This window comes from Bos taurus, chromosome 18, assembly GCF_002263795.3.
Source record: "Bos taurus isolate L1 Dominette 01449 registration number 42190680 breed Hereford chromosome 18, ARS-UCD2.0, whole genome shotgun sequence".
NCBI classification, from domain to species: Eukaryota; Metazoa; Chordata; class Mammalia; order Artiodactyla; family Bovidae; genus Bos; species Bos taurus.
The window spans coordinates 58,716,766-58,772,582 of record NC_037345.1 but is presented as its reverse complement, the minus strand read 5'-3'; the positions used below and the strand labels follow the sequence as shown (position 1 = coordinate 58,772,582).

Genomic DNA, 55,817 nt, shown 5'->3' with positions numbered 1-55,817 from the left:
ACATCGACATTGTAGGAATCAGCAAACTAAAATGGACTGGAATGGGTGAATTTAACTCAGATGACCATTATATCTACTATTGTGGGCAGGAATCCCTTAGAAGAAATGGACTAGCCATCATGGTCAACAAAAGAGTCCAAAATGCAGTACTTGGATGCCATCTCAAAAACGACAGAATGATCTCTGTTCATTTCCAAGGCAAACCATTCAATATCACGGTAATCCAAGCCTATGCCCAAACCAGTAACATTGAAGAAGCTGAAGTTGAACGGTTCTATGAAGACCTCCAACACCTTTCAGAACTAACACCCAAAAAAGATGTCCTTTTCATTATAGGGGGTTGGAATGCAAAAGTAGGAAGTTAAGAAACACCTGGAGTAACAGGCAAATTTGGCCTTGGAATACGGAATGAAGCAGGGTAAAGACTAATACAGTTTTGCCAAGAGAACGCGCTGGTCATAGCAAACACCCTCTTCCAACAACAAGAGAAGACTCTACACATGGACATCACCAGATGGTCAACACCAAAATCAGATTGATTATATTTTTTGCAGTCAAAGATGGAGAAACTCTATACAGTCAGCAAAAACAAGACCAGGAGCTGACTGTGGCTCAGATCATGAACTCCTTATTGCCAAATTCAGACTGAAATTGAAGAAAGTAGGGAAAACCACAAGACCATTCAGGTATGACCTAAATCAAATCCCTTATGATTATACAGTGGAAGTGAGAAATAGATTTAAGGGCCTAGATCTGATAGATAGAGTGCCTGATGAACTATGGATGGAGGTTCCTGACATTGTACAGGAGACAGAGATCAAGACCATCCCCATGGAAAAGAAATGCAAAAAAGCAAAATGGCTGTCTGAGGGGGGCTTACAAATAGCTCTGAAAAGAAGAGGAGTGAAAAGCAAAGGAGAAAAGGAAAGACATAAGAATCTGAATGCAGATTTCCAAAGAATAGCAAGGAGAGATAAGAAAGCCTTCTTCAGTGATCAATGCAAAGAAATAGAGGGAAACAACAGAACGGGAAAGACTAGAGATCTCTTCAAGAAAATTAGAGATACCAGGGGAACATTTCATGCAAAGATGGGCTCGATAAAGGACAGAAATGGAATGGACCTAACATAAGCAAAAGATATTAAGAGGTGGCAAGAATACACAGGAGAACCGTAAAAAAAAGAGCTTCATGACCCAGATAATCATGATGTTAATCATTCACCTAGAGCCAGAAATCCTGGAATGTGATCAAGTGGGCCTTAGAAAGCATCACTACGAACAAAGCTGGTGGAGGTGATGGAATTCCAGTTGAGCTATTCCAAATCCTGAAAGATGATGCTGTGTAAGTGCTGCACTCAATATGCCTGAAAATTTGGAAAACTCAGCAGTGGCCACTGGACTGGAAAAGGTCGGTTTTCATTCCAATCCCAAAGAAAGGCAATGCAAAAAATGCTCAAACTACCGCACAACTGCACTCATCTCACACGCTAGTAAAGAAATGCTCAAAATTCTCCAAGCCAGGCTTCAGCAATACGTGAACTGAGAACTTCCAGATGCTCAAGCTGGTTTTAGAAAAGGCAGAGGAACCAGAGATCAAATTGCCAACATCTGCTGGATCATGGAAAAAGCAAGAGAGTTCCAGAAAGACATCTATTTCTGCTTTATTGACTAAGCCAAAGCCTTTGACTGTGTGGATCACAATAAACTGTGGAAAACTCTGAAAGAGATGGGAATACCAGACCACCTGATCTGCCTCTTGAGAAATCTGTATGCAGCTCAGGAAGCAACAGTTAGAACTGGACATGGAACAACAGACTGGTTCCAAATAGGGAAAGGAGTACGTCAAGGCTGTATATTGTTACCCTGCTTATTTAACTTATATGCAGAGTACATCATGAGAAACACTGGGCTGGAAGAAGCACAAGCTGGAATCAAGATTGCCGGGAGAAATATCAATAACCTCAGATATGCAGATGACACCACCCTTATGGCAGAAAGTGAAAAGGAACTAAAACACCTCTTGGTTAAAGTGAAAGAGGAGAGTGAAAAAGTTGGCTTAAAGCTCAACATTCAGAAAACGATCATGGCATCCGATCCCCTCATTTCATGGGAAATAGACGGGGAAACAGTGGAAACAGTGTGAGACTTTATTTTTTTGAGCTCCAAAATCACTGCAGATGGTGATTGCAGCCATGAAATTAAAAGACGCTTACTCCTTGGAAGGAAAGTTATGACCAACCTAGATAGCATATTAAAAGGCAGAGATATTACTTTGCCAACAAAGGTCCGTCTAATCAAGGCTATGGTTTTACCAGTGGTCATGTATGGATGTGAGAGTTGGACGGTGAAGAAAGCTGAGTGCCGAAGAACTGATGCTTTTGAACTGTGGTGTTGGAGAAGACTCTTGAGAGTCCCTTGGACTGCAAGGAGATCCAACCAGTCCATCCTAAAGGAGATCAGTCCTGGGTGTTTAATGGAAGGACCGATGCTAAAGCTGAAACTCCTATACTGTGGCAACCTCATGCGAAGAGTTGACTCATTGGAAAAGACCCTGATGCTGGGAGGGATTGGGGGCAGGAGGAGAAGGGGACGACAAAGGATGAGATGGCTGGATGTCATCACTGACTCGATGGACATGAGTCTGAGTGAACTCCAGGAGTTGGTGATAGACAGGGAGACCTGACATGCTGCGATTCATGCGGTTGCAAAGAGTCGGACACTACTGAGCGACTGAATTAACTGAACTGAAACGTGTACAATTGTTGCAAAAGGAAATCCTTGAAACCTTCTCTAAGAGTCTACCCTCTTCCAACAGTTTGGGAACCTTAGCTGAACAGCTAGCTGATCAATTATCTGCGCTTGACCCTCGAAGATGGCTTCAAAGCATTACACATAGTATTCATCTGGAACTATAATGCTGATAATTATCCTGGTGATTGTATTTGTAATATACCCATGCCTTTCAACTAAAATTGTTCAAATTAAACAAACTCAATTGCTCAGGGCGTTTTTCACAAAAGTATCTACAGTCATCACCAATTATGAAAAAATAAAAAAGAGGGAACCGTCAGGGGATGTTCAACTTTAAAGGATACAATATATTATTTTCTTCTTTTGTGTTTCTCAAGGACTGTATTCCTTATCAGTTCCTGGAAAACAGGAACGAGCAGAGCTGCATGCAGTTCTCAGGACTGAGGTCATGAGAAAGAGCATCTGCTTGGACTCCTTTCAGTGACTCCCTTCAGTGACCTTTTACTTGAAGGTAATCTATTCAGTTATGCCCCTCTTCCTCAGGATATGAAATGCTTTCTTGGCCCCTTCAAGATTGTTATCTGCTTGGCTTTGTTTTTCCTCAATTTTTTTACTGCCTAAAGCTGCCTTGTATGAAGATATAGAAACATGTGTTTTTGCAAATAAAGCACCCTGTTTCACTCAAGACTTGGGTCCCCTGCTTCCTTCTTCTCGTCAACTCCAGTCCCCAGGTCCCGGTCTACAAAGACTGTGACAGCTCTGTCTTCAATTTCCACAAATAAGAGTAACTAATCTTTAATCATACATACAACAGTTATTTCTATCCAATGGAGAACATGGTCATTTTCCTATGCATTGTCCCTAGCACACCATCAGTCCCTGCTGGGGACCAGCCCCAGCTGATCCAGGGTATTCGAAGGAGAGACGGCCTAGGCGACTATTTATATGCTAATTAGAGATATAAAGAATAATAGAATGAGGATAGCTCAGTAGGAAAATTCAGTGGAGAAAAGAGGCTGAGTAGCTTGGTTTACGCGGGAGACCAATAAAACTTCAAGACAAGAAGTTTGCACCACTTACGTAGGCCGCAGGCGCCCTCTCGAATAGCGGAAGGTGCCTCACCCTAGACACCTTCTCGAGTGGGTCTTAGAAGCCCAGGCATAATTAGTAAGCGTGGTGGGTTCCACGCTCCAGATGGAGACTCAGCTGGAAGTTAAAGGGAAGAATGACACGGGGAGACCAAGCGTTGGTGAGCAAGGCCCATAGCTTTATTTTTAACAGGGGCTTTTATACCCTAAGTTACACATAGAGGATAATAGGGGATGCAAAGTCAGCAGTCTTTGATTCTTATCAAAAACCAGGGTTTCTTTCCTGCAAATTTATCGTATACAAATGGTTTAGGTGATTTACATCATCTTCTGGCCAGAAGGCCTACTAACATTTTATGACTCTTGACAAGGACTTATCAACAAAGACTTATTTTCTCTAAGAGTAATTATTTTAAGGTTTGGTGCCATCTTCCAAAGATAAAATTGCATTCCTATAGGGCGGATGTGTAATGGGTTTACAACAAAGGAAAGAATTTATTACCTTAAGGGTCTAAAGTTACTAACACCAAGGCCACTACTTATTTTTTCTATATACCAACTATTAATTAATACATATTCAAGGATACAATTTAGGGGATGTGAAAACTTGGCAACAAACATTGACTCATCAATGAAATCCTTTACTAGTTTATTCTGACAGTTTCTAACTCTCTGAGAGGCTCTAAGCTATTTGAATATCTTAAGCTTCCCATGCCTCTCGAGGCTGGGAGACTGTAAACAATCGTATGCATAGCTGCAGGAGTCCGGGTAAACTTGTCAGGCGAGTTAGAGAGCCATCTGAGGGGTTTGGATTTAAGCACTCCTAATTGCCCAGGAACTTTATTAATTGGAGCTGTAAGTTAACTCTGTGACAGAGAGAGCGAGATGGTGGTAGGGGACAGCCCCCAGTAAAGTCAGAGGTGAGAGCACAAAGCAATAAAGTAGGCAGACTCTGGTTTTTTTGGGGGGTAGATGCTCGAGAATATCCAGGCGGACTCCTGAGGCTCGATCCCGCCTTTGCGTATGCCGAGCCTCCTTCCTCATGACCTTTGTCACGAGTGGAATGCCTCACCGGCTCCCGGCATCTCCCCCTTTTTTTATTTCTTAAAACAGCCAGATGTAGCTCAGTCGCAAGCCTCTGAATGCTCTGCCGAAGAATCCTGACAATACAAGGAAGAATGATTATTATAAGCAAAATTAAAACAGCCATCATAGCATAGCCAAGGAAGGTAGACAGAATATTTTTTCCTGAAATATATTTAGAGAAAGTATGGAAGAAATCATTTGCTGTTCCAGCGGCAGTAAAATCTAATCGGGAGTGTTCCATGGTTGCTATTTGATTGTGAAGTTTCCCTAAGTCTAAGCCAATGTCAGAGCTGTTCCAGATACCTGAAATATGGTTTTTAATCTTTTCCCATTCAAAATCTGTCTCATTTACTTTCAGGGGTGTTACACATATCCACCGGTAGTCAGCATGACAGGACAATGCCATTTTCACCTTTAAAGCCTGCAATTCAGTCCCAATATGTATTACTGCTTCCTCTAGGGCATCTACCCTCATTTCTAATTTCCTGTCTATAGCTTTCTGTGTTGCCAATGCTAAAGAAACATTTTTGGACATAGAATCAACATATTGAGCAGTATGTACTTGTTGAGTCAATGATATTGCTGCCACAGTAACAGAAGTAATTGCACTTATCAAAGCTGCTATTCCCGAGATAAGTAAGCCCACAAACTGTCGTGTTCATATTAAATCCTGCAGTTGTTGTAATACAGCAAGAGCATAATTCAATAAGTGGTTATATCATAAGATAAGGTGGACGTTGTAACATTACAAAGGAGCAAACATTATATTGAGGATTTAAACAAGATGAGAGCATACATTTGTTCACAACAACACCACAAAGGAGCAAACATTATATTGAGGATTTAAACAAGATGAAACAAGGAGCAGCTGTAGGCATCGGCTCGGCGGAGCAGTGTCCACAGCATCAGGAGGCAGAACGCGAGCGGCAGGCTGTGGGCCGCTGCGTCTACGGCGGGCGGAGGGGCGGGGTTCACGGACTCCGGCTAGCCGCCGCCACTTGGGCTCGGGGCGTTTTCCTGTCGCAGGCCGGAGCGCGCTGGTCTGGACTGCACTCCGCGGGCACGCTTTCCTCTCTGGCCCTCACTCGCGCCACACAGACTTCCTTGCTCTAGGTCTCGGGGTGCAGCAAGGAGGGTGTGGGGCGCTGCTGGCGGCGCGGAGGCGAGAGCTGGCTGGGGGAGGGAGAGCGAGCGAGTGCGCACGCCGCGAACCTGGTCTTTGGGGAATGTGACATGACGAATTTTTCTGAGATCCAAATCGGAGAATCTGCATTCTGTAGAAATATATAAGCATACCCTCTCCCACAAGTTAGCAACACATCTGGCCTTTTACACTCTCCAGTAAGGAGGTCTTTTTACTTGACCAGGGGCCGAGTCGTAGCCTGTAATTCAGGCATCTAGTGTCTCATCATTGTAGTCTGCCCCTGTGTGTTTACGTTTAAGTGATTAATTACAATTTGGACATAACTTTTTGTCTAGCTGTTTCCCTAGGGATATGAAATTTATACCTTAAACCAGCTGCATTTTGATGGTGGATTTTGCGAGAATTTTTGGCCTTATCAATCTTTTTATGTAAGTTTAAAACAATTACTTTAGTCAATGCATCTACCAAGGCATTTCCTTCATGTAAAGGGCCGGGCAAGTTGAAATGGACTCTAATATGTCCCACAATATATTTTTTATCTCTGTGTTTAACCTCTTTTTGTAAATCAGATAACAAGGAGAAGATAGTAGTTTTATTTTTTGGAATATTAGCAGTTTCAATATGAGGAAATAACCCCACAATATATCTGGAGTCAGTCAAAAGATTAAAGGTGTGGTCTCTTAAATGTTGAAAAGCCTAAATAACTGCTCAGTCTTGACATTTTATTCCCTTGAATTAAAAGATCTTTTAAAGGCCTTGGAGCTGTAATTTCCTGTACCCAAAAGGCTAGATCACTAGATCTAAATGTTTTGTGGCTCCTAGCTTGAGAAGTCAAGTTTTTTCTTGTCTGATAATAAGGTAAAAGCAAAAGCTGTGTTACTCTTTGACCTTTATTAATTTGTACAGTTTTGTTAGGCGGTGAGATCAAAACTTTTAATTTTTCCAATATAATCAGAATCTACTACACCATGCACCACCGAAATTTCTTTTCTCTCTCTCTTTTTTTATTTTGAAAAGAAAGCGAGCTACGCCCCAGGACAAATCTTACAATGTCCTCAGGTAGGGGGCCAGCCACTCGCGTTGGAATTGGAGTAAGCGGCACATCAGGGGTTAATATTGTTGCTAAATCCCCTTTCGCTTTTTTCCTAGCCTGGATGAGACCCCCCTGAGGGGGTTTTCTCTAAGGAGCATGCTCTGCAGATTGTGCACGCAGTCTGTTTTAAAAGCTCCACTGTTCAAAAAACTTTTTATCTTCCTCAGGCTTAGGCAACGCTTTGAGAGGCTTTGGGGGCAAAGTGGGGAACTCCTGGGTCCTGGGAGGCACAAACGGAGGCGGTGGCGATCACCTTAAATCAGAAAGTGGTGGATAAGTTTTTTAAAGGTTTGTGCAGAGGGGGAGGGAGCTCTCCAGGGCGCTCGGCTGCAGCGTCCTGTAAGCCCTCTCCTTCCTCGGGAGGTAAAGCACTTTCTCCCTTTTTTTTTTTTTTTCAATAGCAGAAATTATGATCTGTGCAGAAAGTGGAGACTCACCACCATCAACCGCTATAGCCTCTCTCAAAGGCTATTTAACAGCCTCATGACAGGGGTCCAGGACATTTCTAATCATATTTCACAGAGCCAATAAACATTTGTCTATTCTTAGATGCAGAGAAACCCATTAAAAAAAAAATTTTTTTTTTGAGAATATTTTTATTTATTTTGTACCTTCTTTACCCTATCTAAACTGCAGAGGGGACTAGAAAAGAAGCCTCAAGGTGAGGATCAAATTTATCTCGGGACTAGAGAAAACCCTTCTCCGGGAAACTCCTAGCGGAGGCCCTTTACCCCCACACGGAGGAGGAGGCATGGGGGGATGGGAGCGTCCCGTACTTCTCTTCTCCTGTTCCGGAGATCCTTTAACTGTCTGGTGACTAAATCTTACAAACTGTCTGATCGGGGATGTTTCCCTCAAGCTCCTAGGAGCGGATGGTCTGATTAGGGATGTTTTTCTTAAACTTTTAGGAGCATCTTTAGCTAAAAAAGACCAATCGTCATCAGAATGGTATTGAGCTGCTGTTTTCTCTAAATCTTTTTTTATCCTGAGGGGAGAGTTGATCTTTTTTCTCATCCCTATTTTCTACATGGTCATTGGCAGTCATAGTGGTTAGCCATTTGTTTAGCTGCCAATAGCTAGGTATAGCCTTTTCATTTTTACTTTTCTTTATAACAGGTACCTTTTCAGATTCGCTTTTCTGTTTAACAGGTGTTTTTCCAACTTCACTTTCCTCTTTAAAAGTTACTCTTTTAGATTCAGGGGCAGGTTTAGCTACAGCATTTTCTTCACTATCACTTTTAAGATGTACTTTTTCTGAATCAGGGGCAGGGTCTAAGACATCTCTAATGATATTCCATAAGGAAAAGGCGTCATTAGGCACCTTTTCTGAGCCGTGTTCGGCATGGTAAGTTTTTAGCTGTTTTCCTACTTTTTCCCAGACATCTAAGTTAACAGAGCCTTCATCTGGAAACCAGGGACAGTGCTCTTGTACAAATGAAAAAAATGATTGAATGGCAGATTTTTTAACTTTGATTTCTCTTTTACCTAATAACTGTAAAATTACTCCTATAAAGAGCTGTCTTTCATTTGATTCAGTATTACCCATGTCAGAAAATTAAGTATAGTAAAAGATTTTGCTTTAAGCTATCAAAAGATCAGGCTTTTCTTTGGCCTTTTAACTTCAGAAACTGTCTAACTCTTTAACACTTTCAACACTTCCCACTCCTCTCGCCCTGTCTATCCTACAGGGGGGTCCGCGGCACCCTTGAGTGGGGTCCTAGCCGTCCCGAACACTGGAAGAACAATAGGGCTGGTGACCCAGATTGTCCCGGGGGGAGGAACAGTAGGCTGATGGCCCAAACTGTTCCAAGGGAGGAGCAGTAGGGCTGTTGACCCAAACTGCTCCGTGGGGGAACAAGAGGGCTGATAACCCAGTTGTTCCGAGAACGGGGAGCAATAGGGCTGGTGACCCCAATTGCTGGGAGCTTACCTTCGAAAACACCTGTCTCGGGCGCCACCTGCTGGGGACCAGCCCCAGCTGATCCAGGGTATTCGAAGGAGAGACAGCCTAGGCGACTATTTATATGCTAATTAGAGATATAAAGAATAATAGAATGAGGATAGCTCAGTAGGAAAATTCAGTGGAGAAAAGAGGCTGAGTAGCTTGGTTTACGCGGGAGACCAATAAAACTTCAAGACAAGAAGTTTGCACCACTTACGTAGGCCGCAGGCGCCCTCTCGAATAGCGGAAGGTGCCTCACCCTAGACACCTTCTCGAGTGGGTCTTAGAAGCCCAGGCATAATTAGTAAGCGTGGTGGGTTCCACGCTCCAGATGGAGACTCAGCTGGAAGTTAAAGGGAAGAATGACACGGGGAGACCAAGCGTTGGTGAGCAAGGCCCATAGCTTTATTTTTAACAGGGGCTTTTATACCCTAAGTTACACATAGAGGATAATAGGGGATGCAAAGTCAGCAGTCTTTGATTCTTATCAAAAACCAGGGTTTCTTTCCTGCAAATTTATCGTATACAAATGGTTTAGGTGATTTACATCATCTTCTGGCCAGAAGGCCTACTAACATTTTATGACTCTTGACAAGGACTTATCAACAAAGACTTATTTTCTCTAAGAGTAATTATTTTAAGGTTTGGTGCCATCTTCCAAAGATAAAATTGCATTCCTATAGGGCGGATGTGTAATGGGTTTACAACAAAGGAAAGAATTTATTACCTTAAGGGTCTAAAGTTACTAACACCAAGGCCACTACTTATTTTTTCTATATACCAACTATTAATTAATACATATTCAAGGATACAATTTAGGGGATGTGAAAACTTGGCAACAAACATTGACTCATCAATGAAATCCTTTACTAGTTTATTCTGACAGTTTCTAACTCTCTGAGAGGCTCTAAGCTATTTGAATATCTTAAGCTTCCCATGCCTCTCGAGGCTGGGAGACTGTAAACAATCGTATGCATAGCTGCAGGAGTCCGGGTAAACTTGTCAGGCGAGTTAGAGAGCCATCTGAGGGGTTTGGATTTAAGCACTCCTAATTGCCCAGGAACTTTATTAATTGGAGCTGTAAGTTAACTCTCTGACAGAGAGAGCGAGATGGTGGTAGGGGACAGCCCCCAGTAAAGTCAGAGGTGAGAGCACAAAGCAATAAAGTAGGCAGACTCTGGTTTTTTTGGGGGGTAGATGCTCGAGAATATCCAGGCGGACTCCTGAGGCTCGATCCTGCCTTTGCATATGCCGAGCCTCCTTCCTCATGACCTTTGTCACGAGTGGAATGCCTCACTGGCTCCTGGCAAGTCCCTGGTAACTGTCCCTCTCCTACGAAAAGCCCAGTCCTTTTAACATCTTGCCTAATCTGTTCAAGGTCAGTTGGTAGAACATTATGTTTTATAACAGGCTGGACTATGTACGGAAGGGCTTCCTGATCCTACTGACCATGATGAGTCATGTCCTAGTTTTACATTATTTTCTGCTCTCCCTGTTGCTAAATCACACACACTATTGAATTTCGTAATTCAGGCTATGTGTTTTTCCAGGAAACACGGATATGAATGAATTGTATCTAATGAAGTCAGCCCCTTCATCTCACTGATTCCTTCCCTGAGACCATTTTGAAATGCATGTAGCAAATGCATTTGATCAATGTATTACCAAAGTGAAGATCTTAGAGCTCACCACACAACAGGCCATTAACTGAGAGGCTACTTGTTGGGCAAGGAATAGTGACTTTATTCAGAAAGCCAGGAGACCAAAAAGATGGTGGGCTACTGTCCCAAAGAATTATCTTTGCTGAGTTAGAATTCGGGTTTCTTTTACACGAAAAAAACTTACTGCAATTGCTGAGTACCTGAACTAAAGTCATCAGAGACTAAATATAGTGAAAAAGGTAAAGGGTTTGCCACAATCACTGAATCTGGGAAGTATGGCTCCACTATGTTCCTATCTTGTGACTTTTGGGTAAGATCCTCGCCACACACATTACATTGCTGTGTGTTTTCTCCAGGATAAATACTCTGATACTACTGGTGAGATGTGAGCAGTGAGGATAGGGTTTTGTTTTTCGCTCCTCCCCCCCCCCCCCCCCCACATTTGTGGAACTGGTGAGGAATCTTTCTAGAATGAATTCATGTTCTAAAGACCTGACTAATAAATACATATATATCTGGCTTCTATCCAGTATGAATTTTCTCATGAAGCCTAAGATGTTGCCAGACTCATGATATTTGTATGATTTCTCAGTAGTGTGAATTCTCTGACCAAGAGTAGGGTGTAAATTTTGAACTTTGAATTTTGTAGACTTCTAACATATACCACATTCACATGAGTTTCTCTCATGTATGGATTTTCTGATGTTTAGTGAGTGCTGAGACCTGAATAAAGGATTTTCCACACTCGAAACATTTGAAAGGTTTCTCTATATGTATTCTCCGATGACTTGTAAGGTGTGAATTTCGACTGAAGAACTTGCCACACTCATCACATCTGAAAGGTCTCTCTCCAGTATGAATTCTCCAGTGAAGTCGAAGATGTGGTTTTTGACCGAAGACTTTTCCACACTCATCACATTTGTAAGGTTTCTCACCAGTATGAACTGTCTGATGACTTAAAAGGATTGACTTTACACGAAAGGCCTTGCCACACTCATCACATTTGTAAGGTTTCTCTCCAGTATGAAATCTCTTATGACTTATGAACTGTGAAGGTTGACTAAAGTGCTTGCCACACTCATCACATTTGTAAGGTTTCTCTCCAGTATGAACCCTCTGATGACCAGCAAGGTGTGCATTTCGGCTGAAGACTTTGTCACATATATCACATTTAAATAATTTCTTTCCTGTATGAATTTTCTGATGTCTCTTGAGATTTGAGCTGTCAGTAAAGGTTTTGCCACACTCATTACATTGGTAACTTCTCTTTCTTGCAAGGATATTCTGATGACTTACAAGGAATGAATTCTGACCAAAGATTTTACCACATATATCACATTTATGTAAGTTTGCTCCTGAGTGGGTTATCTGATGTCTAGCAAGGGTGGAGCTATCATTAAAGGTTTTGCCACACTCATTACATTTGTAACATTTCACTTCAGAATGAATTTTCAAATGACGTGCAAGCTGTGAACTTTGATCAAACAATTTGTCACATACTTCACATTTATGTGATTTCTCTCTTATATGGATGGCCTGATGTTTAATGAGGTATGAGCCCTTAAGATAGGCTTTCCCACACTCATTACATTTGTAAGGTTTTTCCCTCTGTGCTTTGAGGTCTTGTGTTACTACTGAAGGATTCATGAAATCATTCCCATATATATTAGAAACAGTGGTTCTTTGAAGTGGTGAAAATGAGAAACTGTTGTTGACAGACCTCTCAACTTCATAATATTCAGAAATTATCCCGCCAGTTTGAAATATCTGCAGTTTATCCTGAAAGTTAAATCCAAGCCTGTTTCCAAAGGGCTCGATCCCTGCATTCTTTCTATCATGCAAATCTCTTCCATCAGGCACATTTCCATTAAGGCCAACAGGTGTTCCTTTGTAATTTCTTTTGTCATCTCTCCCCTGACACTCAAAGTCACACGTATTTTCCTGACTTTCCCAAAGATGAAAGCATTCGATTTCACAGCTTTCAGGTCTTCCCAGCATCAATGTTTGGAATGTTTCTCGTTTATCACTGGTCGCTTTGGGTTGTAAATGCTTGATCACATGTGTAGGAGAGATATCTACAAGATAAAAAGAACCACAGATATCCTGCTCACAATAATTCAAATAAATCTTTCATGTTGAATATATATTACACCAAAAGTAATACTTACACCAAGTTATGAAACACCACAATGATGACCTTAAGTTTCTACAAACACTAAAGTAATAGAATACTTAACTTAAGAAAGCATGATAACATAAATTCACTGTTAAGGTAGCCTAGTTTTAAAAACCATATACCAAACACACTCACATTGGACAATCTTAGGCCAACTCTCAAAAACAGGGTATTTTTCTACCAGGACCCCTAGGAACGTATCAATCAACAGTTGTTTCAAATTGAAAAGAAAAGTATTATACTATCATTGTATTCTGCATACTTACTGTACATAAATAAATTCTAAACAATGTATTATATATTATAACAGTAAATAATCCAAAACCAAGCTTACCCAATTAATAATTAACTATTCATAATTGGTTGTTTACAATTGAAAACAAATGAGAAAATGAAGAATAAGACTAAAACAATTTTTTGCAAACAACACAATTTTCTATATCTGCTACAGAACTACGTACGCAAAAAGAAAAGGCATTTTACAATGTTACCAAGTAGTATGTGTCAGCTGTATTGCAGAATACTGCTAAATGACACATAAATTAAGACGTAAAATATTCACCAGTTTTCTAACAGCCAATAACCAAAGCAATCCCCACCTATGTTGTTCAGTCGATCAGTCGTGTTTGACTCTTTGCGACCCCGTGGACTGTAGCCCACCAGACTCCTGTCCGTGGGATTTCCCAGGTAAGAATAATGGAGTGGGTTGTCATTTCCTTCTCCATGGGATCTTCCTGACTCAGGGATCAAACCTGCATCTTCTGCATTAGCAGGGAATTCTTTACCACTGAGACACCCAGGAAGGCTTATCTCTAGCCATGCACTATTCTTAATTACCTGGTTTAATGGCACCAAAATATAATAAAGTGAGTGCTTTGTGTATTTATTGACTAGGGTCAGACACAATATTGCTGAAAAATGTTGCAAGTGAAAAGCATACAAGATATAATGTAGTTGAGGTTTGACAGAAAACAAAATTCTATAAAGCAATTATCCTTCAATTAAAAAATTAATAAAATTTTAAAAAGATATAATGTAGATAAAGTCATATCATAAAGAACATGACAGAATATAGATATTAGCTTTAAGTAAATTTTGAGTATTTACTATAAAACATGTATTACTCTAATACAACTGACGGCACTAATTTGCTTTAAAAGGCTTGAAGTAAAATAACATGTTTTTCTCTAATCAGAGCAGGAGACACACCCAATTGGCGCACTAAGTGGTAAGAGAACCAGGATATGAATCTGAACCTACAGACTGAGAAAACTTATTTGTAAACATGACCACCCACCGAATGAATAGACTAGAAAATATTTAAAAAAAAAAAACATACAAGGAACTTAGAAAGAAAATATCAAGGAAGATACAAGTCAGAAGTACTCTGTTTAACTATTATTTAACCATCCCATCTCGAAATGGTTTGTGAGCCATCATGGATGTACAGAGTGATTTAGGTCATGTCCTGAGAAACTTGTTCAATAAATGACCAGATATTATCTTTACTGTAAGTGTATGTAGAAGGTGGAGGGATGTGATAGGTAAGAACAATGTTTCCATCTGTATCAAGGTACTATGTGAGGAATGGTCAGGACTAAGAAAGGGCCTGTGTGGAGCATAGGGTACACAGGTTTATGTCAGATATCAGCTTGTGACTGCATGTCTTTGGGAAAATAACTGAGAGCACAAACTACTATACTGACCTTAAAAGAAAAGAACTGGTTCAGCAAGTTTATGGGCATTATACTATGGGTATGGGACAGAAACAAGAGAGATTTTAAAAGTGACTGTGATATATGGAGAAAGGAGGATAATACCTGTTATACTATTTACAATGGAATGTATCCAACTGTGAATTTTATAAGTTACAATGGAATGCTTATATTCAAGAAAAACATACACAATATTCCAGGATATTGTGTAAGAATCTTATCAGCAGAAATCAGAAGGAAAATCCAGGAAAAGCCTATCTAAATCTGGGTTCCTCTGCCAAGTATGATTAACCTCTCTACTGGACATTTATTTCGTTTCTTCTTCCACACAGGTTCATCTCAAGATCGAGGAGTATCAAAGAAAAGGAGGGATTGAAACTGACTCTGCAGGACCTTCCCAGTTACAAAAGCCTTTCTGAGGCATCCAACTCCTTTTTGTAGAAAAAAGCTTTATTCTCCTAGACCTTCTCTGAGTTCAAAAGAGCAGATTCAGTTACTAACACATAAAAGGATCATACCATAATCAAGTGGGGTTTACTGCAGGGATACAAGATTTCTCAATATCCACAAGTTAATCAGTATGACACATCACAACAGTTGAAGACTAAAAACCATATGATGATCATTAGATGCAGAAAAGGTTCTGACAAAATTCAAGTGCCATTTATGATAAAAACCCTTCAGAAAGTCAGCACAGATGGACCCCACCTCAACATAATTAAGACTGTATATGTCAAACACACAGCTAACATCATACTCAACAGGGAAACACTGAAAGCATTCCCCTTAACAACATGAATAAGACAAGAATGTTCACTATTGCCACTTTTACTGAACACATTTTTGGAAGTCCTAACCACAACAATCAGAAAAGAACAAGAAATAAAAGGAATTCAAGTAAAAAAAAAAAAAGAAGCTAAACTGTCACTATGATGCTACACACAGAAAATCCTGAAGATGCCACCAGATGACTACTAGACCTCATCAATGAACAGAGTCAACTTTCTGGATACAAAATATATAGAATACTGCTGCATTTCTATACACTAATAATGATATATCAGAAAGTAAAATTAATGCAACAATCCCATTCACCATCTCATAGAAAATAATAAAATTCTAAGGAATAAACCTACGTAAAATGTCAAAAGAACTGTACTCATAAAACTATAAGATGCTGATGACTGATACCAAAGATGACACAAACAGATGGAAACATATACCATGTTCTTGGATTGAAAGAAGTAACATTGTCAAAATGACCATACTATCCAAGGCAATCTACATATTCAATGCAACCCTTATGAAATTAACAATGACATATTTCATAAAACAAAGAAAAACTTCATTTGTACCAAATACAAAAGACTCTGATAACTAAAATGATCTTGAGAAGGAATAACAGAGCTGGAGGAATCATGTTCCTTGAGTTCAGACTACACTACAAACTTACAGTCAACAAAGTGAAAGTGAAGTCGCTCAGTCATATTTGATTCTTTGTGACCCCATGGACTGTAGCCTATCAGGTTCCTCTGTCCATGGGATTTTTCAGGCAAAAATACTGAAGTGGGTTGCCATTTCCTTTTCCAGGAGATCTTCCTGACCCAGGGACTGAACCTGGGTCTCCTGCACTGTAGGCAGATGCTTTACCCTCTGAGCCACCAGGGAAGTGGTATGATAATGGCACAAAACAGAAACACAGATCGGTAGGACAGGATAGAAAACCCAGAAATAAACCAATTTACTTATAGTCAATTATTCTATAACAAAGGAGGAAAGAATATAGAATGAAGAAGTCGCTTTAATAAGTGATGCTGGGATAAATGGATAGTTAGATGAAAAAGAATGAAATTACAACATTCTCTAACACCACATACAAAAATAAACTCAAAATGTATTAACCATATAAATGCAAGACCAGATACTATAAAATTCATAGTGGAAAACAAATGCAAAACACTGACATAAATGTCAGCAAAATTTTTTTGGATCTATCTCTTACAGTCATGGTAATAAAAGCAAAATCAAACAAATGAGACCTAATTAAATTTAAAACCTTTTTGCAAAGTAAAGGAAACCAAAAAAAGAACAAAAATACAAGTTTTGGACTAGGAGACTATATATGCAAATAATGCTACCTATAAGGGATTTATTTCCAAAATATACAAACAGCTCATACAGCTTAATATCAAAACAAACATACAACCCAGTCAAAAACTGAGCAGAAGATCAAAACAGATATTTCTCCAAAGGACACAAATAGATGGCCAACATCACCTAAAAAGATGTTCAACATCTCTAATTATGAGAGAAATGCAAATCAAAACCACAAAAATGTATCACCTCACACTGGTCAGAATGACCACCATCAAACAGTCTACAAACAATAAATGCTTGAGAGGGTATGGAGAAAAGAGAACCCTCCTACACTGTTGGAAGGAACATAAATTGGTATTGCCACTTTGGAGAATAGCATGGAGGTTCCATAAAGAACTAAAAATACAGCTATCACATGAACCAGCATTTCCAATCCTGGGCATATATCCAGAAAGGATAATAACCAATTCAAAATGATTCATGCACCCCAATGTTTTTAGCAGCACTATTTATACCAGGCAAAACATAGCAGCAACCTAAATGTTCACTGACAGACAAAGGGATAAAGAATATGTGGTACATATATACAAGGGAATATTGTGAAGTGAAAGTAGCTCAGCCGTGTCCAACTCTTTAAGGCCCCATGGCCTGCAGCCTGCCAGACTCCCCTGTCCATGAAATTCTTCAGGCAACAACACTGGAGTGGGTTGCCACTTCCACAGCATAAAATACAATGAAGTAATGCCTTTTCCAGCAATATAGACAGACTTAGGGATTATTCTAAGTGAAATCAGACAGAGAAAGACAAATATCATAGGATATTATATGTTGAACTGAAATAAATGATACAAATGAACTTATTCACAAAATAAACTCACCAGCATAAAATACAAACTTATGGTTACCAAAGGGGATAGTGCAGGATGGCTGTAGGGGCTGGAAAGGGAGAGATAAATTAGGAGTCTGAATATATACAAACTAATATTTATACAAAATAGATAAACAACAAGAACCTACGATATAGCTCAGGGAACTATATTAAGTATCTTGTAAACTGCTGTATACCTGAAACACGACATTGTAAATTAACTATACCTAAAAAGTGGAGAAGGAAATGGCAACCCACTCCAGTATTCTTGCCTGGAGAATCCCAGGGACAGAGGAGCCTGGTGGGCTGCCATCTATGGGGTCACACAGAGTTGGATACAGCTGAAGCGACTTGGCATGCATGCATGCATGCATTGGAGAAGGAAATGGAAACCCACGCCAGTGTTTTTGCCTGGAGAATCCCAGGGACAGAGGAGCCTGGTGGGCTGCCGTCTGTAGGGCCGCACAGAGTCATACCCTACTGATGCGACTTAGCAGCAGCAGCAGCATCATACCTAAAAAGAATGGTTAAAACAAAAACACAAACACGTCTTGCGGAGATGTTCAAATGCTGTTTCACAAGGGTGTAAAAACTGCTAAGTGGGGGAAGCAGTCTATGAAACAAGACATGTTGACAAAACTGAATACCCACCAGCAAAAGAATTTACTTGGAACATTATCTTACACTATAGACAAAAATGAACTCAAAATGGTTCAAAGACCTAAACCTAAGTCCCAAATGTATAAAACTCCTAGAAGTAAATGTGTAGGAACTGTTTCTGGAAATTGGACCCACAAATGATTTACCAGATATAACACCAAAAGCACAGGCCACAAATTAAAACCAGATAATAAATTATAAACTACTGTGCATTAAAATGCAGTGAGTTTGAAAAGACAATCAATAGTAAAAGAGAAAATATGTGGAAATCATACATCTGATAATAAATGAGTATAAAGAATATATAAAGAATTTTAAGAGGGTCTGATCATCAGTTCCACCATAGGGACCATTCCCCAATCAACCATCCAACGCATTGCAAATACAAAACAGAAACACTAAGAGTAACACAGAAATTTGAACTCAAGGATAAAATAAAAAATGCCTACAATGCACAGAACAACAGTGCAGCCAATAGCCTCATAGATATGAGAATGTGAACCTGGACAAAGTTGTCCTGGGATAAATTACCATAGCATTGACAGAGGCTAAAATATATGGTCTTTGATACACATGAACAACACTGTCACGGTGACCTTGACAGAGTCTCCAAAGCCATAAAATAACCTGGAAAGATGTATCAGGCTCTCGTGATACTTTCTCTCTCATAATCCTAGAACATACTGACCACTCTACTGGATAGCTTCAAGTGGTGACTTTGTGCAGAGCAAGAAAATAACATTAGGAATAGTGTCTCCATCACAGTTTTCTGTTACCTAGTAAATCCACTCCACAGAGACTCACCAGAGGCTGCCAATTAAACATAGGTGGATTATCACAGCAAGGAAACCAGATAAAATTTCAGACCCTCAGGAATATATTTCAAAGAAATTTAAGAGGTAAAAGGATACAAAGTAAGGAGAATGTAACATCAGGAACAGTTCACATTCCCAGACGGGGTAGAGCAGCACAAGAGTAAAAATAATACAACATGAAGGTCAGACATTACAGGATCTGGATATGGGACCATGTGCTCGACCTACAGATGGCAAGCTAAGAGCCTGCGAGATTCACATATGCTCCCCTTGTAGGATCTAGGATCAAAAAGACGATCTCTCTATCCACTCTCCTTACATTTTCCTAAGTAACGACCACAGAGGACCCAATCCACCAACTTGTCCCACTCCTAAACAGAAAAAAACAGCCCTTTTGAGATACTCGTTTTTCTTTATACATTGTATTTTTAGCTATTTTTACATCATTCCCCACTGTCCAGAGCTTTTTCTCGTGCTCCAATGTGGAAATACTATTCAGATCCGAAACAGAAATTCTGGGACTCCCCTGGTGATCCAGTGGTTAAGACTCTGCATTTCCAATGCACGGGGTGCAGGCTTGATCCTTAGTCAGTGACATGAAACAGACACAGCATCTGAAGAGGGTCAGTTTAACCTTGTGAAGCTGTATCATGCCCGAGTCACCAGAACTCTCAGATGAAAGACATCAGGGCCTCCCAAGGGGGCACACAGGGAAAATGCAGATACCCAAGGGCAGCTCTGGAAGGAAGTCATCCTCACCCACAGATAGCAGGTTCCTGTAGGTCTCCAGCATCACTTCCCTGTACAAGGCCCTCTGAGTAGGGTCCAGGAATTCCCACTCCTCCTGAGTGAATTCGATGGCCACATCCTCACAGGTCAGTCGTTCCTGAAATGAAACCACATGTCACCAAAAGGGCCATGAAAAGTTCTCATTTTCATGCAAAAGAGAAAGGGTAGTAAGGGGTAAGGATTGACTTGGTTCAAGTATGTGTTCTAACAGATCCATGCAGGGGTATCTGGAGAAATTATGGATCTCTAATTTTAATTTCTTATGCTTTTTCCTAAGACCTTATGAAATCCTCCAATTTAATATGGAATTTTCATCATTGTTCAAAATCCATGAAATATATATAAATACAACTCAACAGTGTATTGGCTATACAGAAGTGTCAGATTTTATGTTCTACCCAGTGAGTGCAATTCATTATCTAGATGAGGTACAGCATGAGTGGTGTCTTCAGAGATGACAAAGTCCATGGCACTCCTAATGGAAAGGTCAAAATTTTCAGTTATGATGTTGATAACAGCAGCAAGGACCAAAAGTGTCTGAAGGCTTCCTGTTGCTCTAAATTACTGTAATATTACTCTAAACATTAAATAAATACTTTATAGGCAAGAATCTGTCATCAATGCAATAGCTCATTAAAGAACGATCTGTTTCCACCTTACAGAAGAAAAACTGTGTCACAGACACTCTGAAAAACTCAGCTCAGATCAAGAAGGTAAATGTTACACCAAGCACCTGAACTCAGAAGCTTGGGCTCAGCAACTGAAACTTAAGCATCTAACAGTTAAGTAATACAGAGAACATTCAAAATCCTTTGACAGAAGGCTCCTAAAGAAAACTTCAAAGAAGTCCAAGGTGAGCCTCCTCCCTGCCCCTCTGTCTTGTCTGCATGGGGAGCAGCTCTTGGGCCTTGGGCCTTCATCCCCTGAAAATGGACACCTGTGCCAAATTAGTCTCTACCCTCTCCCTGATCGGGAGAACCTCCCCCCTGTTGAGTGATCACTGTCCGCAGTGGTGGTGAAGGACCAGAGACACTGACTGATGAGAGCCAGAGCAGCTTGGTAGCCCCAGGTCCCCAGACCACCTCACTTATTCCTAGCCACATCTTCCAAACTAGTGCCATTTCAAGGGACTCTGACACAGCAGACAAGTTCCCTGGAGCTGGAGCTGCCACAGCAGGGGTGGCTGGCTCCGGGGCTGGAAGTGGGACTGTGTTCAGGAGCTTCACCGCTGTTGTGTCAGGAACCCTTCTCTGAAACAGTAGCTCTTCTACACCATGGGCTTGGCCCTCTCAAAGGCCATGGGGCTCTTTTGCCTGATGGTGGTCTAGCTCATCTTCTTCACGATGTGAAGGAGCTGTTTCCACCTCCCATAGTTCTTTCTTCTGTGTCTGCCCTGTATGTTCCCTTTCCTGTAACTCCCCAGGCAGCCTGGGAAAAGTGGTGGGCTCACGGTTTCACAGAAGGAAAACAAATAAATATTGTATTAATATGAAAAAAAAAAAAAAAAAGTCCAAGGTGAACAATGTGGAATGGCATGAAAGGTCATTATAGATGTGGATACAGAAACACAACTGTTAGTCATTTACTACTTAAAACACTAACAGGATTGTTTAGAAAATTTCAAGGCCACAGATTATACTGATAACATAATTTCAACTGAAAAAAAAGGTGATATGTAGTTTTTAAATCATGATGTCTTCTATCTAAACCACAGACTTGCACATGCATGCATACATATCTATAAAAAATTAACTGAAATGAGAGGATTCATCTTTTGACAGATTTATTAGACAATTTTATATAATCCACATGTATTTTTTATTCACATGTATTTCAGCATCTTTCAGACAATAAAAATGTATTTTTTGTACTCAGCTGAGTTTGTTAACAGGCTTCTATACTAGGCTACCAAAAGAAAACTGGTAAAAACAAACAAAAAAAAATAACTGAATTCAATTCATAATAAAATTACCATATACAAAACTACAAATACAATTTTATCCATTTAAATTTACATAGCAAGACATTAACAGAAGCCAAAGACTTTCTTTGCTTTTTTTTCCATCAATAAAACAGTGATTTGAAATTAGAAGAGTCATTAGATTATGACAAAAAAAAATTATCACAATAGTAAAGTAAAACACTTCTTGGAGAATTAAAAATCATGGCAAAAAGAATATGGGAAAAAATAGTTATTAAGCAAGACTATCTCAAGAAGCATCATGATGGGAAGGAAGCATTCAATACATTCCTTCTGAAATTACAGTGGCATGAAAGGAGCTGTCCAGGGTGCCTGTCTTTCACCACAATACGATGCGCATGGGCAGGGGCCACTAGAACAAGTAACAGGAAAAACACAGGGCAAGAGACACAGAGTTTGTCAGAGTTGAAACAAGTAGTACTCACAAACCTAAGGACATGGAACGGTGAAAAGTGAAAGGATGGAAAAGACAGTCCATCCTAAAGAGAGCAGGGGAGACTGTTATATCAGACAAAATAAACTGAAGGAAAAAAAAAAGTGCAATGAGATAAATTGTATAATGATAAAATGGTCAATTTACTGAAAAGCTGTAACAAGTAAAAATATATATGCATCTAACATTAGATATCTCAGAAAAATGAAGCAAACATTAAGGGAAAGGAAGACAGAAATAGTGGCACAGGAATAGTACGAGATTTCAACGTCCAGGTTGAACAGGCATGTACAGATCACACGGCCCAACAAAAGCATAAAACACATGCATCTCAAGGACACATAAAACATTCTCTACGAGACACCACACGTTAGGCCAAAATTAACAACTTTAAGAGACTGATACCATAAAAGTATCTTCCCTAATAACAATGAAATAAACACAAGAAAAAAAGAAAATTCCCCAAATGTGGACATTAAACAACTCACTCTTACACCACAAATGGGTCTAAGAAAAACAATCACATGGAAATTTTTAAATACATGGATGAAAACAAAAAGACAACATTACAAAATTTGTAACACAGAGAGAAGACTGTACTAAAAGGAAAGTCTGAACTGTTAAATGCTTACAGTAAAAAAGAGGAAAGATCTTAAATCCGAACTCTACTTTTAGACTTCTAGGAAGCAGAAAACGGAAAACAAACTAAACTCAAGTTTAGCAGAAGGAAACAGGTAAATATGAAAGATTAAACCAGAGCTAAAATAGAAAGCAGAAAAATATAAAAATCAACAAACCAAGAGTTGATGTTTTGAAAAAACTGTATAGGAAAACCCCCACCTAGACTAAGGAAAAGAGAAAAATAGATTCAAATAACTAAAAACAGATAGGCAACAGGAGTGATTACAACTGAGGTCAAAGAAAGTTTCTAAAGATAAGGAAGGACTATGACCAATAATGCCTATAAATGACAGAATATAGGAAATACTGGCAAATTCTCAGAAACATACAAACTCTTTTACTTATTAAGAAATTAAAAAATTGAGAAGTGTTAAAACTGAAAGTGTTAGCCACTCAGTCGTGTCTGACTCTTTGTGACCTCATGGACTGTAGCCCACAAGGCTCCTCTGTCCATGGAATTTCTCCAGACAAGAATACTGGACTAGACAGCCATTCCTTTCTCCAGGGAATCTTCCGACCCAGGGATAAAACCTGGGTCTCCCTCACTGCAGGCAGATTCTTTATGATTTGAGTCACCAGGGAAGCCCATTATAACTAGAGAGATTTGAAAAGTAGTCAGAAACCTCTAAGAAAAATACAGGACCAAATTCTACCAACATTTACAAAAGAATTACCACTAATCCTGCTAATTGTATGGAGCAATCATGATTCTAATAGTTTGATGATTTCCCAAAGACACAAGAAAGGAAAACTAGAAACCAATACTCCTGATGAATACTGATGCAAAATTAAAATACTTGCAAACCCACTTCAACACATTAAAAAGATCTGGAGAAACAGACACAGAAAACAGATGGAGGGGGAGGGGAGGAAGGAGAGGGTGAGATGTATGGAGAGAGTAACACGGAAACTTACATTACCATATGTAAAGCAGAGAGCCAATGCGAATTTGCTGAATGACTCAGAGAACTCAAAGAGGGGCTCCCTAACAACCTACAGGGGTGGGATAGGGAGGAAGATGGGAGGGAGGGGACATAGGTATACCTATGGCTGATTCATGTTGGTATTTGGCAGAAAACAACAACTTCTGTAAAGCAATTATCCTTCAATTAAAATAAATAAAAAGATCTGACACCATGACCAAGTGGATTTTATTCATATAAGGCAAGGAGAAGTCAACATACAAAAATCAATTAATATGAAACACTACCTTAACAGATTAATGGAAAAAAAAACAGGATCATCTCGATGCAGAAAAAACCATTCGACAAAAATTTGACAACATTTCAAGATGGAACACTCAACAAACTACAAACAAGAAATTATACCAACATCAACATAATAAATGCCATTATGAAAAGAGCACAGCAATGGGGAAAGAATGAAAACTTTTCCTCTGAGGTCAAGAAGAAGGCAAGGATGCACACTCTGCACTACAGTTCAACAAAGCACTGAAACCCTTGGAGCAATTAGATGAGAAAAAGAAATCAAAGGTCCCCAAATTGAAAAAGAAGTAAATTTATCTTCTTTCCCACATGACAAAGTTGCATCAGTAAAAATCATAAAGATTACAAAAGAAACATGCTATATCAAAAAAGACTCTTTAATAACCACACAAAGGATCAATCAATCAATTAACTCATTATCAAAACTGCAATAGCAATCTTTGTAGAAGCAGAATAAAACATGGTGAAAGTCACAGAACTATTGAAAGAGCAAACAGCAAAACTCTTGAAGAAGGAAGATGGAGGTCTATTTCAACACCTATTACAAGGTAATCAAGGTGATGTGGTACTGGTATAAAAACAGACAAATAAACCAACTGAACAGAACACAGTACTCAGAAATAATTCTTTGTGTATATGTAAGGTATATTCACAAGGATGTCAAGATACACAAAAGGGCAAGGACAGTCTCAATAACCATGATGCTGAGAAAATAGATATCCACCAGCAAAAGAATGAAGGTGGAATCTTGCTTGCATTAAAGGTTAAAACATCTCTGTGTCAAAGGATTCAATCCACAGAGTGAAAGGACAACCTCTGAAGAACGGAGGTGATGAAAATTTCCACCTGCCAAAGACTTAGATTCATTTCATAGTTTAAATCTGATGATGAACTAAAAAACACTGTTTCACTAATGTCTATTTCTGAACTTTCCATTCTATTAGCATAAGGATTTAAAGAGATTGACCCACATTTTAGTTTGAACTGCCTTAAAAAAGTCAGAACAAACTGCCCCTAATTGATCTGATTCCCAGATTTTACTGGCTATTGTGCATATTAATACCTGACTTCGACGTGCAGTTTCCTTACCCTGGTTGATAGAGCAGACAGCACATCCAGATGGGCCCTAAGCAATCCTCCCAACAGCACTAAGACCCTGTCTCCAACCCATGGGTGAGAAGCCCTGCCCAGGATGGTGCCCAGGGGAGCCTCCTCACAAGGGCCAGGCCACCAGGTCATGGGGAGACGGAATCTAAGTGGAGACAACAGGCCCTGAGGGAAGGCCCCAGATGAGTGTGCGTGTACAGGAGTCAGACAGGACACTCCACAGTCAGACACCATTAGCGAGTCCAGAGAAGGGCATTTCAGGAAGGACAGACTAAATATGACCTTACCTGAGAAAGAGCCATGCCTCACTCCTTTTCCTTCCTCTTCTTTAACTTCAGAGCTTCCTCAGGCAACATAAGTCTTCATAGGTCTATCATGAAAGTTGAAAACATGCTGTTTAATGCTTAGAGTCAACACATCCCCTTCCTGAGCCCCAACCACACACACAAGGAAGCCCTCACCATGAGGAACACACAGGCCCCTGTTGCCACTGTCTCAGGAGGGACTCAGGACAGTCAACTCCCGCAGAGAGACCAACATCGACTTTCCCACACTTTCCGTCGGATCACACTCCCCTCCTGATGAGGCCTCATGTCCACAGCAGCAGGGGGCACCTCAGCTGACCAGGCAATCTCCTTCAGGTCACAGAGCAGGCCCTGATCGATCCCCAGTCAGAACAGAGCACGCCCTTCTCAGCCCAGATCTCAGCCCACAGGACCGGGAGGACTCAGAGTCAGAGTCCTGATGCTCAGTGACGGATCCAGATTGGAATCAGCTGGGGCATCTTAAACATTCTCGAGCTGTGGACCAACACAAGTTATCTGAAGGGGAAATCTCTGGTCAGAGGGTACAAAACATGGGTATGCAAATGCTTCATGAATGAAACGTGAAGCCTGGGCTGAGCACCATTCAGAGGAGAAGAGCACCCCCCAACTCTCTTTTTCTTTCCCAGCCTTACTAAGGTGTACCTAACAAAAATGGTATAAACGTACTGTGTACAAAGTGATTATGTGATAGATTCATACACTGAATAACTATTATAGTCGAGTAAGTTACACTTCCACCTATGAATATACTGTATTATTTCTCTCTGGGTGAATTTCAAGGATATAGAAACACTACCGGCAGCATGCAGTACCTCAGATCCCCAGAACTTACTTATTTTACAACTGAAAATCTCTACTCCTTGACTACCAGTGCCCCATTTCCCCCTCCACCCAGCTCCTGGTAACAGCCTTATTACTCGATGGCTCTATGAGTTTGACAAGTCTAGTTTCCACATAGTGTCTGTCCTCTTTTGTCAAGCTTATTTAACTTGGCATAATGTTCTCTAGGTTCATTCATTTTGGCATAAATGCAGGATTCTTGATTTTTATATTTATATATAGAGAAAAAATAGTTCATGAGTATACAGTATATAATAAATATTTCTATACCACACTTTTGTTACCTATTCTTTTGTCAAGAGACATCTGGGCTGTGTCTATGCCTTGGCTACTGCAAATCCAGTCACACTCACGGGACTCCAGACATATCTCTGAAAAACTGATCGCTTTTCCTTTGGATATCTGTCAGAAATGGGTTTGACAGACTGTAGAGCTGTTTTATATTAATTTGTTAAGGAACTTCCATTTTATTTTCCAACAAAGCAGCACCATTTACATTACCATCAACAGTGCAGTTAAGATTCCGTGTTTTCTGTACCATGCCTGTGTGTGTGCTTATTTCGGGAGGGACAGGAGTGGATAACAGAGAACCCAGCACTGGCCTGGCAGCAAGAGAGTTGCAGCTCCATCTTCTAGAGGACGAGCCTCCAGGCTGCCCTCTGATTTTTCGGAGCCATCTTCCCCTATGTCATAGGACTTTATGATTCTTCTCAGGTTGGGCCCAGAGATCCCTATCGAGCAGGACCACCTTATAACAAGCATTCTGCAATCTTAACCTTAGTACTCCTAATTTCCCAGTGGGCCTCAAACAAACTTACAAACTTTCATGGTGTACACAGAGCCCATAATGAGCCTCGAACCCTCTTATACAAACACAAAGCATTCCAAGCCCTGATGACTCACGCATGAGGCAAAACACAAAAGAGGACACCCAAGTATCCACAGACACAAGACACCATATTTTCATTTACAGTGAGTGATCCAGGTCAAACATCAAAATCTCCAAAGACTATGAAAAAGAGGGATAATTCCAATGATACACATGGCCCACTGAGACCTCAGCATCTTCCAAGGAAACACTCCAGATTCTCTTGGTATCTTCCCAAATGCACATGAACCTTTCTTCACCAGCAACCCCAAGTACACAATGATAACAAAGTTGATGCAAAAAATGACCTGAAATTTTCCCTGTTACTCTATGGTGCCTGCCTGCTAAAAGAGCCAACAAAAGCCAGGGCGTGGAGTGGATGCTGGGGGCACCTGCTAGAACCAGCCCCTCAAGCCCAAGGCTCCCATCCTCCTGCACCCACAGGTGCCTGTGGGCTCAGCCCAGGCCACAGTTCTAACAATGGAAAAGACTTCTCCTGGCTGAATTCCACGTCCTTCATTGCTGCTCACGTGTGGTCACGAGTTGTCAAATCAAACCTGTGCAGGCAAGTGTCAGCCTCAGCACTGCTGTCCCGGGAACACGAGCTAAGGCATTGGAACCTCAAACCATTCCATGCGGGCTCTCCAACAAACCCGCTCCCAGGTTCTCCAGCCTGAACTGAGACATTCTTTTCCAACAGATCCACACACCCCTTGTCCCTGCAACTACACTTGGGATGGGCGCATGCTCCATTCACTGGGCTCATCTTGATGCCCCCAAGTACTGCCACAAGCCTCCTGCAGACCCCACCAGGCTCCCTCGGCTTTCCCCATTTGTCTACCTCTCCTCCCTGCATGACTGGACTAAGCAAGACTAAAGCGCACCAGGGTTTCTTGGCAAAGGGGATCACAAGAGGAGTGTCCACGAGCTACCACCCAAAGGACACTGCACGTGCAGTATGGAAACCAAGACACTGGCCCCCCTAGGAAAGTCTGCCACCACCTGGGGACACTATGGAGTCCACGTACAAAGGCCTTTGAGATGAGGAAGTCTCAAAGCAAGGGTCTCCAGGTCTCACTATCTCCTGTTTTCCCCACCCACACCTACTTGGAAGATATTCTAGCCCTTGCAGGGGGGCGGGCAGCGTCTTCTTCCTGCCCTGTTAGGTTTTGCATTTCTGCTTATCCTCAGCGCACTGAAATCAACAATCGTTGACACTGAGCACATGAACTCCTAGAAAGCAAAGCTGCTGTCCATGATGGTGACTCGTCCTGGATGGACAGAGCTTAGACTGGGGGCTGCAGAAGATGAAACACAGCAGACGAAACATGGGGACATCTTAGTCCACTGCTTGAGGGCACCAGTTCTGTAGGGCTTTTCAGGATTTCCTATATTTCTTGGCTCTTCTTTTGAGTAATTAAGTAGTCACATGGGGTAAAGATCAATTACAGCTGAAATGTCCAGAACATGGGAAACATCTTCATCACCTGCCCTGTTCTCTTGGTCTTCCTGAGGATTATTCAGCCCAACCCATAGTCCTGTCATCTAAAGACATTTCCGGTATCAGGTACTGCAGCCACGTTGGGAAGAAGAGGAAAACTATGAGCCATAAAAAGAGGGGAACCAGGAAGGACTCAAAATAATCCACGAAGAAGGGCATTAATTTCTGCTGATGGCAACTGATACAGAGGCAATAAACCTGGGTAACATGAGAGAGACTGTTAGGAGGGGATGGCGAGACCTCTCTGAGCCTAGACTTGAAGGGTAACAAAGGGCCTGAGCCAGGGTGACCTGAAGGTGAGAAAAGGAACTACAAAGTCAGACAGAAATAGTTTTGGTATTTAGAAACAGAGAAAAGGTAAATGAGACCAGGACAGGCTGAACCACGAGCAAAGGGTCAGCTCCCAGGATGAGGCTGGAGACACTGACAGGGCCCTGAGCTTGACAGAGGGCTGTGGAGCCACAGCAAGGAGTCAAGCTTTTGTCCCAAGAACACATGAAAGCCAGTGGAGGTCTGACGTCAGGGCGTAAAAAAAAAAATCTCCCTTCAGATTTAGCCTTATTCATAGAAGTCATCTGATTCTTAGCCTGTGATCCTGCCTCTATTCTACAGTTTTCCTTTTCGTTTTTCATTGAAGGAGGACTGGGATCTATTTAAAATTCTAATTACCACCAGACACTCCCTCCAACCCAGAACTGCCACACACAGACACACAGCCAATTTGGCTAATCATTTCAGGGGTCAGTGTTGCTCACGCTCAGAGTTTCCGGTCTAGTCTCTCATCTCCATGTTACAAGTAGGCTCCCTCGGGCCAAGAGAGAAGCCGTTTATGAGAAGGTCTGAGCTGAGTGAAGAGAACCAGGTATAACTGAATAATGAAATGGGAGGCTGAAGTGCAAGGGGGCCAAATTTGTCCTTAATGCCCATCCCATTTAACACCAGGAACATCTGTCACATATCTGAGCAAAAGAAACTTTTCTTTCAAGATTGGGTCAAACTGATACGAAGCAGGTAATTCTTTATTAGAAGACTGCAGTAAAATATTTTAAAAATACAGAATTGCAAATATATATCCACTGGTACAAAAAACATTGTAAGAGGTCAGCTTAGAAATAGGATCTAGCAATCATTTTTATCATGAATAGAGAGGCTCTGTTGGAAGGTTCCAGGTCAATCCAGCCCATCCTTCCTCATTTGCACAGAAAAGTCAAAAAGGGACCTGAGGGAAACATCTTCATATCACCTCACAGATCATTTTTCACTGATCATAGAAAATGGAGAAAACATACCATTAGACTAACTAGTTGAACTAGGTGTTCTTTTTTTTTTCTTTTTTTGAAAGGAAAGAATGAAGCATTTTATTTTGTTGGTTTTATTGTGTTAAATGTTCTTTTATTTTCCCATATCTCAAAGAAATGCCTTTAATTTCACAAGATCTAATGTCATACCTCCATTATTCTCTGGTAAAGAGCTGAGACCAGAAATATCCATTTGTGTGTGCACACATAAACACATACACACAATTCATGTCTTTGGTAAAACCACAGTTGAAAATATGTCTATTTTATTACACGATGTCCCATACATAAAACCCTCCAAGATGTATTTCTCTTTGAATTCAGAGAAAGGGAAGGGAGGTGATCTTTGCTTATTAACTTGTAAAATTTCAGTTTCCTCATTTTTAATTATTTTAATTGGAGGATAATTACTTTATAACATTGTGATGGTTTTTGCCATACATCAACATGAATTGGACATGTATACCCCCATCCTGAACCCCGTTCCACCTCCCTACTCACCCAATCTCTCTGGGTTGTTCCAGAGCACTGGCTTTGGGTGCCCTGCTTTGTGCATCGAACTTGCACTGATCATTCTGTTTTACATATGGTAATATATATGTTTCAATGCTATTGTCTCAAATCATCCCACCCTTGCCTTCTCCCACTCAGTCCAAAAGTCTGTTCTTTACATTTGTGTCTCCCTTTGTTGCCCTGCATGTAGGATTGTTGGTACCATCTTTCTAAATTCCATATATATGCATTAATATACAGTGTTTATCTTTCTCTTTCTGACTTCACTCTGTATTATAGGCTCTAGGTTCATCTACCTCGTTAGAACTGATAAACGAGGTGACATTTTTGCTAAGTATGGCACAAAATAGTCTAAGATGATTCACTACTTACCGAAGAAAATTTCAAATGTACGACATGAAGGGAAGAAAGCACTCAGGCAAGGAATGAATCTGAAAAAAATTTGAAAAAAAAAATTGTGAATTATTTTTAATCTAAAAATCTGGTGTCAAAGTTTAAAAAAACATTGAGAATAATCATATTTAGAAAAGGATGATAAGAGTAGAATCAGATCAGATCAGATCAGATGCTCAGTCGTGTCCAACTCTTTGCGACCCCATGAATCCCAGCACGCCAGGCCTCCCTGTCCATCACCAACTCCCGGAGTTCACCCAGACTCACGTCCGTCGAGTCAGTGATGCCATCCAGCCATCTCATCCTCTGTCGTCCCCTTCTCCTCTTGACCCCAATCCCTCCCAGCATCAGAGTCTTTTCCAATGAGTCAATATTGGAAACTAAAAAAGCTTATTTCTGAAGTTAAAAATGATTACAGAAACTTAATGAATTAAGACCTATTCCAAGCCACAAAAAGAAAGGAGAAAATGTGAATCCATTAAAAAAAAATAAGTGTTCCTTTAAAAATGCTACCCAATAGTGATACAGTGGATAAGAATCTGCCTGACAATACAGGGGACATGGGTTCTATCCCTGGTTCAGGAAGATCCCACAAGTACAAGCAACTAAGCCTGTGCACAACTACTGAGCCTGTGCTTTAGAACCTGGGAGCCACAATTCCTGAGCCCACGGCACAGAACCGAATACAGCACAGCCAAAAAAATTAAAAAAAAAAAAAAAAAAAGCTACCACAGAGTGACAAAGTCAGTCATTTCTTGCCCCAGGTCTCTTCTTCCCTGACCTCTATCTTATGATAGGACAAGGGAAGGGGGTCACTCACAACTCAGTGAATCAAGCCACTGCCCCAGGCTCAACAGGGTTTGCAAATGAAAGTCATCGTCTGCCACAAGTAATAAAAAAAGACGGGACTCTCTCTCCTGCGTGCGTGCGCTCTTCTCTCTCTCTCTTTCTCTCTCACACTCTCCTGATATCTTCTAAATAAAGTAGAGCTGTGACACTGATTTGCCTAAGAGCTGTAGCATGGTTTGTCCAAGACCCGAGAGCTGTGATGCGCCGAGGGCTTTGGTGTCCGTTGCTCCAGGTCTTTGTTGTGACGAGACAGAGAACCGAGGAACATACACTCGCGTGACATCTATCGTGACTCGGAGTGTGTGTTCCTCGATTCTTTGTCTCGTCACAACAAAGATTTGGAGCGATGGACATTAAAGCCTTCGGCGCGTCACGGCTCTCGGGTCTTGGACAAACCTTGCTGCAGCTCTTGGGCAAAACAGTGTTGCAGCTCCGTTTTTATTTATAACATAGCAGGAGAATCCAAGACTGGAAGAAAAGAGAGTGGAGGAGTGCGTGGGGGCGGGGGCGGAGGGAGGGAGGGAGAGAGAGAGAGAGAGAGAGAGAGAGAGAGTGCGCGTATGCACTCGGGAAAGAGAGTCCGAGAGAAAGCGCTTTGGCTCCTCCTTTTATATGTTTTTCCCCCCACCTGGGCCTGCCTTATGCAAATTGGGCTTAGCCAGGAGTGCTGTTTGTTCTGCCTGAAGTTTTCACTCTGGTCCTCGGATCTTCCTTTGACCTTCCTTGTCTTTTAGCCACTGCCATTTTGGACTCCTTTTCCCTATTCTACCTACCTAACAGTTCCATTGAATTAGAAGAATCTGCCGCCTAGTCATTTGGGGGTCTATATATCACTGAATCAAGAAGCGAAGAAAAAAAGTGATTGCTTGGCTCGCTGGTGTGATTGATCCTGATTCCCTAGGGGAGATTGGGATGCTGCTACACAATGAGAGAAGGAGAGCATTTCTGGAGCCCAGGAGAGTCTCTGGGGCACTTCCTTGCCTGGTAGTAAAGGTTAACATAGCAACCGAAGGGGAAAAAAATGCAGCACAGACCTTGAATCGGCAACGAAAGCTTTGATCATTCTACCACGTAAAGAACCCTGACTATCTGAAGTTCTGGCTGAAGACATGGGAAATATGAGATGAGCGGTGGAAGTGGTTCAGAGATGTCAGTTATGGCTTCCTAACCAATTACAGAAATGAGGACTGTTGTAACAGCGTATTTTCTGTTTGTTTTAGGTGTTTGTCTAAGTAACCATTTTATTCCTCTCTCCCTTTCTTTCCATTTTTGTTATTATACAAGTTGTTGGAAGTGAACTTCCCAATTTAGTCTTCTTAAAAATTCTTATTTTTGGCTGTGTTGGGTCTTTGTTGCTGCACTGGGGCTTTCTCTAGTTCTCGAGAGGGGCTACTCGTTAGTTGCTGTGTGTAGTGTTGCTGTTGTGGTTGCCTTCTCTCATTGTGTAGCATGGGTTTTAGAGTGTGCAGGCTCAGTAATTGTGGCGGCTGGGCTTAGTTGTCCCAAAGCATGCGGAATCTTCCTGGACCAGGGATTGAATCTGTGTCCCCTGCATTGGCAGGCGTATTCTTTACCAATGGACCACCAGGGAAGTCCCTAGCACTTCTCTTTAAAAAAAAAATTATTTATTTATTTGACTGTGTTGGGTCTTAGCTGCAGCATGCAGGATCTTCGTTGTGTCATCCAGGATCTTTTGTTGCAGTACCTGGGCTCTCTAGTTGTGGCCGGCATGTTCCAGAGCATGTGGGTTCAGTAGCTCCAGGGCATGTGGGATCTTAGTCTCCAACCAGGGATCAGACCTGCATCCCTTGCATTGCAAGGCGGATTCTTAACCACTGGACCACCAGGGAAGTCCCACACAATTTAGTCTTTTTTTTTTAATACTTGTTTATTTGGCAGCATTGGGCCTTAGTTGTGGTGTATGGGATCTAGTTCCCTGACCAGGGATTGTGGCGTATGGGATCTAGTTCCCTCCCAGGCCCCCTGCATTGGGAGCATGGAGTCTTAGCCACTGGACTACCAGGAAAATCCCTACCATTTAGTCTTTAGATAACAAAGAATTCAGTGGGACTCTGTGTTTGATGAGTAACTAATATAGCCAGAGAAGAACATGGTGACTGCTGGCCTGTTTGAGGAACTGTGAGAAACTCTGGGTATAGTCTAAAATGAAAGTGAAGTCACTCAGTCAACTCTTTGTGACCAGGATTTTCCAGGCAATAGTACTGGAGTGGATTGCCATTTCCTTCTCCAGGGGATCTTCCCAACCCAGGGATCGAACCCAGGTCTCCCGCGCTGTAGACAGACGCTTTACCGTCTGAGCCACCAGGGAAGTCTGGGGTGTAGTCTGACTACACCTCAATTCTGCAACTTCACTCCCACTCATAAATCTCCAGTTTCTTAGACGTTTTAAGACAGAGCAGGTAAGACAGAGTATGGTAAGAGTGGTCAAGCAGGTAAGGAAGTAAGAGTGATGAGAATTCAGGCTCTATCTAAAGGGAAAAAACAACATTCAGTTCAGCATGATTGTTGCCATGTGATGACCAAATGTAGCTTTAAATAAACAAATACATCACATGGGACAAACAAAAGATGTCTTTCTGGTTGTTTCGGTCTCTACTTTAAAATTAAATAACACACACACACACAAAATAAAATAAAATTAAGTCACATGTGCTGTATCCAGCTCTTTGTGGCCCTATGGACTGTAGCCTGCCAAGCTCTTCTGTCCATGGAACTTTCCAGGCAAGAATACAAAAAAAAAGAAAAAAAAAGAAAAATAAAAATAAAAAAAGACACAAGCCTTATAGACAGGAGTTTTTAAATTCTCAGCCTCCTCTGTATAACTAAAAAAATCATCTGTATCCAAACAACTGGCCACACCTGGATGGAGCTTACCCCTCTGTTCACCTATCTCCCTATTTCATCGGAGTCTCAGTGTCTCTTTTTCTCCCCTTCTGCTCTCCTGCTGTTCCTGTCCTATTTCCTCCCTCACACGTGTCCTGTTCCAGGCTGCTGCAATTCGTTCCCCCTCGAAATGCTCTCTTTCCAAACCTTCCTGAGCCTTTCAAAAATCCATACCTATGTCTGCCTCTTTCTTCCCCCATTTCGGCTCCCTCTCTGCGCTCCAGATTACTCCTCTTCTCTCGCTGTTACTCTCCCTTCCTCCCCACTCTCTGGCAGGCCATGTGGCTATGCTTCCTTCCAGCCCCTTTCTTCCTCTGCTCCTTACCTCTTTCTCTGCCAGCGCTATGAAACCGGCCACCTCAGATTGAGACTTGAACCCGTGGAGGGTCTCCAACCGGGTGAAAACACAACTCGGGACTCTAACCCAAGAGGCCTGGACTCAAACCCGGCCAAACCCAGTTAGGGACTCTCCACCTCTGACGTCCTTCATTGCCCTTCGCCTCCCCGTTCCCATCACTGATACAGGGCAGTTCTCCCTACGCTGTTTTCCAATTCCTGGAGATCTGGCTTTTTAATTTATTAATACTTCTCTATTTTACTCACTTGGCTATTTTCAAGGCTTAATCTCTTTGACTTGACTATCCCTTTGCAAGTCCCTCAGCCATTCTCAGTGTTCCCATTGGTTCTCCCTGATGCTTTTCTCCTCAGTTGCAGTTATTTCTCTCAGTCCTTCTGACTCTACTTCTCCTGATCCTCCCGCCTCCAGTTATGTACTGAGTGGGCGACAGAACGAGACGCCCCCGGACCGAAGATCACCTTTTCCGACCGAGCTGAACTGGGCATGGAACAGCACTGGCTGTCGCATGGCTGGCCAGGTCACCTATCCTATGCGGGGTGAGGGGACGGGCTGACAGGAAAGCCGGGGAGCGGGGGGGGGGGGGGGGGCGGGGAGACGGGGATGCGGGGAGAGGGGGGAGGGGAGGCGGGGGGGGGTAGGCGGGGAGCGGGGGTGGGGGTGGGGGGGTGGCCTGCGGGGCAGAAGGACCGGCCTGAGGAGACGCGAGGACAGAGGTGCTGGGAGGGAGGGGGCTCAGGAGCGGGGCGGGCTCTCCGGAATCCCGGGACCAGGGAGAGGGTGCGGCCTCTCCGGGAGCGGGGGCGATGGGCTCTGCCTCCAGCGGTCGAGAAGGCGACGCGGCGGGGCGCGACTCCAACTCGCGAGAGAGGGCTTTACTTGACGAGGCCAGAGGTAAGAAAGGATTTTAAGCAGGAAAATGTCGCCAGAGGCGGTGTCTACGCGGACAGAGGGCCGAAACCGCCTCAAAAACACTTTAAAACCCAAACGAAAATATAACTGGGCCGCAACGGCAGCGGCAGCGTCTATTCGGGGCCGAGCACCGGGTGCCAGGGTTTTCAGGTCGTTGGCAATTCCCACACCATGAGGACGAGTGAGGGGGGCGGAGGTGGGGATTGGAGAGGTGGCGAGCTCTGCAAACTTACTCTAGAAGGAAGCTTAGGCGCCGCTCGGGAATCTCGGCTCCGCGCTCTCCAACTTCCGGCTCTGTGTGAAAGGGCTTTTGGTATTAGAGCCGCGGCTTCCGACCGGGGGCGGGGCGAGCACCGGCTGGCTGTGCGCAGAGTTCGTGGGAGGGGCGGGCCGCGGAGGGGGCCGGGGCCTGTTACCTTGACAGCATTGTTACCGTCTGTAACACTGCTAGGTAAAAGCTTCAAGTTATGTCGGAAGCCAAGATACTTCCTCTTAAGACTAAAAGCGTTTATTCTCAATAAAAAGCTGTTTTTCACAGCATGTTGTGCTCAGATCCTGCTAGTGAGGCTGAAGCAATTTACGGATCTGGGAACTTGGGCAGTTCTAGTCTCTATATTACAAACACAAAACTCTCCCTGGGTAGAAATGGGCTATTCCCTACTGACACCCTACAAAACAGCAAACTCAGCATAGTGCTGAGTTCAACAAACTCAGGGTCAGTACCTGGGTGTCTGAGATGGAGGACTTAAGGGATGTGATCATTTGGGTCACTAACCACTGCCTTAAAAAGAGCAAGACAGTTTAAATGATTATAAACTGTGTTATTGTTTCTGTTATCCAACGTGTTTTAATTATTTCCCTTTCTAAACCCAACTCTTTAAACAATGACATAAAAGGGGGTTGTATAAGCAACTCTTACAATGACAAATATCATGGTGTACATCCGAGGTCACGGACAGAAGCTGGGAGGACCCCATGCCTGAGGGGCGGCAGCCGGGAGGAGCTACCCCGCGTCCGAGGTTAGGGGCGGCGGCCGAGAAGAGCTATCCCACGCCGGAGGCCAGGGGCCGCGTCCTAGAGGAGCAACCCCACCTTCAAAGAGCGGTGGCTGCGTGGGCGCAGTAGGGCCTAGAGGAGCTATTCCACGTTCAAGGTCAGAAGGGGCGGTGGTGAGGAATAACCCTAGTCCAAGGTAAGGAGCAGTGGCTGCAGTTTGTTGGAGCAGCCTTGAAGAGATACCCCAGTTCCAAGGTAAGAGAAACCCAAGTAAGACTGTAGGTGTTGCAAGAGGGCATCAGAAGGCAGACACACTGAAACCATACTCACAGAAAACTAGTCAATCTAATCACACTAGGACCACAGGCTTGTCTAACTCAATGAAACTAAGCCATGCCCGTGAGGCAACCCAAGATGGGCGGGTCATGGTGGTCAGGTCTGACAGAATGTGGTCCACTGGAGAAGGGAATGGCAAACCACTTCAGTATTCTTGCCTTGAGAACCCCCATGAACAGTATGAAAAGGCAAAATGATAGGATACTGAAAGAGGAACTCCCCAGGTCAGTAGGTGGCCAATATGCTACTGGAGATCAGTGGAGAAATAACTCCAGAAAGAATGAAGGGATGGAGCCAAAGCAAAAAGAATACCCAGCTGTGGATGTGACTGGTGATAGAAGCAAGGTCCGATGCTGTAAAGACCAATATTGCATAGGAACCTGGAATGTCAGGTTCATGAATCAAGGCAAATTGGAAGTGGTTCAAGAGATGGCAAGAGTGAATGTCGGCATTCTAGGAGTCAGCGAACTAAAATGGACTGGAATGGGTGAATTTAACTCAGATGACCATTATATCTACTACTGCAGGCAGGAATCCCTCAGAAGAAATGGACTAGACATCATGGTCAACAAAAGAGTCTGAAATGCAATACTTGGATGCAGTCTCAAAAATGACAGAATGATCTCTGTTCATTTCCAAGGCAAACCATTCAATATCACAGTAATCCAAGTCTATGCCACAACCAGTAATGCTGAAGAAGCTGAAATTGAATGGTTCTATGAAGACCTACAAGACCTTTTAGAACTAACACCCAAAAAAGATGTCCTTTTCATTATAGGGGACTGGAATGCAAAAGTAGGAAGTCAACAAACACCTGGAGTGACAGGCAAATTTGGCCTTGGAGTACAGAATGAAGCAGGGCAAAGGCTAACAGAGTTCTGCCAAGAAAATGCACTGGTCATAGCAAACACCCTCTTCCAACAACACAAGAGAAGACTCTACACATGGACATCACCAGATGGTCAACACTGAAATCAGATTGATTATATTCTTTGCAGCCAAAGATGGACAAGCTCTATATAGTGAACAAGACCAGGAGCTGACTGTGGCTCATATCATGAACTCCTTATTGCCAAATTCAGACTGAAATTGAAGAAAGTAGGGAAAACCACTAGACCATTTAGGTATGACCTAAATAAAATCCCTTATGATTATACAGTGGAAGTGAGAAATAGATTTAAGGGTCTAGATCTGATAGATAGAGTGCCTGATGAGCTATAGAATGAGGTTCGTGACACTGTACAGGAGATAGGGGTTAAGACCATCCCCATGGAAAAGAAATGCAAAAAGGCAAAATGGCTGTATGGGGAGGCCTTACAAATAGCTGTGAAAAGAACAGAAGCGAAAAGCAAAGGAGAAAAGGAAAGATATGAGCATCTGAATGCAGAGTTCCAAAGAATAGCAAGAAGAGATAAGAAAGCCTTCTTCAGCAATCAATGCAAAGAAATAGAGGAAAATAACAGAAAGGGAAAGACTAGAGATCTCTTCAAGAAAATTAGAGATACCAAGGGAACATTTCATGCAAAGATGGGCTCGATAAAGGACAGAAATGGTATGGACCTAACAGAAGCAGAAGATATTAAGAAGAGATGGCAAGAATACACAGAAGAACTGTACAAAAAAGATCTTCATGACCCAGATAATCATGATGGTGTGATCACTGATCTAGAGCCAGACATCCTGGAATGTGAAGTCAAGTGGGCCTTAGAAAGCATCACTGTGAACAAAGCTAGTGGAGGTGATGGAATTCCAGTTGAGCTATTTCAAATCCTGAAAGATGATGCTGTGAAAGTGCTGCACTCAATATGCCAGCAAATTTGGAAAACTCAGCAGTGGCCACAGGACTGGAAAAGGTCAGTTTTCATTCCAACCCCAAAGAAAGGCAATGCCAAAGAATGCTCAAACTACCGCACAATTGCACTCATCTCACACGCTAGTAAAGTAATGCTCAAAATTCTCCAAGCCAGGCTTCAGCAATATGTGAACCGTGAACTTCCTGATGTTCAAGCTGGTTTTAGAAAGGGCAGAGGAACTAGAGATCAAATTGCCAACATCCGCTGGATCATGGAAAAAGCAAGAGAGTTCCAGAAAAACATCTGTTTCTGTTTTATTGACTCTGCCAAAGCCTTTGACTGTGTGGATCACAATAAACTGTGGAAAATTCTGAAAGAGTTGGGAATACCAGACCACCTGATCTGCCTCTTGAGAAATCTGTATGCGGGTCAAGAAGCAACAGTTAGATCTGGACATGGAACAACAGACCGGTGCCAAATAGAAAAAGGAGTACGTCAAGGCTGTATATTGTTACCCTGCTTATTTAACTTATATGCAGAGTACATCATGAGAAACGCTGAACTGGAAGAAACACAAGCTGGAATCAAGGTTGCTGGGAGAAATATCAATAACCTCAGATATGCAGATGACACCACCCATATGGCAGAAAGTGAAGAGGAACCAAAAAACCTCTTGATGAAGGTGAAAGAGGTGAGTGAAAAAGTTGGCTTAAAGCTCAACATTCAGAAAACGAAGATCATGGCATCTGGTCCCATCACTTCCTAGGAAATAGATGGGGAAACAGTGGAAACAGTGTCAGACTTTATATTTCTGGGCTCCAAAATCACTGCAGATGGTGACTGCAGCCATGAAATTAAAAGACGCTTACTCCTTGGAAGGAAAGTTATGACCAACCTAGATAGCATATTGAAAAGCAGAGACATTACTTTGCCAACAAGGTTCCATCTGGTCAAGGCTATGGTTTTTCCAGTGGTCATGTATGGATGTGAGTGTTGGACTTTGAAGAAAGCTGAGCACCGAAGAATTGATGCTTTTGAACTGTGGTGTTGGAGAGGACTCTCGAGACTCCCTTGGACTGCAGGGAGGTCCAGCCAGTCCATTCTGAGGGAGATCAGCCCTGGGATTTCTTTGGAAGCACTGACGCTAAAGCTGAGACTCCAGTACTTTGGCCACTTCATGCGAAGGGTTGACTCATTGGAAAAGACTCTGATGCTGGGAAGGATTGAGGGCAGGAGGAGAAGGGGACAACAGAGGATGAGATGGTTGGATGGCATCATTGGCTTGATGGACATGAGTCTGAGTGAACTCCAGGAGTTGGTGATGGACAGGGAGGCCTGGCGATTCATGGGGTCGTAAAGAGTCGGACATGACTGAGCGACAGAAGTGAACTGAACGTTTAAGCTACAGAGAAAAATTAACTGATAAATATACTGTGAAACGATTATCACAATAAATTTACCTAGCATCCATAATTTCGTATTGATAACCTAAAAAAAGAAAGCAAAATAGGAGAAAAAAACATTTTTTTTCTTTAAATGAGAGCTCCATCATTCTTTAAAATATTCTATACTTTGGAGGACGTGCTTAGTCACTCAGCTGTTTCAGATTCTTTGCGACGCCATGGACCATAGCCTGCCAGGCTCCTCTCTCCGTGGGATTCTCCAGGCAAGAATACTTGAGTGGGTTGCCATGCCCTTCTCCAGGGGATCCTCCCAACACAGGGACCGAACCCAGGTCTTGTTCATTGCAGGCGAATTCTTTCCTGTCTGAGTCACCAGGGAAGCCCAAATGTTAAGTATCTTTCCCCAAAACTTGTTTAGGAAATTACACTAAATAATGTCCATAATGTAATTTCAAGTTGATTATATGTTCAGTGTGAACATAATTAGAATGTTTCACTGTCTATTTGCAAGTTGTAATATATTTTAGGTCTTTATTTTCTAAAGCTATGACAAATCTCTACAGCATATTAAAAAGGAGAGACATTACTTTGCCCACAAAGGCCTGTATAGTAAAGCTATGGTTTTTCCAGTAGTCATGTATGGATATGAGAGCTGGACCATAATGAAGGCTGAGTGGTAAAGAACTGATGCTTTTGAACTGTGATGTTGGAGAAGACTTTTGAGAGTTTCTGGGACTGCAAGGAGGTCAAACCAGTCCATCCTAAAGGAGATTAATCCTGAATATTCACTGGAAGGGTTGATGTTCAAGCTGAAGCTCCAATACTTTGGTCACCTGATGTGAAGAGCCGACTCATTAGAAAAGACCCTGATGCTGGGAAAGATTGAAAGTGGGAGAAGAAGGGGATGACAGAGAATGAGATGGTTGAATGGCATCATCAACTCAATGGACGTGAGTTTGAGCAAGCTCTGGGAGATGGTGAAGGACAGGGAAGCCTGGCCTGCTGCAGTCCATGGGGTTGTAAAGAGTCAAACATGACTGTGCAACTGAACAACAACAACGTTCTCTCAAATGTGGGTAACAAAATCTGAAAAATACAGTCTTCTGAAGATTTGGGATTTATGGATGAACTCCATACCCCCATCAAATCATGGGATCTAATCAACATTTTCAAAACATTCAAAAATGGCAGATTACACGTTATTTTAAAAAACACATGTCAAAATATATCAGTCTTAGCAATATCTTCTTAGATGCACTTCTAGTAGCCAACTCCCACACTTTGGTTTGTTTCAGAGCAGGCTGTTTGATTCAAAATCTCATAGGCATTCTTTTCATTATTCACTTCAGTTCAGTCGCTCAGTCCTGTCGGACTCTTTGTGACCCCATGAATCTCAAAACACCAGGCCTCCCTGTCCATCACCAACTTCGAGAGTTCACTCAAACTCATGTCCATCGAGTCGGTGATGCCATCCAGCCATCTCATCCTGTCTTCCCCTACTCCTGCCCTCAATCCCTCCCAGCATCAGAGTCTTTCCCAATGAGTCAACTCTTTGCATGAGGTGGCTAAAATATCGGAGTTTCAGCTTTAGCATCAGTCCTTCCAATGAACACCCAGGACTGATCAACTTTAGAATGGACTGGTTGCATCTCCTTGCAGTCCAAGGGACTCTCAAGAGTCATCTCCAATACCACAGTTCAAAAGCATCAATTCTTCAGCGCTCAGCTTTCTTCACAGTCCAACTCTCACATCCACACATGACTACTGGAAAAACCATAGCCTTGACTAGATGGAACTTTGTTGGAAAAGTAATGTCTCTGCCTTTTAATATGCTGTCCAGTTTGGTAATAACTTTCCTTCCAAGAAGTAAGCGTCTTTTAATTTCATGGCTGCAGTCACCATCTGCAGTGATTTTGGAGCCCCAAAAATTAAAAGTCTGACACTGTTTCCACTGTTTCCCCATCTATTTGCCATGAAGTGATGGGACCACATGCCATGATCTTCGTTTTCTGAATGTTGAGCTTTAAGCCAACTTTTTCACTCTCCTCTTTCACTTTAATCAAGAGGCTTTTTAGTTCCTCTTCACTTTCGGCCATATGAGTGGTGTCATCTGCATATCTGAGGTTATTGATATTTCTCCCAGCAATCTTGATTCCAGCTTGTGCTTCTTCCAGCCTAGCATTTCTCATGATGTACTCTGCATATAAGTTAAATAAGCAGGGTGACAATATACAGCCTTGATATACTCCTTTCCCTATTTGGAACCAGTCTGTTGTTCCATGTCCAGTTCTAACTGTTCTAACTTCTTGACCTGCATATAGGTTTCTCAAGAGGCAGATCAGGTGGTCTGGTATTCCCATCTCTTTCAGAATTTTCCACAGTTTATTGTGATCCACACAGTCAAAGGCTTTGGCTTAGTCAATAAAGCAGAAATAGATGTTTTTCTGGAACTCTCTTGCTTTTTCCATGATCCAGCGGATGTTGGCAATTTGATCTCTGGTTCCTCTGCTTTTTCTAAAACCAGCTTGAACATCTGGAAGTTCACGGTTCACATATTGCTGAAGCCTGGCTTGGAGAATGTTGAGCATTACTTTACTAGAGTGTTCGATGAGTGCAATTGTGGGGTACTTTGATCATTCTTTGGCATTGCCTTTCTTTGGGATTGGAATGAAAACTGATGTTTTCCAGTCCTGTGGCCACTGCTGAGTTTTCCAAATTTGCTGGCATAGCATGATTAGAAGCTCCCATCACTGACTTGGAACCTGAGATCCGTATCCAGTCCATCCCAAAGACTCATAAACTGAGCTTTCATCATGGTTAGGCTTCATGGTCAGAAATTGAACATTCTCATGATCAGATTGCTCAAGTCCTAATGCCTGGACAACATAAAGATTTTCCTATACTCATTGCATTTGGGAGGTGTTGCTCCAGTGTGTTCCCGAACTTGTGATCTTTGGGTAAAAGCCTTGCCACACACTTTACATCTGTGTGCTTTCTCTTCAAGATAAATATTCTGCCATCTAGTGATTTGAAGAATAACATGAAGCTTCACCATATTCAGTTCAGTTTAGTTCAGTCGCTCAGTCGTGTCCGACTCTTTGTGACCCCAAGAATCGCAGCATACCAGGCCTCCCTGTCCATCACCAACTCCCGGAGTTCACTCAAACTCATATCCATCGAGTCAGTGATGCCATCCAGCCATCTCATTGAGCAATGCCAAAGAATGCTCAAACTACCACACAATTACACTCATCTTACATGCTAGTAAAGTAATGCTCAAAATTTTCCAAGCCAGGCCTCAGTGCTACGTGAACTGTGAACTTCCAGATGTTCAAGCTGGTTTTAGAAAAGGCAGAGGAACCAGAGATCAAATTGCCAACATCCACTGGATCATGGAAAAAGCAAGAGAGTTCCAGAAAAACATCTATTTCTGCTTTATTGACTATGCCAAAGACTTTGACTGTGTGCATCACAATAAACTGTGGAAAATTCTGAAAGAGTTGGGAATACCAGACCACCTGATCTGCCTCTTGAGAAATTTGTATGCAGGTCAGGAAGCAACAGTTAGATCTGGATATGGAACAACAGACTGGTTCTGAATAGGGAAAGGAGTACGTCAAGGCTGTATATTGTCACCCTGCTTATTTAACTTATATGCAGAGTACATCATGAGAAACGCTGGGCTGGAAGAAGCACAAGCTGGAATCAAGATTGCCGGGAGAAATATCAATAACCTCAGATATGCAGATGACACCACCCTTATGGCAGAAAATGAAGAGGAACTATAAAGCCTCTTGATGAAAGTGAAAGAGGAGAGTGAAAAAGTTGGCTTAAAGCTCAACATTCAGAAAACTAAGGTCATGGCATCTGGTCCCATCACTTCATGGGAAATGCATGGGGAAACAATGGAAACAGTGTCAGACTTTTTTTTTTTTGAGCTCCAAAATCACTGCAGATGGTGATTGCAGCCATGAAATTAAAAGATGCTTACTCCTTGGAAGGAAAGTTATGACCAACCTAGATAGCATATTGAAAAGCAGAGATATTACTTTGCCAACAAAAGTCCATCAAGGCTATGGTTTTTCGAGTGCTCATGTAAGGATGTGAGAGTTGGATGGTGAAGAAAGCTGAGCACCGAAGAAATGATGCTTTTGAACTGTGGTGTTGGAGAAGACTCTTGAGAGTCCCTTGGACTGCAAGGAGATCCAACCAGTCCATCCTAAAGGAGATCAGTCCTGGGGTTTCATTGGAAGGACTGATGCTGAAGCTGAAACTCCAATACTTTGGCCACCTGATGCGAAGAGTTGACTCATTGGAAAAGACCCTAGTGCTGGCAGGGATTGGGGGCAGGAGGAGAAGGGGACAACAAAGGATGAGATGGCTGGATGGCATCACCGACTTGATGGACATGAGTTTGAGTGAACTCCGGGAGTTGGTGATGGACAGGGAGACCTGGCATGCTGTGATTTATGGGGTCACAAAGAGTGGGACAGGACTGAGCGACTGAACTGAACTGAACTGAACTGAACAGACCAAAGAGGCTTCCCAGGTGGCTCAGTGGTAAGGAATCGCCCTGCCAATGGAGATGCAAGAGATGGGGGTTTTATCCCTCAGTCAAAAGATCCCCAGGATTAGGAAATAGCAACCCACTCCAGTATTCTTGCCTGGGAGATCCCATGGACACAGCAGCCTGCCGGGCTATACTCCATGGGGTCTCAAATAGTTGGAAATGTCTGAGCATAGAGACCATTTTATATTTTTCTTTGATTCTAGAACTCATACCAGTAACCAGCATCACTGAAAATAATCCCCTAAAATGAAGCGTCTCTGTAGTCAATTTATTTCCCTGGTCATATAAAGCAGAAAAAGACAGTAATACACCTCTCTAACACTTGAGAAAGAACTGCAGCTCCACCACCAGCTGCAAAGATGAAATTCTAAGCTAGTTACTGAACAAGTGTTTTGGGATATTTACAAAATTATCAAGTGCCATGTCGCAAGTATAATAACTTTCCCCCATAAATTACTATATATTTTGTGCACGATATATGTTACCTCAGGATTCTACGCTGAAAGGAAATTAGACCACGGGCCTCTCAAGATAACAACTGAATTTACTTGGGGAGAAAAGGCTGGGGGATTAGGAAGGTCCGAAGTGACCCGAGACCACAGATATGGAGTAGAGGGGACCCTACACGCGGAGCTTAACAAGACTACCAAGCAAAAAACAGTAGCTCAGAAATCTATTTAAAATTAAACTTAAAAATCACCACCAGCAAATCATTTTCGTAACCTATACAGCAACTGAACATTCTATTTAACTTTTCAGCACTGCTTTATTATAAGACATAGGTTGCAAAAAATAATAAGCTATTTGTATTGTAAACTGAAAAGAACGAGAATCATAGAGTAGATCTACAGTAGAGCAGCAATCTCTTCTGAGGATGGCAAGAAAAACAGACATTTCAACTGCAACTTTAGATTCGCAATCAAGTTGATGGAAACAAATAGCCCCAGGCCATTCACCTTAAAACCTAAATAAAGAAACAAACAATCAGCCAACCAGAGGTGTAGAATTGGTATAGAATTTAAAGGCTCAAGAGACAGTTTTCTATGACAGTTAACCTGGGGTATCCTCTAATACACATTAATGAAGTCTCCTTTATGTACAGTTGGGAAGGTTCCCTGGAGGAGGAAATGGCAACCCACTCCAGTATTTTTGCCTAGAGAATCCCATGGACAGAGGAGCCTGGTGGGCTACAGTCCATGAGGTCGCAAAAAGTCGGCCACGACTGAGCGACTAATACTAATACACTATTCCTGGGGAGTGAGCACCTACCAAGTCTCAGCTTCACGAATTGCTGTAAACTCACGTCCTTCTAGTGGAGACACCAGAGACTCCCAATCGGTAGGTTCCAGAGGAAAGGGACAATAAGGGGCGGAGCCTAGGACACATGCCTGCATCTGGACCTGACAAGGCGGGGACGGGCAGGGCCAAACCTGGCCGAGCCTACACTTACCTGCTTGTTCCTCTGGTTCCAGAGGTGTCTTGTCAGGGTTAAGTAGTACCTGAGGGTCTCTCACGTCTTGTGTTGCATCAATCATTGCTCATTAGTTTAAGTAACTGTAACACTTTTAATAAAACCTAAAAATTCTGTGGGATAATCACAATGGAAAGAAAGAAGGTTTAGGCATAACATTTGGAGTCCTGCATGTCCGACGACAGAGGATGAGATGGTTGGATGGCATCACCGACACAATGAGTTTGAATAAAGTCTGGGAGTTGGTGATGGACAGGGAGGCCTGGCATGCTGCACTCCACGGGGTCACAAAGAGTCGGACATAACTGAGCAACTGAACCAAACTGTACCTGGAGTCCTGCTGATGAGGCTGAAGTGATTCAGAGGCCTGGAAACTGAAACCTGGTCTGGTGGCCAGGTTGAGGTTGGGTAGGGGTTGATGTGGACTGGGGCTGGATGTGGGGTACTAGCTGAACCCACGAATATTCCTGCAATTGGAATTAATTCAAACAGTTTAAGTAAACAAGAACTGGTTTTGTGTAGGGATGACAAGCTAGAATGTGAAACACACAACTCTTAGAAAGGGCTACTTCATACTAACACTTTTAAGGAGAAAAATGGCTTGACATTCCACTTCTTCAAGGATCAAGCTTATTAGTCACTGCAGTGGCCCAGCAAAAGTGCACCCTGAGGGGAATGCAGGATTGAGAAAAGCAGGCACCATACTGTGCTTTGTACATTCTGGCCTTGGTATTTCAGGAAGGGTCTCTTGGGTCCATCCACCTCTTCAGCAAGTCTAGAGAAGTTTTGGGAAGTCTCTCCTGGTTTTCAGATCTCCCAGTTATTGGTTGATGACCCCAGTTTTGTTTGGCAGTGTATTAACATACATAACACCCAGTTAAAAGACACTGAGTAGAACTTCCCTGGTGGTCCGGTGGTAAATAATCTACCTGCCAATGCATAGGACCCGGGTTTGATCCCTGGTGTGAGAGGATACCACATGCCTCGTAGAAACTAAGCCTGTGGAACACAAGTACTGAGCCTTTGCTCTAAAGCCTGTGCTCTGCAACAATAGTAACCCCAGCAATGAGAAGCCTGTACGGAAGTTACTAGAAAGTCACTTCTGCTTGCTGCAACTAGAAAATTCCATGTACAGCAAAAAAGGGCTCAGCATAGCCAAAAAACAGACATTGAGTCCTCTGGACTCACCAAAAGAAGCATCAAAATGCCAGTCTCCAACCATACCCCAGCCAAGTTTATGTGGACAATTCATAGCCCCATTGCTGCAAAAAGAGAAAGAAGCCAGCACAATGAAGACTTCAGTTTAGTTCAGATCATTCACTCAGTCGTGTCCAACTCTTTGCGACCCAATGAATTGCAGCACCCCAGGCCTCCCTGTCCATCACCAACTCCCGGAGTTCACTCAGACTCATGTCCATCGGAGTCAGTGATGCCATCCAGCCATCTCATCCTCTGTCATCCCCTTCTCCTCCTGCCCCCAATCGCTCCCAGCATCAGAGTCTTTTCCAATGAGTCAACTCTTCACATGAGGTGGCCAAAGTACTGGAGCTTCAGCTTTAGCATCATTCCTTCCAAAGAAATCCCAGGGCTGATCTCCTTCAGAACGGTCTGGTTGGATATCCTTGCAGTCCAAGGGACTCTCAAGAGTCTTCTCCAACACCACAGTTCAAAAGCATCAATTCTTTGGCGCTCAGCCTTCTTCACAGTCCAACTCTCACATCCATACATGACCACAGGAAAAACCATAGCCTTGACTAGACGAACCTTTGTTGGCAAAGTAATATCTCTGCTTTTCAATATGCTATCTAGGTTGGTCATAACTTTCCTTCCAAGCACTAAGCGTCTTTTAGTTTCATGGTTGCAGTCACCATCTGCAGTGATTTTGGAGCCCAGAAAAATAAAGTCTGACACTGTTTCCACTGTTTCCCCATCTATTTCCCAGGAAGTGATGGGACCGGATGCCATGATCTTCGTTTTCTGAATGTGAGCTTTAAGCCAACTTTTTCACTCTCCTCTTTCACTTTCATCAAGAGCCTTTTTAGTTCCTTTTCACTTTCTGCCATGAGGGTGGTGTCATCTGCATATCTGAGGTTATTGATATTTCTCCCGGCAATCTTGATTCCAGCTTGTGCTTCTTCCAGCCCAGCGTTTCTCATGATGTACTCTGCATATAAGTTAAATAAGCAGGGTGACAATATACAGCCTTGACGTACTCCTTTCCCTATTCAGAACCAGTCTGTTGTTCCATGTCCAGATCTCACTGTTGCTTCTTGACCTGCATACAGATTTCTCAAGAGGCAGATCAGGTGGTCTGGTATTCCCATCTCTTTCAGAATTTTCCATAGTTTATTGTGATCCACACAGTCAAAGTCTTTGGCATAGTCAATAAAGCAGAAATAGATGTTTTTCTGGAACTCTCTTGCTTTTTCCATGATCCAGCGGATGTTGGCAATTTGATCTCTGGTTCCTCTGCCCTTTCTAAAACCAGCTTGAACATCAGGAAGTTCACGGTTCACATATTGCTGAAGCCTGGCTTGGAGAATTTTGAGCATTACTTTACTAGCGTGTGAGATGAGTGCAATTGTGCAGTAGTTTGAGCATTCTTTGGCATTGCTTTTCTTTGGGATTGGAATGAAAACTGACCTTTTCCAGTCCTGTGGCCACTGCTGAGTTTTCCAAATTTGCTGGCATATTGAGTGCAGCACTTTCACAGCATCACCTTTCAGGATTTGAAATAGCTCAACTGGAATTCCATCACCTCCACTAGCTTTGTTCACAGTGATGCTTTCTAAGGCTTGACTTCACATTCCAGGATGTCTGGCTCTAGGTCAGTGATCACACCATCATGATTATCTGGGTCGTGAAGATCTTTTTTGTACAGTTCTTCTGTGTATTCTTGCCATCTCTTCTTAATATCTTCTGCTTCTGTTAGGTCCATACCATTTCTGTCCTTTATCAAGCCCATCTTTGCATGAAATGTTCCCTTGGTATCTCTAATTTTCTTGAAGAGATCTCTAGTCTTTCCCTTTCTGTTGTTTTCCTCTATTTCTTTGCATTGATTGCTGAAGAAGGCTTTCTTATCTCTTCTTGCTATTCTTTGGAACTCTGCATTCAGATGCTTATATCTTTCCTTTTCTCCTTTGCTTTTCGCTTCTGTTCTTTTCACAGCTATTTGTAAGGCCTCCCCATACAGCCATTTTGCCTTTTTGCATTTCTTTTCCATGGGGATGGTCTTAATCCCTGTCTCCTGTACAATGTCACGAACCTCATTCCATAGTTCATCAGGCACTCTATATATCAGATCTAGGCCCTTAAATCTATTTTTCACTTCCACTGTATAATCATAAGGGATTTGATTTAGGTCATACCTGAATGGTCTAGTGATTTTCCCTACTTTCTTCAATTTAAGTCTGAATTTGGCAATAAGGAGTTCACAGTCAGCTCCTGGTTTTATTTTTGCTGACTGTATAGAGCTTCTCCATCTTTGGCTGCAAAGAATATAATCAATCTGATTTTGGTGTTGACCATCTGGTGATGTCCATGTGTAGAGTCTTCTCTTGTGTTGTTGGAAGAGGGTGTTTGTTATGACCAGTACATTTTCTTGGCAAAACTCTATTAGCCTTTGCCCTGCTTCATTCCGTATACCAAGGCCAAATTTGCCTGTTACTCCAGGTGTTTGTTGACTTCCTACTTTTGCATTCCAGTCCCCTATAATGAAAAGGACACCTTTTTGGGGTTTTAGTTCTAAAAGGTCTTGTAGGTCTTCATAGAACCGTTCAACTTCAGCTTCTTCAGCATTATTGGTTGGGGCATAGACTTGGATTACTGTGATATTGAATGGTTTGCCTTGGAAATGAACAGAGATCATTCTATCATTTTTGAGACTGCATCCAAGTACTGCATTTCAGACTCTTTTGTTGACCGCGATGTCTAGTCCATTTCTTCTGAGGGATTCCTGCCCGCAGTAGTAGATATAATGGTCATCTGAGTTAAATTCACCCATTCCAGTCCATTTTAGTTCGCTGATTCCTAGAATGTCGACATTCACTCTTGCCATCTCTTGTTTGACCACTTCCAATTTGCCTTGATTCATGAACCTGACATTCCAGGTTCCTATGCAATATTAGTCTTTACAGCATCGAACCTTGCTTCTATCACCAGTCACATCCACAGCTGGGTATTCTTTTTGCTTTGGCTCCATCCCTTCATTCTTTCTGGAGTTATTTCTCCACTGATCTCCAGTAGCATATTGGCCACCTACTGACCTGGGGAGTTCCTCTTTCAGTATCCTATCATTTTGCCTTTTCATACTGTTCATGGGGGTTCTCAAGGCAAGAATACTGAAGTGGTTTGCCATTCCCTTCTCCAGTGGACCACATTCTGTCAGACCTGACCACCATGACCCGCCCATCTTGGGTTGCCTCACGGGCATGGCTTAGTTTCATTGAGTTAGACAAGCCTGTGGTCCTAGTGTGATTAGATTGACTAGTTTTCTGTGAGTATGGTTTCAGTGTGTCTGCCCTCTGATGCCCTCTTGCAACACCTATCATCTTACTTGGGTTTCTCTTACCTTGAGCATGGGGTATATCTTCACGGCTGCTCCTTACCTTGGACGAGGGGTATCTCCTCACTGCTGCCCTTCCTGACCTTGAACGTGGAATAGCTCCTCTAGGCCCTCCTGCGCCCGCGCAGCCACGGCTCCTTGGGCGTGGGGTTGGTCCTCCTGGCCGCCGCCCCTGACCTCGGACACAGGGTAACTCCTCTCGTCACTGCCCCTGACCTCAGACGCAGGGTATCTCCTCTCGGCCGTTCCTGTGCCGTTGCAGCCTGGCACTTTCAGCCGCTGCCCCTGACCTCAGACGTGGGGTAACTCCTCTTGGCCGCCGCCCTTCGGGCATGGGGTCCTCCCGGCTTCTGCCCCTGACCTCGGACGTGGGGTAGCTCCTCTTGGCTGCACTTAGTGCGCGGGTCGCAGCCGCAATGAAGACTTAGCATAGCCAAAAATAATTTTTAAAGATTATAAAGAGAGAAACATACTTTTAATGAGAAATGCATACTTCTTTATAAAAGTTTCTGTTCCAGGCTTATGATGACAAAACTTCAAATACTTATATGAGAAAAACTTGTTTACACAAAATATATAATACTTAAGTCAATTCTTCAATGTAATGGAATGTCAAATTACTATATGATCACTTGATGGTAATTAGGCAATTTACTTCTTGTTGAAAAATTGTAATATATTTTCTCTTATTTTTTGTTGTCTGTTTCTGAAAGATATGTCAGTTGTGAACAACAAAGCACATTGTAAAATATAAAGCCTTAAGAAAACATTAGAATTTATTTTCACCAAAATTATCAACTTTGCACTATTTAAAAATATTTCTATGTGTATTATCCAACTGAACTCAAGTCCTAAAGGAACTGTCTTCTTTACATTTACAGGGCACCTACTATGTTCCTTGTCATTGTCTACGAGCATTTTAATGTTACAAAAGTCTCAAAATAACCCACTGACTTATGTATTTTTTAGTGTAAGGCAGGAAAGAAATGCAAATTAAACATTAAATCTGGGTCATAACATGTGGATAGAACAAGTAACGTTAAGGAAAAACTATTGAGAAAAACAAAAGGAATAGGATGGAATAGGATTTAAGAGATTAGCACTGAAACATATATATTACCATATGTAAAGAGCCAGTGGGAGTTTGATATATGAGTGAGTGCTCTGGGACAATCTGGAGGAATATGGTGGTGAGAGAGGTGAGAGAGGGTTCAGGAGGGAGGGGACATATGTACACCTGTGGCCTGTTTATGTTGATGTACAGCAAAAACCATCACAATGTTGTAAAAAAAAAAAAAAAAAAAGTTAAGTGATGGTGAGTTAGGCCTGAACACAGAATCAAAGCTTTCCCACACCTAACACATTCGTGTAGTTTTCCTCCAGTTTGAATTTTCTGAGGGTCAAAAAGTTGATATATTTTACCGCATTCTCTATATGTGTAAGTTTTCACTGCAGTATGGATTCTCAGATCTGCAACATCATTCCTTGTGACTGAAGGGTTTGCCACATAATAACATTTACGTGGTTTCTCTCCTGTATGAACTGCCATGCTGAACATGCATTAGAAATTCTGACACATTCATTTCACTTGTATGTTTTCTATACAGTATGAATTCTCTGAATTATAAGGCCTGAACACTGACTAAAGGCTTTGTCACACTCATGACATTTGCACTAAAATGTTCCTCACAACTGTCACATTTCTAATGTTTCTCTGTAGTATGAATTCTCCGATGGTTTCTAAGTTCATCATTTCAAGTAGAGCACCGGCCATATACATCATATTTATATGGTTTCTCTCCTGTCTGAACTGCTTGATGATGAGTTATGGATGACTGTGCCTAAAAGGTTTGTCACAATTTTTATATTTGTAAGGTTCTCTCCAGTATGAATTCTCTGATGAACTGCAAGGTTTGCATTCACACTGAAAGCCCTGCCACATATACCTCATTTATATGGTTTCTCTCCAGTATGAACTCTCTGATGAACAGCAAGGCTTCCAGTACGACTAAATGCCTTGCCACACACATCACATTTATATGGTTTCTCTCTAGTATGAATTCTCCGATGAAGTCCAAGTTTCGCAGTCTGATTAAAGGCCTTGCCACATACATCACATTTATATGGTTTCTCTCCAGTATGAATACTCTGATGAACAACTAGGTTTGAACTTACTCTGAAAGCCTTGCCACATATATCACATTTATATGGTTTCTCTCCAGTATGAAGTCTCCGATGAACAGTATGGTTTGCAGTATGACTAAATGCCTTGTCACATACATTGCATTTGTATGGCTTCTCTCCAGTATGAATTCTCTGATGAAGTTCAAGTTTTGTAGTTTGATTAAAGGCCTTGCTACATACATCACATTTATATGGTTTCTCTCCAATATTAATTTTCTGGTGAACTGCAAGGCCTGTAGTTTGAGTACAGACCTTGCCACACACATCACATTTATATGATTTCTCTCCAGTATGAACACTCTGATGAACAGCAAGGTTTGAACTTACTCTGAAAGCCTTGCCACAGATATCACATTTATATGGTTTCTCTCCAGTATGAAGTCTCCAATGAACAGTAAGGTTTCCAGTACGACTAAACGCCTTCCCACATGCATCACATTTATATGGTTTCCTCCAGTATGAACTCTCTGATGAACACCAATGCTTGAACCTACACTTAAAGCCTTGGCACATATACTACAATTACATGGTTTCTCTCTAGTATGAACTCTCCGACGAACAGCAAGGTTTCCAGTACTACTAAACGCCTTGCCACACACATTACATTTATGGTTTCTCTCCAGTATGAACTCTCTGATGAACAGCAAGGTTTCCAGTACAACTAAACGTCTTGCCACACACATCACATTTATATGGTTTCTCTCCAGTATGAATTCTCTGATGAAGTCCAAGTTTTGCAGTCTGATTAAATGCCTTGTCACATACATCACATTTATATGGTTTCTCTCCTGTATGAGTTCTCTGATGAACTTCAAGTTGTGAGTTTTTCGTAAAACATTGGCCACATACATCACATTTATATGGTTTCTCTCCAGTATGAATCCTGCAATAAACTGCAAGGTTTGCAGTTTGACTAAAGGCCCTGCCACATATATCACATTTATATGGTTTCTCTCCAGAATGGAATCTCTGATGAACTTCAAGCTTTGCAGCTTGATTAAAGGCCTTGCCACATACATTACATTTATGTGGTTTCTCTCCAGTATGAATTGAGTTCTGAGTCCTGAAGAAAGGGTATGTCACACTCATTACATTTTTAAGGTCTTTTCTTTTGTGTTTCATGGTCAGTTCTGAGGGATGCATAACAGCATTCTCATGTTTATGAGAAAAGCCTTTGCAGACATTACGAGTTCTCTGAGGTGATACACCTGAGGCGCTGACGTTTGTCACAACTTGACTACATTCAAAAATTATCCCTTCACACTGTACCATCTGCAATTCATCCTGAAAGCTTGATCCGTGCCTTTCAAAAGGTCTATTTCCTGCATCACTTCTACTATGATGATCTCTTCCATCAATGAGGTTTTTGTTATGGGATGTAGACAATCCTTTGTCATTTCTTTCATCATCTGTCCACAAACAATCAAAGTCATGTATATTTTTCTGGATCTTCCTGAGGCGAAAATCTTTGATTTCAAGGCTTTCAGCTCTTCCAAACATCACTCTTTGAAAAATTTCCCCTTTACCACTGTTTGCTTTTGCCTGTAATTTCTTGATCATATGTATATGAGACATATCTACAAGACGTAAAGAACCATAGGTATTCTATTAGCTACAATTCATAAATAAATTATTTCTTGTCAAACACATGATATTATATCAAAAGTCATATCCATCCTGAACAGAATTACGAATCTTCACAATGATGATCTTAAAACTATAGAACACTAAAAGAATAGAACTCTTTAAAAAAGAGTGATCATATGTAATTTAAATTAACTTTAGGGTACTGTAGTTTCAAACACAATCAGAAACATTCATTTTATGCAAACTCATGTCAGTTCACAAAGAAAACCTATTTTCCCACCATGACCTCAAAGCTCATCCTACTTTGTACTAAACACACTGCTGTCTCATAATTGAGGAGAAACTAATGGTATATTGTACACACTTTATGCATACTTATACATATTTAAATGGTAAAGAACATACAGGACTAGAGAGGTGACTCAGTGGTAAAGAAACTGCCGGCCAATGCAGAAGACACGGCACAGTGGGATAAAATCCCTGGGTGGGAAAGATCCCCTGGAGCAGGAAATCACAACCTAGTGCACTATTCTTGCCTGAAAAAAATTCCATGGATAAGAAAGCTTGGTGGGCTACAGTTCATGAGATCACAAAGAGTCAGACAGGACTGAGCAACTGAGCAAACAATCATCAAACAGGCAATGCATTGGAATGGTAAACAATGCAAAAGAAGCATTCTAATGAATAATGTAAAAAATAAATGGCAGTTAGTAACTGTTCCACAAATACTGCATTGAGAAAATAAAGAATTCTGTAAGCAATATTTTTAGTGGACCATGTGGCTTATGAGATCTTGGTTCCCTGACCATGGATTAAATCCAGGCTCCCTGCAGTGAAACTA

At 42.0% G+C, this 55,817-nt stretch overlaps 1 protein-coding gene and 1 pseudogene across 2 annotated transcripts; one reads left to right on the top strand and one right to left on the bottom strand.

Annotated features, from left to right (window-relative positions):
• Nucleotides 1-9,487: 9,487 nt before the first annotated feature.
• LOC100848991 (zinc finger protein 160) lies at nucleotides 9,488-36,355 on the bottom strand. 2 transcript variants are annotated; one of them, XM_003587311.6, is made up of 5 exons: nucleotides 36,306-36,355; nucleotides 31,032-31,090; nucleotides 25,601-25,683; nucleotides 19,856-19,982; nucleotides 9,488-12,840 (listed from the first exon to the last, which is right to left on the bottom strand). In XM_003587311.6, the coding sequence occupies exons 3-5, from the start codon at nucleotides 25,613-25,615 to the stop codon at nucleotides 11,450-11,452; spliced, it is 1,533 nt and encodes a 510-aa protein (XP_003587359.2). In that variant the 5' UTR covers nucleotides 25,616-25,683; nucleotides 31,032-31,090; nucleotides 36,306-36,355; the 3' UTR covers nucleotides 9,488-11,449. The 2 variants fall into 2 exon arrangements, with proteins under 2 accessions (XP_003587359.2, XP_015313804.1); XM_015458318.3 differs by lacking the exons at nucleotides 25,601-25,683; nucleotides 31,032-31,090; nucleotides 36,306-36,355 and adding an exon at nucleotides 17,632-17,689 and having other exon boundaries at nucleotides 19,856-19,928.
• LOC132342726 (ATP synthase F(0) complex subunit C2, mitochondrial-like) lies at nucleotides 20,716-21,354 on the top strand (annotated as a pseudogene).
• Nucleotides 36,356-55,817: the final 19,462 nt, after the last annotated feature.

What these genes read in the sequence shown, in the direction of transcription:
- LOC100848991 (XM_003587311.6), bottom strand. An exon ending in CAGGAACCTGCTATCTGTGG is followed by an intron (nt 12,841 to 19,855) that starts GTGAGGATGACT and finishes TTTATCTTGTAG; the next exon opens with ATATCTCTCCTACACATGTG.